This window comes from Molossus molossus, unplaced genomic scaffold (genome assembly GCF_014108415.1).
Source record: "Molossus molossus isolate mMolMol1 unplaced genomic scaffold, mMolMol1.p scaffold_m16_p_5, whole genome shotgun sequence".
Classification (NCBI taxonomy): domain Eukaryota; kingdom Metazoa; phylum Chordata; class Mammalia; order Chiroptera; family Molossidae; genus Molossus; species Molossus molossus.
In genome coordinates, this window is record NW_023425388.1 from 51,997,367 (window position 1) to 52,069,455 (window position 72,089).

At 45.1% G+C, this 72,089-nt stretch overlaps 1 protein-coding gene across 2 annotated transcripts; it reads right to left on the reverse strand.

Annotated features, from left to right (window-relative positions):
* Positions 1–18,203: 18,203 nt before the first annotated feature.
* Positions 18,204–41,303, reverse strand: BCL6 (BCL6 transcription repressor). 2 transcript variants are annotated; one of them, XM_036242425.1, is made up of 10 exons: positions 41,252–41,303; positions 30,690–30,728; positions 29,455–29,626; positions 27,692–27,913; positions 25,280–26,251; positions 24,784–24,971; positions 23,241–23,408; positions 22,065–22,195; positions 21,822–21,959; positions 18,204–19,418 (listed from the first exon to the last, which is right to left on the reverse strand). In XM_036242425.1, the coding sequence occupies exons 3-10, from the start codon at positions 29,613–29,615 to the stop codon at positions 19,275–19,277; spliced, it is 2,124 nt and encodes a 707-aa protein (XP_036098318.1). In that variant the 5' UTR covers positions 29,616–29,626; positions 30,690–30,728; positions 41,252–41,303; the 3' UTR covers positions 18,204–19,274. The 2 variants fall into 2 exon arrangements, with proteins under 2 accessions (XP_036098318.1, XP_036098319.1); XM_036242426.1 differs by lacking the exon at positions 41,252–41,303 and adding an exon at positions 31,878–33,104 and having other exon boundaries at positions 19,275–19,418.
* Between the last annotated feature and the right edge of the window lie 30,786 nt (positions 41,304–72,089).

Sequence of the window (72,089 nt, forward strand, 5' to 3'; positions counted from 1 at the left end):
AGATAGAAAGTAATTTAACCTGCTGTGAAAAGCACAGTAATAACATTTTAGATTCATAGAGTTATAGAATTGTTAACGCTCATATTTGGTTCCTGTTCCCAGGCCACACTGCGGCAGCTCCGGGAGGAACAGATTTGTTCTGTGTTGCAGGTCCTGCTGCCTGTGCTGCTGCTGACAAAGGCCAGGCAATAGAGTACCCACAGATCCCCCAATGCCTAATTTAAAGACTGCAAGGACTAGGAGGGCACTTGCCCCCAAATTTGCATAATCCAAATGAATGCACAATCACAAGAGGGAGGGAAGAAGCCTCCGCAGGGAAAAATCCAGGCTGTTTGGCAGTGTACTCCAAGTCTGCCCCAACATCTATGTGGCTTTAAGATCCAGTGACTTCCCTCCGTGGGGGGTGCTGTGCTGCATGGCACCTAAGGCCTCCTCCACCTGAAATCATCGCATGGCTCTTTAACCTGGAGTCGGTCCCCAGACATGCAGAGGCAGAATGAAGATCATGCAGAATCGGGAAGGGATGCTGGGAACCAGGAGGGCAGCTTTCAGGGCTGAGTTTCTGATTTGGCACCTGCGCCCAAGTGGTTTGTGGGTGGGGTGAAGTCGGGGAGCAGACGGTTGCATTTTCTCTGGGGATGGGAAGTGTTCTCTACTAGCCTCGTGCTGACGACCTCAGAAAGGATAAAACTGTAGCTGAGAACCCTTGACCAAGAGCTCTGGAAAGGGTCTTTATTTTTAAACATCTGATTTCTTCATTGGATTTCCTATCTCGTACTCTAAGTCTCTTGACTCTGAATTATAACATCTGAAGTTCAGAGATGGGAAATGACTTGGCCAAGGCCTCAGGACTGCACTGCTCACACCTCACTGGGATCCTCTCCACAGTCGGCTACCAGCCCAAGTGAGAGGGGGGACCCTTAAGTTCCCAGGATTGGAATGAATTGATGAGCTTATGGCCCAGCCTAGAAGGCCATGCCAGGAGTAAATCACTGAGAAATACTCTTCCACTGTTCCCAGAAACAATGACAAGAAAAAAAAAATCCCCAAAAGATAGAGAGTGAGAATTGTCGGGGTTTATCTGTTTGTTTTTGGCCAAATGATGCAATCCCCCTTAGGCCTAGTATCAGGTTTAATGTCGAGTGGGAGCCCTCTGAGCAGGGACTAATGTGAGTCTTCTTTCTGTACAACAGCCCAGTTTTCTCTAAAGAAAAACAGGTGCTTGTGAAACAGTCAATGAACAGTTACTACCTCAGTTTTCTGCAAATCACTGGCGGCTCCCGAAGCCACAGTGCAAGTGCTCACCGGGTAAAACCCCCGCGGCGGCCGCGGCACAGCGGGCGGCTTCGTGATCCGTTGCTGCCGTGTGTTTCATCCACCTAACACGTTTTACACCAAAGGAATTTCTGTTCCTTTGTAAGATAAAATACTATGGACCTATATTCTGCAAACAAAATTAGCAAAGGAGAGAGGGATAAAAGAACTAGTCCCCTCTCGATTTGGAATGTGGGTTAAGAAATACTTTTGTAAAATGTCCATCATTTAAATGTTACTTATTAAAATAATACAGAGAATGTCAATGTGGAGCCTAACATGTAAAAATAATGAAGGGTTGGGGGGAGGAATAAGTAGATATTATCTGGGGGTTTAAAAAAACTGTATGAACCCTTACCTCAGAGATTTCAACACATGGTCTTCGGGGGGTGCACACGGTACCACCTCCACCCACTCTGGTCCTGAGACAACAACAACCATTGTTACTGATGGGATCTGTTCTCCCGCAGGCATCTTGGGGGAAATATTAAAAAAAAAGAAGAAGAAGGAGAAGGAGAAGAAGGAGGGGCAGGGGGAGAAGGGGTTGAGTAAAATTGAATTAGTGGTTCAAGAGTTCAGGATATAGCCCTGGCTGGTTTGGCTCAGCAGTTGCAGCATTGGCCTGCGGACCAGAGAGTCCCAGGTTCAGTTCCTGCTAGGGGCATATAAAAAAAAAAAAAAAAAAAAATTAGTTCAGGATATTTCTTAACTAAGAAAAAAAATCCAGGGGAAATGCAAGTTAAGTTCTGTCTTTCCTATTTCTCCACAATTCAAAGATGCATTGGAAGGTGCTACTGGGCAAATCCGAAGTCCCCAAGGCATCTTTGGTCAAGAACAGTGAGGAAGGCCTCCCATCCCAGGATGCAGTGCTTGGAGGCAGCATGGTTCAAGCTCCGCACTTTGGGTGGCGGGTGACCTCTAGCCTGGGGGCATCTACGTGGTCAGAACAGTTCATGGTTCTCAAACAGTGTGTGCAGTGAAACAGTTTTCAGGGACGATGACTGGAAATTACTCTGATATCAATTGGCCGCGACCGGAACAATGTTCCGGCAAGGTTCTATTCCTGCTAGTGTCCAAGGCTCCAAATGCTACTGGCCATGCTTCAGGCACCTTGGAATCTTATTAAAGGTGGCCACATCAACTGTCACTTTTTTTCAGAGCTTTATTATTCTAGGCAAAGATTTGGTGAGGAATTGTCACACTATTTATGAGAAGTGCATAAGTAAAAAGAGTAGATGGGAGTGGGGAACACTCCCTGAAGGGAAAAATAATAATAAGAAGAAGAACGCTGGGTCGAGTAATTGATTTAGTTATTCAGGAAGGAAGAATATAAAATTCTTTGCTGAGAAGAGACAGTCAAGCTCAGAGGATCTGGAGTTGCTTTTAGAAGATGCTGGCTTCTGTCCAAGAAGTTGAGGGCCTCCACCAGAGTTTCTTAGCTATACCTAGAAAACCTGCCCATTTCTGGGGCGCCGAGGCTCAATACACACACACAAATAACCACGACTCCTCTCTGCAACCATGCTAGGCATCATGGCGGGGCGAAAAAGAAGCGTGGGGAAGCTGAGGCCAGTTCTTCCCTTCTGAAATGACAGCAATCACTTTCCTTCTCTTCCATTGGCCAAAGCAAGTCCCACAGCCAGCCCTGCAAAGGGCAGAGAAAGATGTGATGCCCAAGGTGGGTGGGACACTATGGAAAGTGGCACAGCACCCAGTTGAATGATGGCAACCTCCTGCATCGATGAAGTTACATGAGTTCTGTGGTGCAGTACAGTTAGAAACCGTGGATCCCATGCCTCTGCGACCTTACTGTCCTCGAGACCACACATCCTAGATTCTCTGGGAAGATCTGCACTTCAAGACTACTGTCCTTATTTCTCTAAAGGTACTTAGCAGACCTTGGGAAACTGGGGTCAGTGTATATAAGTTGTGAACATTAATCTCGACCCTTGGGAATCCAGCCCTCAAGTCCTAGCAAAATGACTTTCTGCCTTGCCTAGCTGGGGAGAAAGACATATTTGTAAAAATGATAATTGACAGAATAAAAGCACAGTTTCTAACCACCACCAAGATCGTCCCAGAGGACAGCATCATTGAAGTTGGCAGCAAAGATGCTACTCTGTCTAGCTCAAGTATTTGTAGGACAGGATTATAAGGACCAAGCTTTCTGATGACTACAAATTTTAAAGTACTGCTTAAACTTGGCTGATGTGGCTCTGTGGTTTCGGCCCATGCACCGAGAGGTCACCGGTTCAATTCAGGGCACATGCCCAGGCTGTGGGCCCAATCCCCAGTCGGGGGCATGCAGGAGGCAGCCAGTCAATGTTCCCTCTCATCGATGTTTCTAGCTCTCTCTCCCTCTCCCTTCATCTCTCTCTCTAATATCAATAAAAATAAATAAATAAATAAATAAAATGCTGCTTAAAATATTATTTATAAAAGCATTAATGATATAACAAGAGGGTAAAGATCATTAAGCCAAAATAGACCTTTCTGTGTATGTCCTTTATAAGTCACATTCAGTGTAAATTCCAATCACACGAAACCATATCATGTGTCTTCACAGGTGGGATGGAAACGCTTCCCCTCAAAGCTTCTTGGGATTAGGCTTACCGTCGCAGGTTCTAGATTATCCTTCGCCGCACTATCATCTTCACATAATGCTAGTTACCAGAAAGAGGGGAAACCCTGAATTAGCCCAAAACTATCTAATTTTTAAATAAAATTCTAGTTCAATCAGATGTATCCAACATGCCAGGCACTGTTTTAAGAAGCGTCTCTGCCGGGCCACATCCTAGTCCTGTGCTACAGGCAACCCTACTTGCAAACCCCTTCAGCAGATGAACTTGAAAACACATTTTTTAAAATCATAAGTCTGTACTCATATTTTCCAGTGATGTTTTAACATTGCTTTGTTGAAAACTATTTTTATCCCAACTATAATTTCAGCCCTTTCTTTTTATAAAAGGATGCTGTAAATGAATTAAACTAATATAAATAATTGTTTTGTTTGTCAATAAAAATTTTAAGATAATACTACTGTTAACACAGACTGTTAAAACTCTATATAATTTATTGTTAGATTTATCAGTAATTTTTTATATGTTCCCCTCATTACCTACACTCAAATCACTTTATTTAAAGTACTAGTAAGAAGTCACTCATGCGCTTATATTATATGTTGTGTACTTTAGTCTCATGTATTCATTTAATATCCAACAAATATTTATTGAGTACTTGGTGTGTGTCTAGGTTCTTTGCTAGGTATTTAGGATAATACAGTTCAAAAAACAAACAAAACAATAATTCCTGCCATCACGGAGCTATATTCTCCTGGAGGATAATAGAAAATAAAATAAATAATATGGCAGATGCCGATAGAAAGTGGGTGTAACAAAGTTAACGGGAACGAGAGAGAACGTGTGGGTGGAAGGAGGTAGGACGGGTTACAGCTTAGACCATGTGGAGGGAAAAGGCCTCGGCCGGAAGTGACATTTGAGACAAACACACAGGAGATGAGGGCGGGAGTCCTGCAGCCGTGAGGAAGACCGTTTCAGGCCCGGCCACAGCCAGCGCGAAGCCCTGTGCTAGATTCCTGAGCAGCTGGAACAACTTACCAAAATCTTGGTAGCTTAAAACAACAGAAATGCGTTCTCTCACAGATCTAGATGCCAAAAGTCTGAAATCAGTATCCGTGGGCCAAAACCAAGGTGTTGGCAGGACCACACTCCCCCCAGAAGCTCCAGAGAAGAACCCACCCCTTGGCTCGTGGCCACATCCCTCCACGGCCAGCACCTGGGAATCGCCCTCTGCTCTGTGCTTACACCGTCTTCTGCTGTGTGTAGGAGAATTTCCCTCTGCCCCCTTCTGATACAGGGGTGCGCAAAAGTAGGTCTATAGTTGTTTGTATAGAAAATAACACATAATTAATAAGTAATAAGACAAGAATAAAGACTTCTACATACTCACAGCTGTTAACCTACTTTTGCCCCACCCTGTCTAGGTGATAGCGTTTAGGGACCCCTGGGTAATCCAGAAAAAGCTGCCCATCTCAAAATTCTTAACTAGCACATCTGCAAAGGCCCTTTTTGCTATAGAAGGTAATATTCACAGGTTCTAGGGACCAAGATGGGGCCATTTGGGGGAGCCTCCCACAGCCCCTCAGGGGGAGTGCGCCTTATGTGTCCAAGGAACATCGAGAAGGCCAGTGAAGAGCGCGGGAGGAAATGGACAACCGAGCTCAGGTGACAACCGGATCCCACAGGGCTGTAGGCCACTCTGTCCGTAAAAGGTGTAGAGCAGCAGATAGCAGGATGTAACCAAAGTTTTAACAGAATCACCCAAGTGTCACGTTACAAATAGATGGCAGGAAACAAGCCAGGATGTGGGGGGCTGGGGTGTGTGTGGATAAGATGCTATTTTAATATAAGAGAAGATTGTGTTTTAGCCAGGGTGACAGTGTGATGTGGTCAGAATCTGGTGATACAGCCAAATTCTACACATAGTTTAACAAGATGTACCAAAAGATCAAATGTGAAGTATGAGAGAGAGAGAGAGAGAGAGAGCAGTCAAAGATCTAGGTGTCTAGGGGGCAGGAGGAAAGAAATAAACCACAGAACTTATATGCATGTATGTGTAACCAGTGGACATAGACAACAATGCTGAGGGGGGGGTGTCAATGGGGGAAAAAGGAGAAACATCTGTAACAAAAATAAATTAATACAAATAATTTTTGGAAAAGGATCTAGGTGTTTGACCTGAGCACCCTGCGTGGCCATTTCTGAGGCAGAAAGGAGAAGGAGGATTTTGGGGGACATCAAGAGAACAGTTCAGAAGATGTTAAAGTTTGAGAAATCCAAGCTGATATGTCAAGTTCGTATTCAGATGCAGTTTAATGATTTCCGTTATAAAGGTTTCAGAACATTTATTGTAATAATTACATGACAATAGCTTTCAGGTTATTGATTCTTTTCAAAATATTTTTATTGTTTTATTTTAGTGAATTTATTGGGTGACAGTGATTCACAAAACCATACAGGTTTCAAGTGTACAACTCAATAAAACATCATCTGCACACTGCATCATGCGCCCACCATCCCAAGCAAAATCTCTTTCCTCCCCATTTCTCCCCCTTTGCCCATCTCCGCCTACCCCCGCCCCCTTTCCTGCTGCTATCACTACACTGTTGTCTGTGTCTATGGTAACGGCATTCAGTTACTAGAGGGTAAAGGAAGAGGCTTGAAAGATACAAGCAGCCTAATCCCCACAGTGATGTCCGAGAGCCTTTGACACCCCTTGTCTGCAGTGACTCAGTGTACACTTGTATATTTGTTTGTCTGCAGGAATCCTTGCTGGATAAACCCCAACTGGTTTTCCTTGTATATAACGGGCATAAAACTTGTAGTATTGATAATTTTTCAGATGGGACACCCAGAACTCTTGGTTTTTTATTAATTTGAGGCAAACTACCATTGCCCTCAATATTAAAGACCAAGGAGAACACATATATTCTTTTAAAAATTATTATTGACCTTTTTTTTAGAGAGAGAGAGAGAAACATCAAGGTGAGAGAGAACCATCAATCGGCTGCCTCCTGCACGCCCCCGACAGGGGATCCAGCCTGAAACCCAGCATGTGCCCCGACCGGGAATCCAACCAGGACTTCTCAGTCCATGGGACGATCCTCAATCCACGGAGCCACACTGGCCAGGCCACAGATGTTCTTAAAACACTTCTTTTCAGATGTATTCACCTCAGCCTCTAATTTACTACATCCTTTATTGATAATCTTGTCTTAGTATCACAGGTTTCACATCTATCTCTCTCCTTTGTAACACCACTATCAAGTTTTTTCTGAGCATGTGGTGTACTTGGATAAATATGTGTGCCACACACATTTAAGGGGGGTGATGCATGAATACACCCTTGAAGAATCAGCAATTGACAGCTAAAAAAAAAAAAAAAATGAATTCTAAGCAGAGGAAACCATCAGCAAAGACTTGGAGGATGAAATCACCTAGAATCACTCTTGAAACTCCCACCATTGAGTACATCCCCATCAGAGAAGAGTGATAACAGTTGAGGCCTGAGAGCTGTGTAGGACCTGGATTATGAAGGATTTTTAATGTGATGCAAAGAGTTAAGATTCTGTCTTAGAGGGAATATGGAATCACTGAATCACTTTAAGCATCGACTACCTGATCAGACTTGCCTATCGATAATGGGCCATGTAATGGGGTGCTCTCTCTCCCTCTCCCCTTGAATTGGCTGGTGTTTAGTTAGCAATGCTCTTCCCAGGGTACTCTAGCCTTGGGTTCTGGTTACTTCTAGCTTCTTGCAAATCCAGACCCTTCTGGAGGAGGAATGGGAAGAGCCTTTATCCAAAACAACTCCTTGGAAAGCTGTGTTGTGCTGATTGAGACCTACTGGATTAAGTGTCTTGAAAAATGGATAAATAGTTTATAATATGTATATTGATAAGCAGTCGATACTCAGAATTTGAACACTGAATATTTTTAATGAGTTTATATTGTCAATAAAGCTTCGATGGGCCATTTTCCCCAATGGAGGTTCATGAAATAGATTCATGGATTCTTCTCCACCTGCATTAGTCCATCAGCATTTGTCAAATGAACACAAATATGCACAGGGTATCTCCAGCACAGTGCCTTAAACCTCCTAGCTGGTTTTTTGTTTGTTTGTTTGTTTGTTTTTTTGGTACGTGCCCCTAGAGGGAAGCGAACCTGGGACTCTCTGGTCCGCAGGCCGACACTCAACCGCTAAGCCAAACTGACGGGGGCCTATCTGGTTTTTAAACGATGATATAGGAGAACAAGGAAATCTTAATGTAGATTTATGCTAGCAAGCAGGGAAAGAGGGAGTTTGAGACTAATTTATACTAGACAGTAGACTCTGTGATGATGAAGTAGACACGCAGGTACAAGAGGCATAAAACAGTTACTTCATCTGTGTCGTTCCCTGCAAGGCAATTAAGCAAAGTCCACAAGGGTGAGGAAACCCTAAGGTTTAGTCCAGAATGGTTTTAATGTCCAAGGGGACCTATTGGTGGAAACTGGTCAGAGTACACCAAACTCACAGGTAGCTTCAGTTTCCACATGGGAGTCCAGGTCATTCTTCCAAGAGACTTTATATGATGCAAGAAAGAGCAGAAGCTGCAACACAGTTCTTACAGTACCGGGAACTGGACGAGGAAACACAGATTCTGTCCTCATCTTGAAAACTTGTTGGGAGAAAAATCCTAATAAACCTTAATTACAATGAAAGTTAATAGTGACAGAGTGCTTACTTTGCATCATGAATGTTTCTAAGTACATTGCATACATTAATTCATTTAAACACACAATAACTCTATAACTGTTATGCCCATTTTACATATAAGGCTGAGGCACAGAAAGGTGAAGTAATTTACTAGGGGTGACATAGTGACAGTTCCAGGCATGGTACCCAAACACTTTGGCTCACCAACTGTGTGCATTTACCCACCAAACTCATTGTAAAATTTCAAACAAGAGTATATTTAAAGAATAAGTAACAGTTCCACATTCTTTTTGCTCTACCTCTCCCTGACTTTTATTTTTTGCCAAGTTATTTGTAAAAATTTAGAATGTACTTGACTATAAAATGTATTTGATTAAAAATGAATCATGATGGTTTTTTTTAGTCTCTATAACTGTTTAGAATGTTATAGACCATCAGTATTTTTCCAGTTTGGAACTTGGTGACTTATGAGGCAGCGAGTCTTGTTTGTGAGTCTGTGTTGGCTCCTGAGCGCCCCCTTCTGGGGCCGGCATCAGCACCTCCGCAGCAACACCCCGCTGGGGCCGCTCTGCACAGGCACCACCTTGACACCTCATTGTAATACCGCCTGTGTGTGAAAATCACTTCGCAAAGGAGGACACTCGATTACAAGTTGAAAAAGTAGTTCGTTTGTGGTGTCAGGCCATACTTTGGTAACGCACGGCCCCAGTAGGAATCAGAATACCTTTGCCAACATTTCCGAGTTTTTGACTTGAAGGATTCTTAGAAGTCCAGGAAATATTCTCGGGCAAGGTCAAGGGTCTATTCTGTTGGCATAAAGCTCTCTGTGGAGAGCCAGGAGACAGGTTTTTGTCTCAACCTTATAATGACCCAGATCAATCGCTTTCATTTCCTGAGCATCGATTTTCTATTTGCACGTTTCCAAAGTATTGACCTCAACACTGCTGAGGATTTGAGGTTTCATTTCCCACGAAAAGGGAAATGCTCTCACTGACCCTAACACAGACCTCCATCCCCTGGACTGTGCCTACACCCCTCTGTCCTCGGTTCGGTTTACCATGTTCCCCGATTCCCAGAGCTTCCTTCAGCTCCTGTGCTGCCGGGTCTGGGGGAATGGAGCCAGTGTCCACTGCGGGTCTGTCCTTTAACCCACTAGCAAACGGTTACTGACTCCCTGTTGGTGCAGAGTGTCGGGCGAGGCTCTGAGGCTGCTGGGATGACCGAGACTCGGTCGCTGCCCTCCTGGACTCAGCCCGGGCCGCAGGGCAGCGGCTTGTTTACAGCCTCCAAACAATGGCACCTTCACTGCTGGACATCCTACCCCTCAACCTCGCCGGTTCTCCTGCGCCAGTAAACTCCTGCGCTCTTCTCTCACTCACAACTGCTCAGAGAGAAAGTTTTCTTCAATTTACAGACAAATGGAAGTTTTCCAGTTCCCTTTGTATTATTGATTTTTAACCTAATTGCATTGTCTTGAGAGAATGTAGCCTGCATGGTTTCAATCATTTGACATTTTCGGAGGCTACTGCTGTTCTTTCTTGAATATCCTTTTCTGTATTTAGTTTTTAAACATTCACATTGAATCTATTTGGAGAGAATGTGTGCTATTATAATTAAAGCCTCTGACTCGAGCCAGAGTTAGATTTTAATCTCAGCTCTGCCAGGTACAGGCTTCTAAATTATACAGATGAAGACCAAATTACTGGTTGCCTGGGGTTAGAGATGAAGGCAGGGGAAGAGGATGACTATGAAGGAGTAGCCGGAGGGAGCTTTGTGGTGAGGGGACAGTTGTGTATCTAGGTTGTGGTGGTGGCTCTATAAATCTACACACACACACACACACACACACACACACACGAGCACACACAACACTGGTGAAATCTGAATAAGGTTTGTGGATTACACCAGCTGCACCAACTTCCTGGCTTTGATATTGTGTTCTAGTTATGTAAGATGTTACCCCTAGGGGAAACCGAGAGACGGGGACACAGGACCTCTCTGTACTATTTCTGTAACTTCCTGTGAACCTATAATTATTTAAAAATCAAACGTATTTCTAAAAAGATCCTGGAACATTGTATTCAATAAATGTTATTTGTTATTATTTTGTCATAGCTCTTTTTCAAGTTTTTCTATATTTAAGATACGTTAATTTTGAAATTAAATAAACAGCCATAAATGCTATTTTTTAAAAACAAGATTATGCCTCAGCAAAGTTACAAGTTGTTAAAAATATAAGGCCTTTGGGTCCCTTGTGCACTGTTACGTAGGTTAGTTTTTGATAACTGGTGTCATTTTGATGCCCCTTTTGAGTTGTGATAATATCCGGAGGCATGTATAAGGAAGCCCAAACCGTGGGTCTGGGAATGTTGGTCAACTGGAGGAAGGACACTGTGGACACAGTAGATGAGAAACGACCTCCAGCAATTAGAACTGTGGTCCTGAGTGATTTCTAGTCCCAGTGCGCCCGCAGTGAGAGCAATTACTCAGTGTTGTCTCCCAGTTACTTGGGCTGGAAAAGCCAGCGTCATGGGATCCAGAGGGGCCCCGGAGACTATCGTGTGCAGTCTTTTCATCCATAGTCAGACAGTAAGGGCCAGGGAGAAGAAGACTCCTGGCAAGGCCCACAACCTTGAATCAAGGCCAAATGTTTGTCCTGGATCTCACTGCGGTGGGGCCTTGGTCAGCAGGGATTGGCTGATGCATCCCCACAACAATGACCCAGGGTCACCGAGTATGACCAGGAGAGGAAAGCTTAGGGGGCACCCGCAGGCACTGAAGGGGCGTGGAGAGGTGCCCAAGGTGAGGCCGGGCCACCCCTGTTACCAGGCATCCGGAGCTCAGGGCAACACTGTGACAGATGGCAGCCTGCGTGACGTGCTCTAGGGGCTTCCGCTCTACATTCAGAATCTGAGATTTTGATTCAAAGGGCATCCCAGTTCTGAAATCCTAAACTCTCTCCATAGACTATGTCGTGCAGTTAGAAAGCTGTGCACCAGGCATGAGGAGAAGGGCATCTTTTTGTTCATTTAAGAGCCATCCGTGCCAGCTGAGCCCTTGACTGCAAGTCATTTCCATGCCTGCCACTCGCTAGCCATGTGTTCTCAGGTTCTCCTCTCCCAACCTCAGTTTCTTCATCCACCAAGTGAGACTTTTTACTTCCTTCATTGGCAGGATTGTGGTACAGATTAGGTGAGCTCTCGGAAATGAAAGCCACTGGTGATCTGTAAGGATAGTTTTACTTTTAGTATTTTCCTCTCATAAGCTCCTGCCTCCCTCCAGGGTTCTATCAGGGATTGGCCTCTTGTGCCTGAGAATTGAGATATGACCCCCTCATTTCCAAGGACAACTGCAAACCTGAAACTTCAAGGAATGACTTTCAGAGTGGATATTTACATACCCAACCAGGCCTCCGGAGGAGAGGTTTTGGTGCCAGAGGGCCTCAAATCACATCCCGTAAAGCCACTAGCCAATTCTGTTGAATGGCTTCGCTGAGATGAAGAGGTTTATAGGAAGGAAACAGGCACAAAGGCATAGGAGGCCAACTAGAAAAAAATAGCACTGACCCCATTTGCACCATCTTACCTACCTGGAACCGGATGGAGATGCCTTAGCCATCACTGCTTGGCCTACCCTGCCACCTTGTGGCTGTTTCCTAGACTGCACTAGTGGAACTGCAGAGGAGCAATGCAACCAACCTAAATCAAACACTCACTCTTTCACTCCATCATTCAGCAAACCTGTACAGATGGTTTTCCAGGATGAGGAAATTCACAGACGGCTGATTTTGAAGGAGGTCCTGGGTAGGGGTGATGGGGGAGAGTCAGAGGAAAAACACACATGCTGAGCAGTGGACATGGTATAGACAAAGACACTGCTATGTTTGGGAATAGATGCGTTGCTCTTTGTAACTTAAAGTTAGGGAGCACCAGGTAGAAATAATGGGAGAGGAGGTATTGTCCCACTACCAAAAAATGGTGTATGTGAAGCCCCAAGCCAGGGTGTGCTTGGAAAGAAGAGATAGACACCAGCCACCCCTGGAGTGCAGCTCAGGTCGGGGTACAGGTGCTGTACAATCCTGAACAGTGGCCCCTGAAACCTATGATCATGCCTTTCTCTCTTGAGATTCATACCACACCCATACCCCTGACTTCCTCCCAAGGTCTACATCAGTGTGTACATGGGTTAGGATCTCAGGAAAAGGCAAATGAGAAAGGGACCTTTGAGTGGTTCAGTCCACGCCTCCTCCTGCGTCAACAAGACTGCCAGCTTACCGTGAACCTTCTGCGTAGTCACCTCAGTGGTAAGTCCGAAGCCCATTCCTTCCTTACGCATCTGCTCGGAAATCCTTGATTCTGCCCAGTCAAGTTCTGCCTTTTTATAATTCCTACCCCTTGGTCCAAAGTTAGCTCCCTTAGAGTCACACCAAAGAACCGATGTACAGAGATTTATGACCGAGGTAATCATTCAGGGGCTGCACGAAGGAATGCAGGCATAGAAATTCATGGAAACGGAGGCAGTGATTTCAGGGGGAAGAACACCGGCTTAGGCAACTGGAGAGCCATGTTCTGGTCCATATAGAGTGTCTTGTTCAATGTCACTTGGTTTCCTTTGGTGTACGATGAAGGGGTGGATTAGGATAGAGATTCTCGCCTCTGGCAGCACATGAATGTCACCTGGGGAGCAGGCAGCAGAGCGCTGCTGGGCTAGCTCGTCACCGGGGTACGTGCAAACACTCCATGGCTTTCAAAGTATGATTAGGTGTAACAGTCTGCAACTCTGGCTAAGAGGCTTTTATCAAGCTTGCGATGGCCTGGTACACACTGTATTTGGTGGTGCGTGATCCATAGAGACCTACATGCACCTAGACGTTTCTCCCTTCTGCGTAACCCAAGTGTTGTTGCTCAGTGAGCATACTTACTCTGTCCCCTGGTGTCCTTCTGCGGTGAGAACAGTAATATGAGAGACACAGCTGGTTAAAAGGGAAGGAGGAGAAGCACACCCAGCCTCCACTAAGTGACCTGGCCTCTTTGCAGCCCAGCTCTCTAGGGGATCAAACAACCCCTCTCAGTGGGCTGTTGTGAAGGTGACTGAGACCATGCGTGCAAGACCTGGAGCCCAGCCTCCAAGTCTCAAGTCCCTTTGCCTCTGGCAGCAGGGAGGGAGTACGACGGAGAGGCGAGGGTGGTGCCACTTCTACAAGCATGTCACCAGCCCCTCCGCAGACATGGTCTACCATAGGTTGAACTGTGTCCACCCCAAAATTCACATGTTGAAGTCCTAACCCCCACACCTGGGAATGTGACCTGATTTGGAAATAGGGTGGCTGCAGGTACAATTGGTTAAGATGAGGTCATTAGGGCGGGCCCTGCTCCAATATGAATGGTACCCATATTTAAAAAGGGACAAAGCGGGGTTGGACACAGAGACATGCACACAAGGAGAATGCCATGTGAGGATGAAGACAGCTATCAGGATGATGCTTCTACAAGTGAAGGAGTGCCAAGCTTGGCCAGCAAGCCGCCAGACCCAGGGGAGAAGACTGGAGTAAGGTCTCTCTCACAGCCCTCCGAAGGAACCCAACTGTGGACCCCTTGACCTGACTTCGAGCCTCCAGAACTGTGAGACAGTACAGTTCTGCTGTCTGAGGCACTCTGTCTGCGGCGCCTGTCCCAGCAGCCCTGGCACACTGCACCCCCTGCAGGGAGAGGCTCCTGCTGGCCACGTCACGGAGGACAGCTGTGTCCTGACGGCAGGAGGCGCTGCAGGTGCACTGAAGGGAGGGAGAGGCTTGAAAGCCCTGAGCTTGCTCCTGCCTGGTGCTGCCCTGAGCACACCCCTCGCAAAGCCCCTGAATCCTCAGTGTCATTTATTAGCTATAACGTGATAACTCTCTGTGTTTCTTTGTGATTCCACCTCCATATGTGTCCATGTTTGTTTTTCTCGACTGCTCACTCTTTGAAGAATGGGACAATGTTACAAGCCAAACTGGGAGTCCAGAGATCTCTTCAAAAAAGGGTTCTTGGTGTGACCTTTTAAGCATGTCCCCTTTCCCTTCCAGCCTGGTTTCTTTACTTGTAGAACAGAATCATAATGGCGAAGGCCCCTCCAGTCACGGCATTCGACTCTGACTCCAAGCATCTTGCTCTTTACCACCCTGCCCACTTGCTGTGCAAAAGGCAGGGAGAGGCCCAGGAGCCCACCCCTTACATGTCACGAGACGTCAGTCACTGCTATGGAGCGAGTCAGACTCATTTAATCAGAGACTAGCCCCAGGGCTTAGAGGGTAATACCGTAAGTAGTTCGGGGGCTCCAAGGTCCCTGGGTCCCCTTCCTAGACTCCAAAGCCCTCCTGCTTGGGTGCCTGTGTTTCTAGAAGGCCAGTTCCTTCGTAACCACTGAGGTTTTCTTCTCCTTCACTGAAGGTGTGTGGCCCTGGACACGCTACGCTTGCGCCCACACAGGACCAGGCTCCTGCAAGCCTCTTGGCTTCCTGCAGATGCTTCAGGGGGTGGACGAGCATTGTCTTCCCAAGTGGCTACAGGGTTTTGGGTAGACGGCTTTTGTGCCTTACCTCTGAGGGATCCCAGCATGCCTCAGCCCCCACTACTGAGAAGCCTGGACCCGATTTAACAGTGTATAAGCCTCTTCCCAGTGGCAGACACTTCGAGACCTGGACAGCTGTGCAAACTGTGCTCTTTGGTTCTGGGAAACAGCCTCAGACAGACCAGGCCAACTCTAATGGGTGCTGTAGGAATAGACGCAGGAACTTCATCATGAAGTGGTGATTAGAGGAATGGAATCTTCTGGAAATCTAAGACCAGAACCCCTCAGTCAATGACAAGCTTCCTAGAACTTGGTACTGGAAGGTCATCCTTGCTCCAGGTCTCCTCCTCCAGGGACCTCACCCGGTCATTAATTTGAGTCGGGGGTCAGCTTCTCTGTGCTTCTCTTCCCTATTCTAATCCTCTCAGTGTTTTCCCACAATGCCTCTGGCAGGACACACAACAATTTCTAGAAGGAACATGAATGAACATTTCTATTTAGATTGCTATTTAATTTATACTCAGGGAAAATGTCTAAAGCGTAAGTTGACTGAAAGAAAAATAGTACATAAATATTCAAGGTAGGGTGCCATAGCAAAATTATAAAGGTGGATCACAAGTGAATGAAATTTGAGAAACCCTGGACTAGCTGGTTGTTTCCATGGTTCATGACAAATTCCCAGGACACATCATTTTAGTGGCCCACCTTATCAGCATCCCTATTTAGGCAGCACTTTCCACACCACACAGAATAGGCCACAGCCAGCCTGGGTCCAGGGTCCATCCTTAGACAAATCCGTGGCCAGGGCAGTAGGTCCCATGATATGAGTACAGCTGCCCGAGTTCTGACTCCAGCAGGGGCCGAGGACAATGAGCTGCTGGTGGAACACCTTCTGTGGACAGGGTCAACTTGATGTATTTTTAGGGGCCCCTGGTTCCCCTGTAACTTTTGGACACTGTCTCTATCCTGGAGTTTCTGAGGTGGGCGTGTGGTTTCCATCCCCCTGGAACCTCTGCTTTGAGGGCGTCACTGTGAGAACCGAATAGAATCATTGATACAAAAGTGCTTTGAAAATCATAAACACCTCACAGATGCAAGGTGTTATTACCACTGCTTAATACAATTATTGCCATCGTGACACAGAGAGAGGAATGGGGACCCAGATTCCAGAGATAGCTCGTTTTCCCCAAGACAAGAAAATGATCAAAGTTTTACCAAGGACCCGTTGTGTGAACTCAGGCAAGTTGGCCACCACTTGGCTGTGTGACCTCAGACAAGCCCCTGCCTCAGTTTCCCTGTATCTGAAATGGGAACATTTGTGTCTGTTCTTCCTGCCCTTGGACTGGAGTAAAGGGCAGAAGCCCACCCTCCGCTCTCTGCCCGAAGGCGCCGGGTGACAGTAGGCAAGTCCCCACGTCTCTGCCTTGGTCCTTTCTTGAGTCGATGACAGATTGGAACTAGGTGATCCTTTCGTCTCCCATCCCTTCCAGCTTCTAAGCGGCTCTGCTTGATTCTAACCATTCCTCGTCTCTGGGTCTATCCTCCTCCAACCTCCACCCTGGTCCTGAGAAACCTTCCCCTTAAAAATCCCACAACATAGAGAAGAACCTCAGGCGCCCCTGTTTTGAAAGGTATGCATTTGTGAAATGTTGCATTTACGTCACTCCTTTGTAATAAAAATTCTCTATTCCCTTTGCCCCAGCTTATCTGTCTAGAGATGTTTGCTTTTTACTTGTTATTGATCCTCAATTGGGTACAGTTACTCACTCTTTGATCTTCCTTTTTGTTTGAACTTGAAGCCACCCACGCTGTCTGCCCTGGCCCCCTAGTCTCTTTATTAAACAGTAATGATATATAAACAAACTCGAAGTCCCTCAGAGAGCCAAGGGGCCCTGGGGCCAGCCTCCCTTGGGCCTGTGAATTGTCATTCCTGAAGCTGTCTGTTTTTTAAATTCTTTTGCCAAGTTTCTATGGGAGCAGAGGGATCATTTTCTCCTTTTTCAACGAGCAGGGTGAGCTGAGGCCTCGAGCTGGCAAGTCCTTTAAAGTCATTTTCAAAGGAAACCTGAGCTGGAAGGCCATGTGGCTGGCAGAGGGTGGTGTGACTTTCTGAAGCTCTCCCTGGGGCTTTGGGTGGTCAGCTCCCTAAGCTTCCCAGCACGTGCTCAGAGCAAAGGCACTGCCAGGGGACGCCACCCTCCTACCGGCAGCCCCAGGGCTCAGCAAAGGCTCTGCTTCCTGTCCCTGCCCCAGGCCAGGTAGGCACTGGAAGGGGGTTGTGCAGACTTTCTCTTCTGGGCCAGAGGCCAGGACCACACTTGTATTCACTGTTCTTAGACCTCATCAATCAAACTTGATCCTTGGGGTTTTTTGAGGTAAAATAAAACTAGGTGCCAATGTAAGCTAGGTTGAATTTACGTTTGAATCGTGGAATCATAAGTGATCTAGATAATCCAGCCCCCTTACCGGCGGGCTGGGAAGGGGACCCAGAGGATAGCCATTGTCCTGTCACACAGGAGGAAACGGCTGACCCCACCACAGGGTTCTCTGGACAAAGAACTCTTCTGCAGCAAGGGAGGTCTGCTTGGCTAGTAGCGTTTCACAAAGCTCCCAGGGCTATAGATGTTTGTTGACCCTCAGCAGATACCAAAGACACCAAGGCTGAGAAACGTATGCCTGGGCCAGAGGCCTTCATATCATCCCCTGCACCCAGAGAAACTGTTTGTGAAGCCAGGAGGCAAAATGAACCCTCTCTGCCCCAGAATGGGCCAATTCTCCAGAGTCCAGAGGAAGAAAAGACACATACGCTGGAGGGAACCAGCCAGAAGTAGAGGTGAGAGCCAACCAACACCCCCCTCCGAAGCTCCTTGTGACCAGGGTCTGCAGTCTGCGGTCCATCCTGGGGATCCTGGTGCTGCTGGGAGCCAAAGCCCAGCCTCGGTCTTTTCCAGACCCCCCACCCCAGCCAGCAGCCGCTGCCCTCCGTGAACACCTCCCACTAGATAAGAGCAGAGGGAACCAGACCCATTCAAGTCCGGATCCAACCCAAGAAAAGACCCCTGAACAAGCCAACTTGACTTTTCAACATTTTATTCTTGTATTTGTACAGCTATATTTTACAACGCGGTAATGCAGTTTAGACACAGCCAAACCCTGTCTCCGGAGTAGTTCTAACACAAGCATGACGCAGAATGTGATGGATGAGACAAACATTCCCAAAGAGAGCTTAGTTCGTGACAACTTCAAGTCCCTGTGTCTGCCTACACTTCAGAAAGGGATGGCGCGCTTGCCCATCGTTGAAAACTTCCGTGAAAAAGGCACCGTAGGACACGTTGTATAGGTATATACAAACCAGAAACTAGAACAAAACTACACGTTTCTCCTTCCGCGGCTTTTTTTTTTTTTTTTTTTTAATACACACTTTGTAAATTGTAAACCTTCACTTGCAAAAAAATACAAATACACTGAGGCATTTTAGACAAAATATTTTCTTACTTATACAGATGCAATACTTAAAATATTCTCTTAAGTGCTCTTTCTCAATAAAGATTCTCAGATCCGTGTCTGCCTGCAGATACAAAATCGAGCCTTTAACGCAATTTTATATTTTTAATATATCTTTTTAGGTTTATATATATTTATTTTATATATATATATTTATATATTTACAACTCTGCCATATATTCCTTCACCTTTGGTTAAAAAAATTAAAGCCCTCTGTTTGATAACATACCAAAGTCTCTTCTTTTAAAAGAAAGCACATTTACATACAAAAGAAACATCTGTTCCCACAAAACATATACATTCCTCATTTTGCAGACGAAGTCAAGTTAGAGCTTTCGCATACTCCCCCACTTTGAGATACAAAATGACTCTGCTTTTTGCTGACATGGTTCGCCTTACACATAGGAGAAGAAGCAATATTATTTTCTTAATGTTTGATGGCAGTGGGGGCAGGGGAGCTGCCTTGGCTCCCGGTCCCCACGCCCCTCCCCCCACCCCCCACGCCCAGCTATGATCTGCGCTAGTGGATGAAAGAGGCACTACATCATGGGATGAACATTGTAAAGTGTTACAGTATCCTTTGGGTAGATTCTGAGAAGGGGCTCGAATGGAAAGCATCAACACTCCATGCTTCAGCAGGCTTTGGGGAGCTCCGGGGGCAGGTCAGTGGCGGACACGCGGTATTGCACCTTGGTGTTGGTGATAGCGCCGTGCTTCTGGCGCAAGTGAAGACGCAGCTGGCTTTTGTGACGGAAATGCAGGTTACACTTCTCGCACTGCAGGAAAACCAGAGGTAAATTATTAGCTGCATGGACCCAAGAAGCACGTCATTGTTCAAAGACCCAGTGACCGATTGGGCAGCTCTTCCCTCTTGATGGCCAGGCTGAGAACCCATCTGGGATCCTGCTAACGGATCGGTAAGCTGTGTGCAAATGTCCATTCCCTGCTTTCCGAAATGTTGGCTCATCCTTTTCTCTTGCTTGAGCTAGTTCCCTGACTTAACTCCGCAAGTTCAAGTCTTATCCCAAAATGCAGTTCAAATGCAGACCCCCCTAATTATTAAGGGTTCCCTGAATCTCTCTAAAGGATCCCTCTTTCCTTTGAACCTCAGTTAGACTTCTAGCCTTGCAGCAACCACGTCTTACCAAACTTTATAATCTTCCTGGTATCTAGTAGAATATACCTCTTAAGCAATTATGCATTAAATCTGATGAGCCTAAGACAGGCCTTGAAAATGCAGTTAGGTTCCTTCTTAGTGTGTATGGACACTTTAGTTAAGCTAACGAGGCATCACCAAGTAGAGCTGTTTCTTGCTTTGAGTCAATGAATGTATGGTAACAGTTTCTGTGGAAAAGTTACTTAAAAGTAAAATGAATGACTAAGTGGGGTAACCTGGATGTAATTCTGGAACTGAAAAACGACAATTTAGGTAAAAAGCAAGAAAATCCAAACAAAGCATGGACTTTAGTTTATAATTAAACTAAGTTAGCAACGGGAGACTGGGTGCATATAGGAACTCTCTGCACCCTCTTTGCAACTTTTCTATAAATTGTAAACTATTCTCAAATGAAACTGTAATAAAATATGTTCATAGAGAGAATGTGTTTTAAAGCAAAAATGGAAATAAATAAGGGGCAGGATGGTGAGTAGAAAGAGCTCTGATCTTGGGAGAAATGGGGCCCATCCATGCCACCCTCTGCTATGTGTCTCTGGCCCTTGGCTGTCCCTCTGTAAGGGACTGAATCAATACACTCTGCAGGTCGTCCTTCTTAACTCATGAATAATTACAACGGCAAATATTTATTCTTCTCTTACTATATGCCAAGTACCAGTCTGTACACTAAATCCATTAAATTAATACAACAGCTCTATGGGTAGGTTCCCCTATGGGTTCATTCTACAGGTGAGATAATTAAGTACTGAGAGGATAACTAACGTGCCCAAGAACAAACAGCAAGTAAAAAAGATATTCACTCAAGGACTGATAAGCAAGACAATGAAAATACCCCCATTTTGCGGCTAACATTTGTGATGCGGATTAACCATTGGTTCGTTCTTTTGCTCATCACTGCCCAGAGTGATACCATAAACTCGGCTAAGTCAGCATTATCCATACCAGTGGTTGCCACACTTGTAAGCCAGGGGACTCTCTTTTCAAAGTAAATGGAAACTGGAAAGGTAAAAGAGGCTGCAGTCTCAGTCCTGCCTTGCGGGGCCACAGATCCTCAGTGACTAGAGCACAGTTTGAAAACTGGTCATCATTTTAGAAAGAAAACTGTGGCCCAGCGAGAGACTCAGGGCTTGCTGAGGTCAGAATAAGAACCCAGAGGTCTCCGCTGCTTGGCCAATACCTTCCCCTCCACAGCAGAGATCTGCAGACTATTCCTGTGAAGAGCCAGACAGTAAATATTGTAGGCTTGGTGTGACATTTTACGTTCTCTGACACAACCACTCAGCTGCTGTTGAATTGTGAAAGTAGCCACAGACAGTAGGTAAACAAGTAAGCGTGGCTGTGTTTCAGTAAAACTTTGTTTATGGACTTCGAAATTTAAATTTCATAAAATTTGTACATATTCCAAATTACTGTTCTTTTGATTTTTTTTAAACACTTAAGTATATAAAAACCATTGTTAGCTCAAAGGATGCTTTAAAAAATTGGCTCACAGGCTACAGTTTGCAGAGTCCCTGTTCTGGAACAGGGACCAATCATGGCATCTGGCTGCTGGCCACCTGCTCCTTCTAGAAATGGCCTTTTCTCCGTTTTATTGTATGTTACCACATTCTTCAGGTTCTCCTCCTATGGCTATGGCTGGCTCCTACTCAAACTTCTTAGCTCCTCTCAAATAGACATTAAGCCCAATACTGAGGTGTGTTATAAGCACTCAGTCAGCATTTGTGGAAGGAAATGAATGACTCCACCATCTATAGTCCAGACCTCTTTCCTAAGGGCTGGTTCACTAAGCCCAATACCCTCAACTTTAAAGATGAGCAAACTAAGACCCAGGCAAAGGTCAAGCAGGGTGTCTTTGAACATCAGGCCCACTTCCAGGTCTATGATCATCAGTTCAGTGATCATTCCACTGTGCGCTGGAGAGGGGCGCAAATAGGTCTGCTGCCCCCCCGCCCCCGCACCTCCCTGTCCCTCCCAGGTCAGCCCACAGCCACAGAGGCTCCCTTACATGGTAAGGTTTCTCTCCCGTGTGGATTCGCAGGTGGCTCTTCAGAGTCTGAAGGTGCCGGAAACGGGTGCCGCAGATTTCACACGGATAGGGCTTCTCGCCAGTGTGGATGAGCACGTGGGCACGAAGGTGGGCCACCTGGGCGGAAGAGCAAAGCGTGAGGGGCTCTGTCGGGGTGAGAGGCACACCCCTTGGCAGCCGCGCACACAGGTCGAGGGGTCCTTCCCCACACCCCCTGCTCACCTGTACAAATCTGGCTCCGCAGGTTTCGCATTTGTAGGGCTTCTCTCCAGAGTGAATTCGAGTGTGGGTTTTCAGGTTCGCCGGTCGGTTGAACTGGGCCCCACAGATGTTACAACGATAGGGTTTCTCGCCTGTTACCAAGAGAAAAAAGGGGAAAAGGATAGCTATATTCAACGGCTGTCACCATAGTCCCTGGCCCCTGGATTTCAAAGCAAGCTGCCCTTCCTGGGGCCACTTGGACTTTCTGTCCCTTGGAAGATGTCAAAGAGAGGATCCAGGGGCCTGCCTCCTGGGCTGGCAACTCCCCTGATACACACACCAGCACTCCTTGGTCCCAGTCAAAAAGCACAGAGGAGCAGAAACAACGCTGGGTTGGGACAGGGAGAGCGTGAGGTTCCAGGAAGTATCAGAACCGGCTTTCTCATTAGGATTATCTGACAGTGGGACTTGGGAAAGTCACTCTCCTTCTCTGGGCCTCAGTTTCCCTCTCTGGAACCCAAGGGGTGAATTTTGATGACCTGGGAAGGCTTCTCTAGCTCTTCGCTTGAATAAGACTGATTCACTCGTCAACCCACTCTGCAGGGAGATACCATCAGGCTACTCCAGTTTCTCCCTTTTAGAACAAACATGCTTTTCCGCTTGTGGCAGCTGCAGCTGGATTGCATTTGCAAGGGAGGTGGGGCCTCGCTGGAGTGGATGCGCAGACAGAGGAAAGCAATAGAGGGCTGTGCCTTCCTTCATGGAAAGTTTCTGGGATAAAGGAGCCATTTAAAATACCAAGAGAGAGTCAACTTTGGACAACAATCAGGTTATTAGAAGCTACCTGCTCAAGGAATGTGAGCTGATAAGGAAGAAGCCCTTAGAGGAAATGAAGAGGCCTTTGGTTATTTTTCTGGCTTTACAAAAATCACATCTACTTCGTGTCTCTCAGCCTTAGTTTCTCCCCCTCAAACGTGAGATTAATCCTTCTGACTCCAGAGAAAGTAGAGAAGCAAGACAGAGTAGCTCAGAGGAAAGACGCAGGGAGTGGACGGTCACTAAGCAAAGACGTGACAGGGCTAGGGCCCTCATTCGGGCCGTCTCACCCCACGGGTACCAAGGCTGCTTTCTCTGGAATCCTCCCCCTTTCCTGACCTGTAACATCAGTGAGCTCAGGTGGGCGGGGCAGGGCCATACCCGTATGGACGGTCTTGTGGCTGGCGAGGTTGCCCTTGTAGCGGAAGGAGGCCTGGCAGCGGTCACACTTGTAGGGTTTGTCACTGTGCGTCTGCAGCGTGTGCCTCTTGAGTGAGGCCTCTTCAGAGAAGCGGCAGTCACACTCATTGCAGAAGAAGGCCCCGTTCTCTGTCAGGGTGGGAGGGGACACCGACGTCAGCTCAAGAAAGGGAGGTGGGGCTCCAAGGCCCCTCACCTCCACAGCCACCCCAGTGCCCCTGACCACCCAGCATGCATGGGACCCCAGAGCAAAGGGCCTGGGGGCCTTTTATTTTTCTTAGCATTCAGAGTCTCTGTCAGGGAGGAGAAAGGAGACAGATTTGAACATCAAGGTTCAGAAGGGAAGCTCAAACCAGCAGGCACCCATGCAGCCTACACCAGCTTGCTGACAGCTCAGCAGGACGCCTCCCTGTCTGGAGAGTGCTGAGAACCGACTTTCCTTATCACTTCAGGGTTTTATTTGCATTCATACTCAGATGCCCTCGGCAAGACCCTCCAGGTCCCCGAGCCTCTGTCTGTGTCTCTATCTCCAAAATCAGGACAATAAAACCCTGTCCCAGCTACTTTACAGGAGCACATGACATAACACAAAGCATCATAGGCATGTAAGATACAAATTAACTTCAACTTCGAAGTCACTGGGAAGATTGATGGTACACTGGGTCACCCTTGCACTGATCTGCATTTCGAGTCTCCCAGACACTTGTGAGACTGGGAGACCAAAGACGATGGTGGAAGTAGAAACAGAGGCCCAGAGAGGAACTCGAGTGCAGAACAAAGGCAAATGGCCAGGGGGACAGATGGGGACGGTCCCTGCTCTCTCAACTACAGGTCCACAACCCTGTGCCAAACCTCTCAGTGTAACTAAGTTTTTTCTTTTATTATAACAACGTGAAAAGGACTCGTCATGGGGCTCAGCCCTGACTGGGTATTTCTGGGTTACATTACTGCAGCCAGAGCTGCAGGAAGACATAGGTGTTTTTTCATCTGGTAAAAACCACACAGTCTGTCAACCACAGACTAACCGGAAACTTGAATTTAATAATCCAATTTGTCTAATCGAATTCAGCTAACGTTTACTGAGCACCCCCTCTGTTCTAGAGACTCACTAGGATCTATGGGAGGTGTAGGGAGGGATCAGTTCAGATGCTTCCCCTCCAGAATGGACAGCGTGGCAGGTGCACTAACGTGCTCAGAGATCCTGCACCAGGACATGAGCCCAGAGGGGCTGGGAAAGCACTGGGCGTTATAAACTGCCCCACGAGCGTCTTTTTCTGGAATGAAGCTGAGAAGTCTATTTGATCACTCTCTGTTCCCCAGATTAACTCTAACACCCCACCCCTGCTTTGGTCAGCTTAGTTCCCCTGAGAGGTCAAGACCGGAGCCATCCGCTGGTGCCAATGGACTCCCCATCAGGAATGTCAGCAGCACAGACTGGAAGACACCCTGGTGGAGCAGAGGCAGGGCCGCCTCCCCTGCCAGGGGAGGAAGGACAGGGACTCACCACAGCTGGAGTCCGAGTATTCGGACTGGGTCTCTCCCATCTCCTCAGGGAACGTGGGCCCGGCGGTGTGGAGGCACATCTCCGCGTGCTGCGGGGACTGAGAGCCGCAGGACGTGCACTTCGGGGGGTGTAGGTAGAGGGGGGAGTGGCTCTCGCTGCTGCTGCTGCGGGGGGAGCCTGTCAGGGACCTGCGAGCAGAGAAAACGAGCCTCAGCAGCTGGAGCAGACTGGAGCCCTGCACAGGTGCCCACTCCTGGACCTAGATTCCCCCCCACAGCACAGAGAAGCGGATTCTCTCACTGGCTATGAAGAAACATACTGATATCTACTCTCCTTCCTTACTTAGGCTAACCCCATTATCACACACTGATCCCACACCTCTAATGTGCTCAGCAATTCAGGCAAGAAAAGAACCCAGCTGCTGCAGCCACCAGAAGTGACCCTGGAACGCTGCCAGGCAAGCCCTGACCCAGGCCTGGGCTGCCTCTGAAATCACCTGTTGACGATGTTATTGAGCCGGCTGGCCTGTGGGATGGTGGAGTCCTCCCCATTGGCGCTGAGCTTAGTTGGGGACTGGAGGTCCAGGTTCTCAGGCTCCATGGGCGGCTGGCAGGCCGGCGGGGCAGCGTAGGCGCGGGGGGAAAGGCGGCCCAGCTCGGCCTGCTCAGGCCCCTCTGGTTTGGCGTTCTGGTTGAGACTGTTGAGCACAATAAACTTGTATTTCTTCCAGTTGCAGGCTTTGGGGTCAGTGGGGCTCTTGGCTGGAGGGGAGCCAGAGGTCTGAAGGATGCAGGCGTTCTTGCTGCTACAGGATTCTGTGGGCGAGTTTGGCTGGCAGTCGGACTTCTGGGGGCTTTGTGGACTAACCAGACCCTTCCGGTTTAGGGGAACATTGGGGGACTCGAAATGCAGGGCAATCTCATCCTCGGAGGAGGGTCTCTCTTCCTCCTTGCCAGCCTTGTCACAGGGGAAGTACGGGGCATTCCGGGCCGAGGGGGCAGCTGGCTTGGGGCCCTCGGCCACACTGTAGTGCATGTCACTCCGTGCCTCCTCTGGGGCGGCCTCCTTGGGTGAGTAGATGTTGCTGTGGCACACACTGGGGGATATCTCCATGGCCAGCCGGCTGTACTCCCCGGGGACTGGCCTGCCGCTCTCGCACGGGAGGGCCCGCTCCTTGGGGAAGGGGTTGGCCACGGGCATCCGGGCATCCCGCAGCTCCTCGTCGGAGAAGAGGAAGCTGCTGACCGGGAGGTGGCTGTACACGGGGTAGGAGGCCGGCGGTGTGGACAGGCCGCTGTACAGGCTGGGAGCGAAGGCTCTGCTCTCACATCCGGGGGGGTTCCTCAGCGGCAGGTTGTTCTCCACCACTTCACGACCCCGATAGGCCATGAGGTCTGGGGGCATCAGCATCCGACTGTTCAGGAACTCGTCACGGGGAGGCTTGATGGCAGGAACCATCTCTGTTTCACTGTGGGAGAGAAAAAGAGAAGACACCGGCCTCCAAATTAGAACTATTAAACCTTGGCCTTCCAAGTGACACTGGTCTATGTAACCGTAGTTGTGCTTGGGTCCGCTAGACAGGAAATGTGGCCCTGGAGCAGGGAAATCCTTGCAATTACAAGGCAAGTTGCTTGAAGTCTAGCCCACAGCTGAGGAAATAAGGCCCCGAGAAGAGAAGAGAGCTACCCACACAGTCTATGCCTGTTTACACACGATGTTGTATGTTTAAGTCACACACGTATGTAGGTACGTGAATCTGTAATTCTTCGGATTATTATAGAATACAAAGCTTTCAGAGCCCTTATCTCATATCACCCATGCAAAATCCTGCGAGAAAGGGAAGGCAGGTGTTACTGTCTCCATTGTACACACATGGAAACTGAGACTCAGAGCTGCAAGAATTTATATAATTCTGGTGCCACATGTACAGAGGGTCATAGACCAACTGGTGCTCTGTTGAGGAAAGGACTCGAGTCACAGGAAAGTGTACTCTGGAGAACAGGCAGCACCGCTTGTGCGGGAAGGCCTGGCTCTGACGCAGCCAGACCTGGTGTTCAATCCCAGCTGAGTCACTTAGCAGCTATGACCTGGAGCAAGTTACTTAACCGCTCCAAGCACAGGGCCTGACATAAAGGAAGTACTCAGAAATGATGGCACTGATGATCTTGCTACCATTATCACTCACGGGAGACAAAGAGCTCTAGCTGCATGCACTTGAAGGGACGTTACGTGGCGAAAAATAGGCCAACTAAAACATGATCTCAGTTAACAGTTAGAACCAATGAGTGAAGGCGAAGGGAGCCATTTCGACTTGCCATAAAGAAGAGCTTTCTGACTGTCCACGGCAGACTGCGTGGCTCTGGGAACACTGAGTTCCTGGCTCCTGGAGAAACCCAAACAGAGGCTGGAAACCCTTCTGTTTGAGACAGGTCGCAATCACCCCCAGAGCAGTGAATCAAATGGTTCTAAACAAAGCTCCTTGCTCCTTTGGCTCCCAGATGCCTCACCTTTAAATTATGGTCCTGTCTTCCTAGCCCTTCGATAGGAACTTAGCTAAAATAGAAGAAAAAGCCATAGGACAGACAAAAGGCTTTAGAACCCAGAGGAAGAGCTGAAGAAAGAAAGAGCTGAGTGGTAATTATAAAAACATCTACGGAGGAGCTGGCATCCAAGCTTGGCCTTGCAGGATGGGTGGGAGGAAACAGCATGTCAAGTGAGTGGATAGCACTAAGGAGTCAAGCCAGCCTGGAGTACAAAGCTCGTAAGGGCAGAAGTGTGCAAAATTAGTGGAAATGGAAATTGTGGCACATTGTTAAGGATTATGTTTTCTGTGTGCATGCACTGTCCAGGGCTTTTGATCCCTTCTGATCCCTCTCATCTCCAAGGCTTCCGTCTGGTGGCAGCTCACCTGGCCTTGATGAACTTCCGGCAAGTGTCCACGACATGCTCCATTTGCAGGTACATAGCTGTGGCCATCACGGCCATAATGTTGCCCTCCCTAAGGTTGAGCCGAGATGTGTACATGAAGTCCAGGAGGATACAGAAGCCCTCAGGGTTGATCTCAGGATCCAGATTGATCACACTAAGGTTGCATTTCAACTGATCTGTGAAGATGCTGTAGAACAGGCCACTGTAACACACACACACAAAAGTCTCACTATAGCAGACATACTGACTTTGTCATCAATTACAGTCAGCATCATGTGCAGCCCTCTCCCCAGGTCCCAGCTCCAGAACTTTCGTGGAATTAATAACAGTCTACTACGGCATGCTTACTAAATGCCAGTGAGTCATTAAGCACTTTCCATACAGTATCCTGGGTTCCTCACAACCTCGCCTGGCAGATACTATCATTCTCCCTCTTTACAAGTGAGGAAACTAAGATCAGAGAGGTTAAGTGATTCTCTCAGAGTCCCAGAACCTGTTTTCCTTTTAGTGTTATAACTGCACAGATGACCAGAGTTCAATTTAACACTCATTTGCAGTAACTATTTTTTGTCTGTATCTCTGGGATAAGTCTTTCCCTTGTTCCATCACTTTATTCTTATTTTAAAATCTTATTATATTTTCTTTTTAAAAAAACCAAGTTGGGTAATGATGACAAATAAATAAAACGATGCCTATATCTACATTCTGCTGATTTTTTTTTCTATCACAAGGTCAATATTCCTAGAAGATCCAAGTCCTACTTCAAGCCGTGCCTCCAGACCATGCTGTCTGGCGCGGGAGAGAGCACTCAGTTAAAAGCCAGAATTCTGGGCTGCATTCTCAAGTCTCCTCTTTCAGAGTGTGTTTCCAGAAGCAAGCCCTACTTCAACCAGTAAGAAGCAATGCAACCTTGGGTAAGACACATAACTACTCTGTACCTTGGTTTCCTTATCTGCAAAGCAGAAACAAGTGTCCACCTTACAAGGTTGTGGAAAGAATGAACATGTAAAGGGTATAAAATGATGCTGGCACATCGTAAGCACTCAGTTACCATCAATAATTATTTTTGGATCTCTATAAACCTGTCCTCTCCAATATTAAAAATAAACAAAACAGGTCCTTGTTGTGGATGTCGAATAAGTTCTCTACTAGCCGCCGAGATCCCTACATTAGTTCACCTGTGAGTGTCTTTATTTCATCACCTATAAAATGGAGGCAAACATGCCATCCGTCACAAAGGCCATTGTGAAGATCCAGGGATGCGACGTAATATGAAATTGCTCTGAACACTCGGCATTCTTGATAAATGTGAAGAAATAGCTCACTCACTTGCACTGACTTAACCATGGAAATATAGCCCCAGTATAAAATCAACACAACTATGGAACAGAAGAGCAAAATATTTTAAATTAACTTGTTTAACATATCTTTAAAATCTCTCTCACTTTTCATTTTTTCACACGTGAACTGAAGTTAATCTCCACATTTGTGCCAAACACACCCTTTCTTGAGACAGTATCTGTTTCTTCTCCCTCTGTTCCCACAGAACAGAAACTCTTTCTTCTCGAAAGGTGTGTGCATTCATTCCCTTTCTGGGAGGCTCCCCAGCCAGGCCATATGCTGGAGATCTGGACACAAAAGAGATGTGATCCCAAACAGCCAAAGGCCCGCACGCTCCGCCTTGTTGGCTGCTGGCACCAGCACGCCCCTTGTACCATCTACCTCTCCCTTCCAGACCCTCACCTGCAGGCCATCAGGACTGTCTTATGGGCTCTGAACTGCTCGCGGCTCACCACTATGACAACATCAGTCAAGATGTCGCGGCTCCGGAGGCGATTAAGATTGAGAAGAACATCACTGGCATGGCGGGTGAACTGGATACAGCTGTCAGCCGGCGAGGCCATTTTGTCTTCACCTGCAAAAAGGGATCAAAATCCTGTTAGTTCTCCAGAACCTGTTTCTTGCTAACCAGGGGCACGACAGCAGATCATCCTGCCTGCTGCTCACATATGGGATGCAAACTGAGGCTTCTTGTGTCTGGTCTTTAAACAGTTCACGGCCTATCTCTGGGCGCTACTGTTCACATCTATAAAATGGGGAGAATACTGTTTATCCAGCAAGTCAGAATAGAAAGCCCTTTACAGAACAAGGGAAGGGAATGGATATTGTTGAGGGTTTTCCCCACATACCAAACACTCCACCAGCATTGAGAGGCAGCGAGTGTGTGACAGGGGACAGAAACCAGGCTTGGAAGGTTAGCATGCTAGCTTCACAGTTTTTAGCTGTGCGACTTGGAGCAGATTGCTCAGTGTTTCTGAGCTTCAGTTTCCCAAAAGGGGAGTAGCAATACCTATGTGGTTGTAAAAATTAGAGATGGGTGCCTGCTTCATAGTCTAGGTTCTCAAAAATTGTAGCTGTTTTCATCAATCTCTCATTTCTCTTCTACTGGGCTTTAGAATTATCTCTATATACCTCGAGCACCTAGCACATTGCTGGTGCATAGCAGGTGGCTAAATTAATCTGAACTAAGAAATAAGTACCGAAAGGAATGATCACATAACAGTGTTAAGAGAGTCTAATGCAGGAGTAAAGAACGCAGGGCCAGCCCGGCCAGTGTGGCTCAGTGGTTCAGCGTTGACCCACGCACCAAGAGGTCACTGGGTCCATTTCCAGTCAGGGCACATGCCCAGGTTGTGGGCCAAATCCCCAGTAGGGGGCATGCAGGAGGCAGCCAATCGATGTTCTCTCTCATCAATGTTTCTATCTCTCTCTCCTTCTTCCTTCCTCTCTGCCTCTAACATCAATAAGAAAAAAAAAAAAAAAAAAGAATGCGGGGTAGGAGTGATGGAGAAGGAATCGACTATCCTCCACCTCGCCTAATAAAAAGTGGGCAAAGTTCACAGAAACATATGCATTGGCAAATTCAAATAAAACAGTTTTTCCACAAAATTTTAAAGCATATAATTAAATTTACTTACCCAATGCCTTGATTCACAGTCCAAAATTTTGCTTAAAATCTGAAGGGAAGAGAAAAACAAACAAATAGAAATTGATTTAATGAATGTAAGATTGTCCACTATAGCCTTATTTTAGGACACACGTGTTTAGTTTTACTTTGATAACTGCAGCCTGCCAGCTGGTGCGGTTTTGCCATAAGCCAGGAAACATTTTCCCAGCTCTGCTCTTACAAAAACAGGCACCTGAAGCCATGCAATAATGTCTGTGCACTGAGTGCTGGGGATACATTACATCCATTAATTACATATACATATACATGTTTCCCTTCTCAATGTAAAAAATGTACACCACCCCAAAGCCATTGAATTTATGGGAAAGAAAAAATTTTAAAGAAAGAAAAATTCAGTATTAATGAGAATGATCATTCAGGGGCCTAAAAACTTTGGATGATTTTCAAAACCTGGTAAAATATTATCTTTCAAGTCTTAGAATAATCCCACAAGGCCGACAAGGTTAATATCTTTATCCCAATTTCACTGGTGACAAGACTGAGGCTCGGGTTCAAGGGGTTTGTGCAGGACAAACAGCCAGGCAGTACTTCCTGACTATGTGAAATACTGAAGACTGAAAACAGAATCTGCAGAACACAACCTGAGATAGCATATCTATGCTTTTCTTAAGAATCCTTGCCTTCTGTTTAAGTTTCCTTTCCCTTCCCTCCTGGGTCTAAGACTAGATATAGTGCCACAATCTTCCATGTTTGTGCTTCCCCCTGCTGGTGAAAGATTTAATTCTGTGATTGAGCTGAGAATTGGCCAAGAGCAGTCATGAAATATGTACCTTTTCTAAACTGGTTTCTCTAAAACAAAATAATTTAAAGCACGGGTGGAAGACTCTTGTTTATGACTGTATATGGACTGCAGAACAAAATATATCTCAGCCCTCCTCCCCACCCCCCTTTTAAAGAAGCCTAGACCTTAGAGTTATTTTCCTTGTAAAGGGGCCCGAGGCCAGAGAGGTCCTGTTAGGCCACATAGATGGTGAGCAGCCTGGCCGTAGGTATTCTGGCTCAAATTCCTGACCCCTTTCCAAATCAGCCTACGTGCTGTAGAACATGCAAGACTGCACCCTGATGTGGGTGAATCTCATTTTTAAGTTCCTTCCCCCACACAAACACTTTGCCCCCATTCCAGGCTGCTGAGTCTTACCAAATGAGCACTCTAAAATGAGAGGTTTCCTTGAGTCTGTAACCAAAAACTCTGACATTTCTCTGTGGTCCCAAGTGCCAGTCACTCAATCTCATCGGCTTCAAGGTTAGGTGTGCATGTGAGTGAGTGGAAATAGGGGGAAGAAAATGGGGGAAGGGAGAGGACAGAAAAAGACAAAAGAACCTATTTCCTCCTCTCCCCATCCTAACTCAAAATGAGCAAAGAGAGTATACACTAAGTTGGTCCTAACCATAGTTCAGTGATTTGTCTCCTTTGAAGAAGAATGCTGAAAGCACATGTGAGGTGTATTTATAAACGCTCTCCTCTTCCCTCATGGAAGAGATCCCTAAACACTTCTGGAATACTTGAGGCTATCCTTCAGCCAGCTTCAACCACTAACTCACCAGTGGATTTCCTGTCACACACTTTTGGAACCAAAGGAAGCCCAGATTTGCCATTTCACCTTGACACTTGGCAATGACTCACTCTAGATTCAGATTGAAACAAACAAAACAATCCCCCTGGGTCTACTATCAGTCATGCTCTGGGCTGGGCACTTTTCATCCTAGACCTCTGCCTGGGTTGGCCAAAAACAAATGCACGTACACTAAGGTCCATGGGTCCATGTCCTTATTAAGTCCACTCCTTTCTACATAGCTCTGTCTCAGGAGGCCCCACAATTAATGACTATGTGGGTTATGGGGGGTGGGGCCCACAGACTTCCCTCTACATGCTGGTGTGGAGGGACTACTAGCATTTGTGTTTTTTTTGTTTTTTTTCTTTAAGACCACTTGGCTCTTTCCAGTCCATTATTGTATCTGATCTTCATAATAGCCCCGATTTACTGGGGAGGACACTGAGGCTCCAGGGGATAAGACTTGCCCAACATCTCAAAACTAATCACCAGCAAGTCCTGGACAAACCTGTCTGCTAGCTTCAGACAACTCACCAATGCCACACACAAGACTCATTCCACAAAAACAACCCAGAGAGCAGAGCTGTCCAGGAGAAACAGAACTGCATGAATCCAGACCTGGACTCCTTTGAACCCAACCCCGCCCCAGCCACAGTAACTACCAAGTGAGAGTAAAAAAAACCGCCAAGTGAGAGTTAAAGGTGCCCCCCCTCCCCACACACACACTTTCTCTCCTTTGGTGGTTTAAACTTAGGTACCTTGAGGAGAAGCAGATCCTTTAAAGGATTTGTAGAAGAAAAAAGAAGGTACTCCCCCTCAATAAATAAACAAACAAACACACAAATAAAGAAATAAAGAAAGGAAGAAAAGAAGACCTCAGAAATGACAGAGACCAGAGAGGAGACTAGAGGAAGGTCAGACGGGAGGTTCCGGGAGAGCGAGCCAATACGAAGACCCCCCGCCCTCCCATCGTTTCCCTCTCTCCTCCACTCGGCGGGCACTAGGCACCCCCATTCTCTAGCTCACACACCGGCACAAACCCAAGCCCTATGCTGACACCGATTCGCACACCCCCACTATACCGTACCTGTCTGCCAGGGACTGCCCACCCGGGGGCGTTGTGCCACCGCGGCTACCCATCCGCCTCCAAGTCCCCGCAGGCTCGGCGGAGGCCCGTGGGACTATCGCTGCAGCCCTTAATTTGGTTGCATTCAGATAAAACTTTTCAAGCACCTCGGTAACTAACATTGTGTGTGCCTTTTTTTTTTCCTGTTACGCTGTCAAGGCAGGGGGCAGTGAGGGGAATGGCACAGCCCTCTCATTCCCGGAACGTAGTCGAGCTCAGCTCAGCGGATTTCACAGAACACTGCCTATCGCCGGCTCCAACCAGAAGTAACTTTCCAGGAAGCTGCCGGCCCCAGAAGGCCGCCAGGATCGCTGCCTGCGCCGCGCAGGCCGCCGGGGATTCACCCGGGAAGGGGGCGGGGGGTGGCGCCCAGGGAGGCTCGCGGGGAATACGACACACTTTCCCCTAAATCTTTCGGCCGCGCCGGATCCAGGACATCTTACAGCTCGCCTAGTCCAACCCTTATCCCACAACAATTTTATAAATGGGGATAGTCAGACAAGTTAGTAGCAGAGCCCGTCTAGAACCCAGGATTTCGGGGCCAAGCTGAGGTTCATTTCATGACTTCAAGTTGCCAATTCCGGCGTTTATGTGCCTGGGGCGTCATTTCTTTTTTCTCTTTTCGATTGGCCCTCAACTCTCTTTTTAAGAGGGTAATTAGGCGGGGCGTCGATGTCTAAAAGATGGAGTCCCCAGGGCTCAGGGTCCCCATCCAACATGCTCCAGCCGAGTTGGAGAAAAACTAAACCGAAAGCCCTTTCCGCCTACGTTGGCAAGCAGGGGAACACAGCTCTGCCGGGTTTCCGCCCAAAGTCTTTAGAATAGGAGCTGCCAGGCCGAACCTGGCCAGGTTTCGGTTTTTCCGAATTTGATTTCTCTGAAACCCGGCAGAAACACGATTAGGATTCAGCAGAGGCCTGGGCGCTGACACCGCTGCGCGCACCGGCGTGCTCCAGGGTTGCCTCGCCTTTCCCTGGCCTTCCTCGGAGTTATAACCCCTGGGGCGCCATCTCCTCATTATCTCAGTAGCGGGCTCCAGGAGGTGCTTTCGGGGGCGGGGACTGGGGAACCCAGGGTGCGAAACCGGCAGCCTTTAAGGCCGTGGCTGGGTCTTAAAACTAGCTTAGGCGACACACTGCGCCTCTCAAATCCATCAGCGGCGGAGGCGGTGTCAAGGTATGTTCATAAAGGCTGGGCCTCTTCAGCCTCAGACTTTGAGACTTTTTCATTCCTCCGCCTGGTGAAATAATGGTGAAAGCGAAGGCTGAAATTTAATATGGGATGAGGTGAGAATCCAGGAAGGGAAGTTAAAATTAAGTAAATGCATTTATTGGAAATTAGGAGTCCCGTGGTTCCGGGAGCTCAAATGTAATCATGTTTAACCACTACTTAACACTAGAGGGAGCCCTCCTATTAAAGCTTAATACCAACAACACTCGTGTCGCTCCGCCCCTCCTTCCTTCCCATTGACCTAGTTTCGACAGTCTCGGGATTTGGAGAACCCTGTCCTCCACCCCAATCCCCCACCTCCAACGTCCTCCCGCCCCCCAATCCTGGCCAGCTATTGGATTATTGGTAATCTAATAACTCCAATAACTCGCTGAGAAATACAAAGGAGAATGTAGAAGTGCAAAGCACTGTTTAGGGGCAGGGACGAAAGATTTTAATAAGGCTGGGGCTGCCGCAGTGAAACCCGCATTAGGGTTCCTGAAGGAGGGGCGCTCCCTTTCTCCTTATCTCAACTAAAGAACTGCTCTGGTCCAGCCACAAAGGTCCCGCAGTAGGGAGTGGGCTCAAACTGCGGTGTTGTTTTTGTTCTGTGGGGGACTCTTACTCTTTTCTGGGGGGCAGGAGGGTGGGAAATCCACAGTAGATGAAAGCGACTTTGATAACGCGGTGGCCTCGGCAGTCGTTTTGGGTGACCGAGGTGTTCAGGGACATTATGTCCTGGCTTTCATTTCTATCACGTTTCCTAACAACAGCGCTCTTTCAAGCCTGCAAGCTTCTAGGAAATGCAATAAAACAGAGGGATGTGTTTTATCAGTAAGATCTGAAGAGGAGATGCAGAAGGGACGCTCCCCATGCTCCCAGCTTGCGACACTCTTTCCAGAAAGGGCCGGCAGACAATGCTAGCAAACCACGTCCCCGAGCAAAGATATCTCGGCCATCCTGGCTGGACCTGCTCGGCCTTTACCAAAAGGCTGGCGGGGGAGGGAAGCGGCATGATCCTCCCAAGCAAACAATGCCTTTAAAAATCCGATCTGGACAGAAGTCAGCCAAGGTCTTTATTCACGTTAATGAAGATGGAAGGCACTAACTGTCCTTGGAAAACGATGAGTCAAACTTGACCGCTCTTCAAACACGTCCCCAGATTCGTTTCCAACCGGAACAGAGGCGCGTTTCTCCGACGCGGCCTCCAACAGCTCCCACAGTGGGAGAGGCTAAACTCGATTCCCGCGGACCAGGGCGGCGGAGACGACACTGTCTCCTGCGGGTGTGCGTGCGGCCGTCGCTAGGGGCCGCCAGGACACCGACGCACGTTTGTTATCTTAGTTTTTAGCTCCCAGAAAGCAAAGTTTGCTATGAAACGGTTGTGGCACAGGTTCTATGAGGATTACACTCTGCCGGTCCATATGACCCACCCACACAACTGATTTCTTTCCAAGCCACTTAGCAAAGTTTAGAAAGAAGGAGACAGAGAAGGATTTCAGGATCCAAATGTGAGCCTCAGGTATAGCAAGATGCATCTCTAATTGTCTAGGGACTGGGCCTTAATCATAATAACTCCATAACCCCACCTCCAAGATCTGAGACCCCCCTCCCAGCCCCACCCATCAGCACAAATGTAGGTCTTTCATGTTAGTTACTGAAAGTCTTAGGCCATACTTTATAAACCAGTTCCCCCAAGATAGCTGGAGAACCGTTTCCAACTACAGTGACCCAAGAGACTGGAATCACGGCTCTCTGACTGCTGTTCCTTTTCTTAGATACCTCAAAGGAGCGTATGTAAACTTGCCTGACTTTCAGTCACTAACCTGGAAATTCAGAAGCTTAAAATCTGGCATGGGCTAAGTCACTATCTCGACAATTAACAGGCCTCCTCATCACGCCTGTTTCCTCAACTGTAAAAAGTTATATGTCCTAGAGCCCTCCTGGCATCCCTCCACTACCGATTCCCCCTCCCTCAGGGAGAGGCCACAGCGACTGGGAGATAGTGTGATCAAAACGGGTTATTTTAAGGTTCTCTTCTTGGAGGCAGATGCCCATCACTAAGCAACGGTGGACCAGGCAGGCATCTGGAGGCTTTCTAATTTTCACCCATCTTACCGAAACTTTGGATGTCAGATGCCATCCTCACTGGAGGGTGTCCTCCTTGTCATCCTGTCAGTCCTAGCACCTTCTCAGGATACTGAGACCTGAGGTGACGCTGTCGACCCACCGCCCAAGACGGGGATCTCAGCCAAGACCTGTCACTAGGTGGCAGACTCAGTCCGTCCGAAAAATCACCGCGCTGCCACAACCGTCTACATTCAACTACCCTCAACTTTGTTTTTCTGTTAGGGGGAGGAGGTTGCCTTCATAGGCAAAGCTGGAAAACATTTAATTTACTAGATGTAATTTCGTTCTTCGCGATGCTCTCACACATTATCTGGCGCTGAGTTTCTGTAGTATACTTTGATTTATCCAGCCTAAAAGGCTGGATGTATCGAAAGAGTACATTTATCTTCAAAAAGCAGAATAGAATGGCACACGACATTTAGCAGAGCTCCCTGTCAAATACTGGTTGACCAGCAAAGAGAGTCTAGAATAAACTCCTGACCCGCACAAAGAAAGGGGTCCCTGGATGCCACGGGCAGGGTCCCACCCAGGCTTACAGCGCTCCAAAAAGCTGGTAGTGGGGGAAGAGGGGACGAGTTTGGTCTTTTGATGGGGCCGCTGATCTCGGGCGGGGAGTCGCCGAAGGATGGGAGAAGCTTTTCCCGGCTTCCAGTGGGGCGAAGAGAAACCCGCCAGCTTTGCCACAACACAGCAGCCTCACTAGGATCACTGCGGCGGCGTTCCCACTTGTTGCGCAGTGCAGGAAACCTGCACGCGCCACACTAACTCTGACTCCTACTGGGCTCCAGACCCAGCTACAGACCAGACAACCATCGCCCCGTGCAATCGCTTAATCTCACTCCTGAATCAACCCCCACCCCCATACATCACCATCACCGACACAAAACTACAGGGCTTCCGGTCACTATGGATTTTTACACCAAAAAAATCCTTCTTAACTCAATGTCAGAGAGCAGAATTCAGGTGCCCTAAGAAGTCAAGTCAAAAAGAGAAGAGGGGCTACCTCCTCCTGGAGAACTTCCTTACTTAAAGCCAACTAGGCTAACTCTCTCTCTCTCTCTCTCTCTCTCTCTCTCTCACACACACACACACACACACACACACACACACACACACACAGCCACACTCTTATTCAAACTATGTTGCCTATTATATGACACCATCCTGGCTGAAAAGCAACTTTCCCCTTCCCATTTGAGAGATCAACTGCAAAGTCCTTTTTTTTTCAAAGTAAGTTTTATCTCCCCTTCCTAAAGGAAAAGAAATTCTTCATAAGGTCATTTCACAATATTTTTCAAATTATTTGACTTGTGCACATAGAGTTTCACCTATCGAGGGGTGGCGCTGCGGCACCATCTCCTCTGAATTCTCAAGTTTTTCATAACAAAGTGGGTTTTGAGTGTGGCTACCCGGCAAGAGAGGGAAGGAAGGATTTTGACATCTAGTCATGGCTAACATTTACTCAACCAATAACTGGAACTCTTCAAGGCTCAGAAAGGACAGCTTACGAGTTTAGAGTCCCACCCCTGTCCACCAAACCCAGAATGAATTGGATGGTCTTTTCAAGAAAGCATGTGGTAAAACCTTCCAAACTGAGCATAGAGGAAAAGGCCAATTGGAGAATTCCCACTTTCTCTGCCTGCCTAGTTTTCACAAACAGTTTCTAGCCTTATTGTCACTATCAACAGGCTCTTAAAATCAGCCAAAGCTTGGGCCTGCAGTATTAGAAAGTCTTCCAAATAGTAGGATATTAGAAAGTTCTATTTATATATAGGGGGAGAGGGAATATTTCCCATCTACAGGTTTCTATTTTGGCCTGAAGACTTAACTGTAATCATTTTAGCAAGGGAATGCCCATCTCCTGGTGATCTCTTTTCATTTCCTACTCCCACAGAGACAAATATCTTTTCTGAAAAAAAAAAAAAAAAAAAAGTATGTATTTTAAAGCAAGAATGTGATTTCACCTCATTCCTTTGAGCTCATGTTTGCTACCTCCAGGAATAGCGTGTGGACTAGGGCCAGATGAACTTCAACTTGGGCTGCAGATTTACGAGGTTCTGTTCCAGTGCCAAAGGCTCTTGGTAGTAAATAGTGAGCAAAACAGATACCTGTCTCCTGACTGATCTTGCCCCCTTCTTATACTTTTAAAGTTATTTATTAAAACCACACACACACACACACACACACACACACACACCTTGCAAAGAAAAAGGGAAACTGGCAGTCTCTGTAGAGGAAGCCGGTGGCATCACTCAGAGCCACAAACTGTATTTCTAAACAGCCCTTTCCCTGGTTGCCTCTCTCCTGCCCCACTTTTTTCTTTCTGGACAGTAAAAATAAAAAATAAAAAATAAATGCATCTACTGATATTCACTTACTTGTTTTCTACCTTTTAAAGCATTACAAGATTTTTCTCCTGGAAATTATAAACTGGGGGAAAAAAACTCCATAAAAGATTAAATTAGTTTGGGGTGGGGCAGGGGATGACCAGCTCTCTGAGACAGCCAGAGAACCAGTTACAGCTCTGGACTTTCAGCACCCTCTTTAGGGTTATTCTCCCTGCTCAGCTGTCAGGACCCCCACCACCAAGTCTCAACTATTGTTAGAAGGGGTACACATAAGAGGTCTTTTTCGGTCTTTTAAAAAATCTGTTGTGTTGTGTTCTGGTTTTCCATGGGGGAGCTTTAAAACTAATGATTGCAACACCAGTTCCATTTTTTGCCATAGTTCCAACAACACAGCATCATAAAGGCAACGCAATCCACAGTTCTCAAGACATTTATCACGGTCACTACAGCCGGCAGTGGGGTGGCCCCTCGCTCCAGCTGTCCCCGGGAGCTGCCGACTTACAAGGCTCCAACTCCCTACAGCTCCCGCCCCTGGCCGCCGCCGCCGCCGCCTTCTCCCATTCCTACTCCCTCGAGGAGAGCCACAGGTTGCAAATCCAACCGACCTCACAATCCGTTTTTGCAAAATCACTCACAAAGATCTCCCTTTCGCGCCCGCGCCCCCTTTTCTCGCGCCGGGTCACCCGGCCAGGTCCACAAAGTGCCCTTCTCTCCTTCTCTCCTCCCGGGTCTTGCACGTAGAAACGCGGCTGGGGCTGTTTTGTTTTCCCCCTCGCCCTGTGCAAGGAACTCGGGAATTTAAAGCCTTACTTCGGCTACTCTCCGGCCCGCAGCTGTCATTTTACAAAGCTTGCACCATGGGAAAAATAAAATAAAATTTAGGAACGAGGGGGGAACAGCCATTGGGAGCTAACACCGAGTCACGCAGCGCCCAAAATACAAACACCGCGACCGCCAAGAAATCCCGCCACCTTCCTGCTCTGCTGGGCTGTCCCTGTGAAGGTTCCCGGAGTCCCCACACGCTGAACAGCACCGCAGGTGCAAACGCGCACCCCTTTCCCACCCACCCCCCAAATCCCTGTCCCGCCATCAGCTTCTCTCCTTAGGACGGGAGGAAGGAGCGCGCGGGGGTTCCCGACTCCCTCGACTGCAACCAAGAAAGAATAATTTTCAAAGTATTCAACATCCCCGCCCCCAGGCAAGCTAAACCTCCCCCAAAACACAGGGGAAGGGGACACCAAAACACTCGCATCACGTTAGGAAGATCACAGCTCTGAAAAGAGAGTAGAAACTATACTTCATCTGGATTTTAGGGGGATTAACAAAACAACAACAACCACCGAGGAGTTCGCTTGCATTTTTCCTCTAAAATCTCGGCTCGGAGGCAGTGGCTCTAGAAGACCGAGGCCGGTGGAAGGGAGCCAGCGGGGCGAGCGAGCAGGCAGTCTCCCTCCTCGCCTCCCGGAGTTACTAAGGACGGGAGAGGAGATGGAAGAAGAGACGAGGGAAAGGTGGAGGGAGGGAAGGAAGCGGAGGCAGGAGCGAGGTTAGCAAGGAAGGCAGTTTGCAGCTAGAAGAGAGGGAAAAAAACAGCCGCACGAATCCAGCGAGATCACAAGCCGTACGCAAGCAGGCAGCAGAAAGAGCGAGAGCGCGAGCGCGCGTCCTCTCGGCGGTCTAGGGCCAGACAGCCTCCAGACTTGCCCGAATCACCCCCCAAACACTGTCTCGTCCTCTCTGCTCCGGCCGCCCCCTAACTCCCCTCCTTCCTCTCCTCCACCTCCTTTTCAAAAACCAAAACAACACAAGGGAGGGTGGCCAAAGCCTCCCCAAACCGGCCGCTTCACTCAAAGACAACAAGAATCAAATAATAAATACATAAAAATCTATATCCTAGAGTGGGAGAGACGTGGGGCTAATCTTCGGCATTTATTTTAACACCTGACAGCTAGAATAAATAAATATATACATTTATATCAATAGATACACATAGGAAACTTGGAGCCAAAGCATTTGGCAAGAGCGGAAAAAAAAAGAATTAAAAGGTAAAATAATGATCATGAGCAGCGGCGGCGGCAGCGGCACCAGCGGCAACAGCGGCGGCGGCGGCAGCAGCAGCAGCGGCGGCAGCAACAGCAATAATCACCTGGTGTCCGGCCTTTCCTAGAAACTTCTTGCATCACCACTTCTAAGAACCCCAGTTCTAAGAATCAACAGAGCTCAATTCTCGGAATTTGAGCTTCGGACTTTACCACTGCTACATGGCAGGGGAGGACTCTATGTCAGTTCTCCGGGACTTTTGCCTCCTCTGACCCACAAAAAGCTCTCAAAGGCAAATTATTTTTCCACTGCTCGGCATATTTAGAGGTTCTAATAGGCTGGGAGTCTCGGATTTGGGGGTCCCTGTTCGAGGCTCGAGGGGGCGGACAGAGGCCCTCCCTCCTAGGACTCCGGACGATGGTATGGCCTGCTCCTCCACCGTCACGTGGGCGCCCCCTCTGTGACGTCGGCGTCTTCGCTGTAGCAAAGCTCGGCCTCTGGAATTCTGAGAACTAATTTGCTATTCGGTGACATAAGAAGGGGAGTGCGCTTTGCTTTCCTGGGGTCTGGGGCTAATTCCTCCTTTCTTACCCATAAACTCAGCTTCTCGAGCTAAATTACACAAAAGGGAGCGAGAGGTTCGAACCTTTGGAAAAAGTCTTATATATAGTAGGTTTAGAAGCGAGTAAGAGAAAAAACAACCACCACAGCTCTTTGCAGCTAGAATATTAGGCACCACGAGAAAAATATTTGCCAAGCAGTTTTCGGTGGGTTCATTTGCTTTATTTTTATTTGGGACAGTTTGTTTTCCTTGTTGATGTGCTGGCTGGGATTTTTGGTGGTTGTATTTTGATGATTTTCGGATTTTTGCTTCGGATTTTTTGCGTTTTGCAAGTTTGTGGTGTTACGTAAATCGTAGGATCCTGCCTCGGTTGGATTTTGTTGTGTGTGTGCTTTGCCCTACTCTCTCAAGCTTTTTAAAGAAGATGTGCTATTTTAATACTGATGCTATTACTGAAAGGAGCTGAAATTTACGTGTAACCATCCCAACCCCCACTTTCCTTTTTGTTTTCTTCTTTGTGTGTGTGTGTGTGCAATTTTGTTTTTTCCCTTGGACTTTTAACTGAGAGGAGGTTCTCCTGCACTTAAGTAACTAGTTCGAAGGATTTGTTTTGTTTGGGTTTGTTTCTTTCCAGGACAGCAAGTGGTGGATTTACTCTTTCTGTTATTGTAGACTTAGGAAATTTGTTGCTGAAAAAAAAACGTGTGTGTATTTGGGTATATGTACGCGTGTCTTCTACAAAATTCTGTGAGCCAAATACCTGTTTGTGTTTTGCTTTTTCCTCGTCTTGACTCCCACCCCTACCCCCATCCCCCAACCCTACTCCTGTCTCCTTTCAAGGTCGTTGTCAAAAATCTCTTGTCTGTGTTCTAAGACATCAGCCGAAGGGAATTCTAAAGGCCTGCGGTGCCAGAATCACAGATACTGCGTGTATTTAGAACAGCCTGTGCTACAACCACAACGCGCTGCTCGCAGCACAGCCCTGGGCTTCGGAGCTGAGTTGGGAGGAGGAGGAGAAAGGGGAAATCTTTCTTTCTTCCTTCCTTCCTTTCCTTTTTTTTAAAGGCAAATGCAGTGCAGAATTATTTCACTGTGGGCCTTGGTTTATTTATTCAGAATTGCCAGTTTCCCTATTTAAATGTTGGTTGGGGTTTTTTCCCCTCCTACTCATCCCTGAATGAGGGAGACTCTTGTTTCTTTTATGTCTCTCTCTTAAAAAAAGGGTGTGAGGGGAAAATAATATTTCAGATTCCTCAAGAATTAACCCAAAATGTTTGGACCAGAAGCAGATTTCAAAGGTCAGGCTGTTCTGAGCTTTGGCTGAGTCCTTCAGGCGACTCATTAAATCACAGATGAGTTCTTAAAGGTTCCACAAAATTTCTGCACATGTTAATTTCCAATAAAGATATCTCCCAAAATAATTCACCTCTCCATCCCCCAAATTTAGGTTTATAATGGAGAAGTGAGCAGAGCTATGAAAGATTGCTGGCTGTTTTCTGGGATATTTGGGATCGTTTTCCCAAAAGAAGTCTATAAGAAGTTCATATCTATTGCTGACAATGCTGTGGTTGATGCAGCCCCCCTTTTTTAAAAGGCTGTGTTGGGGGTTTTAGAACCTGGAGAGATCCAAAGGAGTTGATTCTTTTCCACAAGGGCTGGAGCTTAGGAAATATGTGTCTGTCCCTGTGAAATCTGAATATTTTAATACTTATTTACAGATGGATTACTGCAGCCTCTGCAGAAAAGCCTGTCTTGTGAAGGATTTTTGAAAAATGTACATAGGCCTAATCCTTTCACTGTTGTTGAAATGAACATTTTACCCTCAAAGACACATGATGTTGTCAAGTGCAGATTCGTTCTGCCAGAGGCTTATCTGCTTTTTTATTGTCCCCTTCCCCCTTTTTTCAAAGAGTTTTAAATGAATCCCACTGGATTCAAAATGACACCCCAATTTTACTGAAGTGATTTTCTTCGTGTGTTTATATGTGTGATTTTCTTTTTTCTTTTATGAGCAATAAGACCTTTTAGGTTTCTGGGGTGTATCTATATGGTTTGAAGTGTGAATTGTATGGCTCTGCCCCATTATTTATGGTACAATGAGATTTTATGATTTTAAGGTATTTTTCTTGTCAAAGTTGCCATCGGGCCTCATTGGTCCCTTCTGCAACCCCACCTTAAACACACTCAGCTTGTCCCTCCTGCGTTTTCTTTGCCACTCCAATCTTAGCCCCATGGGGGCGCTGCAGAGCAAAGGGAAACCTGCTCCCTCGCAATAGAACTAACCCGAGTGGGGGCTGGGAAGGAATTCACCCTTCTTGTACCTCAGTTCTCTTTAATTCTTTACAGAGAGCGCTTGGAGGGAGAACCCACCACGCCTGATTTATAGATAATTAACCTCACCACCAGGGACCTCAAATCTCAGCACATTATTTCTGGGACCAAGTTCTGGAATCTCACACTTCTACTTTTTTCTTTTTGCCACATCAAACTGTTTACGTTGAAAGGAATTGATCAAAACAGGAGACGATTACAAGAAAAAAAAATATCGAAAAAAGTAGAGATGTACTTTTAAGTAGGCCCCTTTCTCTCTACTGAATGAGTGGCAAGGAAAATTATGCGCCCACCTTTTCAATTCCTAGGAATAGACTTACCAAATTTTATACCAATTGAATTTCTTCCAGCGTGTTCTTCCTTCTCTCATTTTGATCTCTCCCCATAAGTAGCCGGTTGGCATCACTATGTAAGTCTCCCTCACTATACGGCAGTGCTACGCTATAGGATTAAAGAAAGGATTGACTTGAATATATTCAGATTCTTTTAAATGATCCTGAAGAAGCTCTGAAGAGAGATTCCGTGTCTGGGGTCTTAGGCGTGATTCCTGTAGACGTGAAGGGACTGTGTGTCAAACAGTCCTATGATTTAATGGCTCTACTGGCTATTAATACTCAGAATAGGGGACCAGGCCAGCCCTTTTGCTTGGTGAACTGGGCATAGTAATAGGTTCCTAATTGTAGCTGCTGGGTAAATACAAGATTTGTTACAAAATAAAGTATCCTGATCCCTAATATTGCATCTATTTAAGGAAAGGAACAGATTTTGCATTCAGTTCCACTCACGAAACCTTCCTCATAACTCAGTCACAGCTGGAAAGGAGACTATTGTTGGAATAAGTATTGTCTGGTCTTCTAAGGAGCCCAAACAGGAAATTGTTTTGCCCCCGTCAAGAACTTCTGCTACCTTGGTAGATCTTTAAACTATGACATCACAGAATTATAGATTTTCATACTGGAACGGACCTTGCCTATCAATCACGCAACTCCCCCAGGTTTCCTTCTATCAGGAGGACAGGCTGGCCCTCACTTAGAGACTTGCGTGACTCAGGAACACATCTGAAACTGGGTCTTCATGGTTTGATGGTCCTGTGTCATTTTAGAGAACCAGGGTGATCTGATTACCTGGGTTTGGAGAAGGTATCTTGTTTTCTGGCAGAATTGAGGAAAGTAAGGCTGCTTTGGGCTCTGTGTAAATTGTAAACTGGTTCTCAGAACAAATTCTAAGTCATGATGAGTATTGCGTTTTGATGTTCATTTGGGTTTGGTTATGCTTGTCACCTGTGCTGCTATAAGCGACACTGTTTTTGATGGATATAGGAGATGTTATCTACCTGACATGTACAATTTTACCTATTCATTTTATTTCAGATCCTTCATTTAGAGCTATTGCAAACAAGCTCAATAGATTACCCGTGGAGAAAGGAAGGAGTTTTCTTGGTATTTCTTAGAGATATTGAACAGAAAGTTTTGAGCAAAAGATGATTTCCAACCACCACCTTCTGAACAAGTGTCAACGTTTAATTCTGATTCGTATGCTGCTTGCCTTCAGCCTGTATTAGAATACTAAGACCCTTTTTTTTTCAGCCTAACTCAGAGTTTTCTCCCAAAATACTGATTTTCCACACTTTCCCCACTTACATGAAATGGAAATAAATATTGTAAGCTTAAAATAGAGAAGTAATTGGGGGGGGGGGCTTGTAATCATTTGTTTATTGCATTCGATCACTGTTTTGAATAGCATGGTTTTCAATTCCTGTGAAATCTTAGCATGAGGGAAAGCAGCAGCTGGACTATGACAGGGATGAGGGGAGGAGAGCACTTGAGTGTTTGTAAACTCAGGGTGGAGGGCCCACCCCTCTGCCTTACTGCTGTCTTTACTACCTAAGGCTAGAAGTGGAAAAACTTGATTTGCGTGTTGTGCCTGCATTTTTTTTTTTTCTTTCTTCTCCACACCGCCCTCTGTACACCTGACCATGCAGAAGCCTATCTGAAGCCGGCTTGATGGCAGAGAGAGCTGGAGAGTGGAAGAATGTGCAGAGGGAGGGAGCGCTTGGTACTTTTCCATTCACATCTCCACAGTGGCTTTTCTTGTTTATTTCAGCCTCCACCCGCAGAAACCTTTCAGCTGCCTGAAATTCGAGTCATTAAACTGTTCCCTGAGGTCAGACTACAGATGTTTGGTGCATGTTTCCTACATGTCGGTGTCTACGTAGCATATGTACACATGGAGACACACACACAATCCTGTAACTCCGCAGGGGCATAGTGTGAGGTAGGGAAAAAAAAAAAAAAGGCTGGATAGGTTGCCAGAAAAACCTTGGTTTCTAATTACAGTTCTGCCTGGAAGTCCTTATGGGACCTGGAGCAAAACCACTTGTCAGGACTCAGTTTCCTCAACTATGTGAAGGAATAACCCCGGTGCTATGCATGATGTCTATTTGGTCACGATTCTATACCTTTGAATCTAAACGCATATTTACATAACTTTAAGTTGGGGAGGGGGAGATGGAAAGGAGCTGCGTGTATTTGTGTACCTGGGGTGGGGGAAAGGGTTAAAATTTAAACTTCTAAGTAAAGAAGGCAGTCCCATAATTCTCACCTCTATCAATTTTTAACCAATTGTAGACCAAAGTCTGGGATTATGCTGAGTGGGTCCAAAAGCCAACTGAAGATTTTAAATGTTAGGAGTTGGAGGAGACAGTTTTTCAGACCTTGTACCTTTGAGCTCCAGCATTCAGAATCAGATGTGACAATTCCCAAGTGTCTTCTGCACTATAATTTTTTTAAAAATTCTGTTTGTTTTTGGAAACTGTCCCAGTCAATGATAGAAAGGAGATGACACTTGTAAACTGGGCAGTTTAAGTCACTGAGCCCCATGTAGATGTGGAAAATATGTCATAACATTCACATACACACACAGAGAAGGAAGGAAGGAAGGAAGGAAGGAAGGAAGGAAGGAAGGAAGGAAGGAAGGAAGGAAGGAAGGGGAAAGAAAGAGAAAGAGAAGAAAGAGAAGAAAGAGAGAAAGAGAGAAAGAAAGAGAAAGAAAGAAAGAAAGAAAGAAAGAAAGAAAGAAAGAAAGAAAGAAAGAAAGAAAGAGAAAGAAAGGAAGGAAGAATCTAGAGAGATTCCTGGTAAGAAACTTAGAAGTAGCCTAGCCATCACTGCATTAAAGGCAATTATTTGAAGTCAGAGGAAATAACAGATGAGAAATTTGCCCTTATTTTTTTTTAAAAAGTCTTGATCTACCATAAGAAACTTGAAGCCAATGAAAGACATCAACTATTTCCTAATTTAAAAATCTTTGTTCTTTAAAAAGAAAGGTGTAAATTTTGTCAGACCTGATTGTTTAGATAAAATAAGACCCTTGACAGAACTCAGCAGTGACCTCCACACCACCACCATCCCTCCACTGGCATAGACCTTCTGGAGCATTGATGCCCCCGTGGACAAGGAGAGGTGGAGCCAGTTACATTCTCTCAATGGAAAACTACTGAGAGTTATAATATGGTGGACCTGGGAGGGTCCTTAGCAATTATCCAATCTAACACTACTGATTTTGTATAATTGGAAATTGAGGCCCAGACAGAATGTATTTGCCACACACACTGAATCATTGACAGAGCCAGATTCAGATCTCGATGCCCTGGTTTAAATTCAGGCTAGAGTTTTTCTATGGTTGATCATAGAAAGATGATAAAGGGTGGGCAGCCCTGCAAAGAAGCCATTTTCTGTGGCCTTACATTCACAGAAGGCCTCACATTTGGACTTTTGACATAATCAGCCCTGAGGTTCTCCATCAGTCTTAGCAGTACACAGGCAGATGGAAAGGCGACCATTTCACACATGTTTTGCGTGTGGGTCCTAGTGTCGGACCCAGAATAGGAGCCCCCAAAGGCTCCTAAGGTACTGTGATTTAATACAGTTAATAAATCTGTAACTGTTTTCTGAATGGTACAATTGTATTGTGGTTGTGTGCATACTGAAGTTAAGAATTCTAAATTTAAAATATTATTTGGCCTAAAAGCAATGATGCTGCAGTAACAGTGAGTATGCCTGTGCAGATCACATCAGATACCATTCTCCAGTAACGAGAGGCAAAGCGTTGTGGACCAATGGCTTATTCTAGTTCTAGAACTATAGCAGGAAATATGCAAAGTTACAATGGAACATCTTGTAGCACCATCAAGTAAGGAATTGTTAAAAAAATATAATCATTGAATCACTATATTGTACATCAAACTAATACAGAATAATATTAAATGTAAACTGAAATGAAAAATAAAGAAAAAGTTGCATACACACAAACTGTATCAATGAGGGATATTTCAAAGAGACCCTGAAGCCACCTGAGGAGCTCCGATGGCCAAAGATGGAAATTTTTGAACAACAAAATAGAGTAACAATATTGGATTACAACCCAAAGTATAAAATAAATGTCTTTGAATCAACACAGATATTAATAAATTATTGAATATATTAATAAATCGGAGAAAAGAGACAAATATCTCTTGCGGAAGAATTCCAAATAATTTATGTAGATACACTGCCCTACATAAATACACTCACGGTGTGAGCTGTGCATAGTGACTTTCTTCCAAAGACTAAAGTATGGGGACGGAGGGAAGAATTTTATGTAGATAAACCTGACAGAGTACATCAACCATGTCATCAAAGTCAACATCAACAATAATAAACCACGTTGATTGTATGTACCTTTGATATGAGGTGACGAAAATGACTCTTCACTTATGTGGTCTTCTTCCCATACCCCAGTTAATTTGTGAGGAAAACATCAGATAATAGAAGGGCATCCTACAAAATACATGACCAGTACGCCTCAAAAGCATCAACGTTATCAAAAACGAGGAAAGTCTGAAAAACTGCCAGGGCAAAGAGTAGCCCAAGGAGATAAGACAACTTAATGTAATGTAGTAACCCAGATGGGAGCATGGAACAGAAAAAGACATAAGGTAAACCTAAGCAAATCTGAATAAATGATGGACTTCAGTTAATAGTATTGTATCAAGCCCAGCGGTGTGGCTCAGTGGACTGAGTGTTGTCCCATGGACTGAGAAGTCAGCCTCGGTTCCATTCCCAGTCAGGGCACATGTCTACTCGATCCCCAGTAGGGGTGTGCAGGAGGCAGCCGATTGATGTTTCTCTCTCACATTGATGTTTCTATCTCTGTCTTCTTTCCTCTCTCTTTAAAATATCAATAAAACATATTAAAAAATATTGTCTATATTGTTTTATTAATTGATACAAATGTACCATTGTAAAATGTTAATAATAGGGAAAACTGGGTACACAGTTATTCTTTGTACTATCTTTTCAATTTTTCCATATATATGTGTATATATATATGTGTGTGTATTTTTTTTTTTTTTGGAGGGGGGAGTGGGGAATGGGAGCATCTCTCTCTTTTTTTTTAATCCTCACCTGAGAATATTTTTCCATTGATTTTCAGATAGAGTGGGAGGGAGGGAGCGTGTGCATATACAAGTAAAAGAGAGAGTGAAAGAGACACCTTGGTTGGTTGCCTCCCGCACAACCCCAACCAGGACCGGGGATTGAACCTGAAACTGAGGTACATGCCCCTGACTGGGAATCAACCCTGAGACTCTTTGGTCCGTAGGCCGATGCTCCAACCGCTGAGCCAAATCTGCCAGGGTGTTATCTTTATTTTTTTTTTCAATACCAGAAATCTCCAAAAAGTGAACCAGGTCTCTGTCTACATCTGAGAGGTCTTGCTTTCGACCCAACCATGGCCCCAAAGTAGAGTCGGGGAAATGAGTAAGCCTGCATGCATTCTTTTAGTTTACCATATTGAAAACAATTTAGCTAATTTCTGTATAAAGAACTAATAGGAGAACACTAGGGAAGCACCAAAGGCCAAATGTCATGATGACTCAAGCCACCTCATCAAATCCACTTATTCCACATTCCTTTGTGGAAACCCTTCATGGAAACAAGGCCCAGAAAATTTTTCTATCAGTTCATATGGGACACACAGAACTTGGGGATTCATCACTGAGGTTGGGGGAGCCTCAGGAGCTTCCTAGAATATTTGCTCTTTCATTGTATGACTCCAGTAGAACTTTGGATCTCATCAAAATTGAATAGCAGAGTTGTAACACTGGGTTTCTATAGAACAGCTGACTGGATCCCCAAACTCTATAAATGTGTCTTCATTATCTGGATATGACTCCATAATATTAACTGGGAAGGTCAAGAGAGGGTAATGGTTTGCAAAGACCACCTAGCAATTTAGTGGTAGAGTTCATTCCCATTAACCAGTCCACCCTGAATCATTTATTTTGCTGCAGTATTCACTTTGGTAAACCGAGGACTGCCATTACATTGATGCACTGTACATTATTTTAGAAGTGCTTCATTAATTTCTAACCAATTGTCGGTTATCAATGGTGTCTAGTTCCAATACTGCACTTGAATTTTAAGTGTCTTTTCCTTCTTTCCCTTCACCTTTTCCCACTTCTATCAGCTTCTCTACTAAGTGGCTATAAGATCTTTGAATCGACACTTATATTTATTATGGAGGCTGACATGCAAATAATTCTTGGTGAAATGCAGTGAGATGGAATCCTATCATATACCTTTTCGGTTAGCATGACTCAGTGATCTATTTGGTCATGTAGCTCAAAAATCATAAACATGGTCATGCCCTTTGACCCAGTAATTTTACTTCTAGGAATCTATCTTCAAGGCACAGTTAGACATACAGGGAAAAATATCTTTGAATTAATATATGCATTCAAGCATTACATCTACCAGCAAAAATTTTGAATAATCTACATGTCCCATCATGATTTGGTTGGGTGAAAGGGTGTTGAATGGAAAGTATTTAAGTAAATTATTTAAAAATTAGAGTTGGACAATACTTATGGTAACAGGTAAAGTGAAAAGTAGGATATATACATATATTATATGAATATATTATATCCATAATATATACATAATATATGTATATAGTGTATACATAACTGTTTAACAATACCCTTCATAAAAATTAGATGATATACATACATCAGAGTACACATTTAACAAAAAATACTTACAATGGCTATTTTAGGATAGTAGGATTATGGATGAATTTATTTCTTCTTTATTCTTTTCTTTTTTTAATCCTCACCTGAGGATATTTTTCCATTGATTTTCAGATAGAGGGAGAGGGAGAGGGAGAGAGGGGGAGAGAGAGAGAGAGAGAGAGAGAGAGAGAGAGAGAGAGAGAGAGAGAGGAGAGAGAGAAAGAAACATCAATGTGAGAGAGACGCATGGATTGGTTGCCTCCCACATGACCCCTACCAGGACTGGGGACCGAACCGCAACCCAGGTACATGATCTTGCCTGGAATAGAACCAGAGACTTTGGTCTGTAGGCCTATGCTCTAACCACTGAGCAAAACAGCCAGAGCTATTCTTTTCTTTATCTTCCAAATTATATAAAGTTTATATATTCATTTGATATCTATCTCACACGCTCACCCTCAATACATGAAAAAGCACTAGGTAAAGTCTCTTAAATGCAAACAATTAGTCCTCTAGAGTTTTGAATATTTGACCTAAAGTTGAAGCTGTCCACATCTTCAGAGCATATAGCAAAAGTAAGAACTACCCCTCACTCTTGGAGATCTTTTACTCTGGGAGACACTTATTTTCGCTCCAACAAAATATCACCTTTTCTGAGCACATTGACCATAATGAGATTAAACAGATCCTGTAAATCTTTGATCTATTTCCGCCCTACTGGCCTTCATGCACTTATCTTGTTTGTCGGTGTTTCACAGCATTTGCAAATGTCAGAGTGTTTCCTGGTTGCTTTGCTGTCTCTGTGACGCCACCCAGGAGCTCCCCTGGTCTATAGATCTTCACTGTAGCCTTTTGGGGCTACAGGAGATTTGTTTTTGATTCTTATAACATGTTTGACTAATAAATGCTAAGGAAAACAATGTAAAAATAAACTATATCAGTGTTTTTTTCTTCAGAGACTCATGAGGCTGTTAGAAACTTTGGGGAGGGGGGCGTTATACCATTACTTGAATCACTGTTTCTCAAAAAAGGGCACGAGGGTAGACATTAAAATCTAGGGGATGAGGGTAAGGACCATGATAAGCCCCTCTTCCCCTAAGCTCTGCCCACTTTATTCACTTTATTCATTCACTCACTCACTCACTCACTCACTCACTCACTCAAACAACACATGGGCGCTGGCCGGTTTGTCTCAGCAGTTAGAGTATCAGCCTGCAGTCTGGAGAGACCCAAGTTCAGTTCCCACTAAGGTCACGTACCTCAGTAGCAGTTTGTCCCCAGCCCCTGTTGGAGTTGTGTGCGTGGCAGCCAGTCGATGTGCCTCTCTCACATCGATGTTTCTCTCTCTCTCTTCCTCCCTCTCTCCCTCTAACTCTATGAATGCACAAAGTGTGTCCTCAGGTGAGGATTAGAAAAAAAAAGAGGACACGTGGTTCATGAGCAGGTATTTGTGTGTGTGTGTGTGGGGGGGATAGACACCATGCTAGATGTTCGGGAGACAGGCATAAATATAATATGGGACCCTGACCCTTGGGAGCACACAGTCTACCGAGGAAACAAAGGGCCAGAAAGGTGCTGAAACTTATTTTAGGTGATGCAAAAGAATGGAGCCAGAACTGGGTCTCAAATGTCCTGATTCTGAGCCTAATAAAATTCTATGGCTTCTTCTCACTTGCTGTGTCCTACATCCCACTCCAATATCAGTGCAACACACTGATTCCCTCCCTGAACAGGCTCGACCTCTGAATTTTTCATCCAGTATTCATCAGAACAGGATATCACCCAGCCACCTCCCTGTACCATCCAGTGATACCCAATGCGCCATGCAGGAAGATCCGCAAGCGCTTGGAGCACGAGCAGAGCCTCAGCTATCTCCACCACCACCATCACCAGCTTGGCTCAGTCTGCAGGCTAGAGTTTTGTCTGGACCCAGGTTTTTATATCTTCTGTACGTAACAGGTTCAGCCATGAACAGACAGATCACCCAGCATCATGCTGTTCCAAAGCCCACAGCCTGGACTCCAGAACACAACACCATCTCTAACAAGAACTAGACACCTAATAGATCCTGATGCCTAACCAACTAAGCCCAAGTTCATCCCAACTTTTCAGGTATTCCAGACTTTTGGGTAATAAATCGACAGGTGACATCTCCAGTGCCAGCCCTGCATCCAGACCAGTTCACACAGCACCCTAGTCACCAAGGCCCAACCTGTCTCAGGGTAGAACCCATGGGCCAGGAGTTGTAACAATTTTCTTTCTGTGGCCAAGCAAGGATGAGTTATATATAATGGCACATGTATAAATCTGCCAGATTGTAGATTTCAATAATCTACAATTATCTAGCAGCTTTTAATGTCTAAACATCAAGTTGCTAGGAACAGCCTTACCCTTTGGAGGTACTGGCACTAAAATGGCAGGCAACAAGCTCAAAAGAAAATAGGACAGGAAAAGACTGACGTTAATAAAGACCATAATTTGAGAAGGTACATTGAGAAGGCTTGATGATGGTGATGGTGAATCAATAAATCAAGCACTTTAGGCCCTCAGACTTCTTTCCAGTTTCATCTCCTGCCACAATTTTCTACACCAGACTTAACATTCTCCAAGGAAGGACCCCTGCACTTACCTCCACTCTACATCCATGCCTCGATCTCTGCCTTTCTTGGATAGGCTAGAAGCTCCTCAAGGACAAGACTACTTGATTTTTGTTTTCTTAGACTTCTGTCCAACACATGGTACTCACTTAGGAAGTGTTAATTAAATTAAAGTAGGTAGAACTGAAAGAGATTTTGATGTAAAATCTGATGATCTGGGTTCCAGTTTAAATTCCACAACTGACTAACTTCTGTGGTTCTCAGTTTCTTGTTCTCCAAAATGACAATTTCTGTTAAGGGACGATTTCACAGGATTCTCATAAGAATCAAGTACATTGGAAGGGAAAATATTTTGCAAATTATAATGCGCAGTTAAAAGTGGTTTGTCAGTGCTGAATGAATGGACAAACGAATGAACAAACTATCGCAGTTAAGGCAAGCTGTCAGGTTGTTCCAGAACAGATTACAGATTCTGCGACTCAGATTCTATCTGGGGAACAATGTATTTAAAATGCCATGTCTTGACTTTGTAACCATCCTTAAATATGGTTATTTCACTTCCCAAAATATTTTAACCCTTTAAGTATAGGAGGACATAAATTACTGCTAAGGATTCATACTGATCCAAAGAAAATGAAAAAGCTCATCAGAAAGTCTCTTTGTTCTTGAAATGCAGAATTGGAAATGAACCATTTCCCAGTAGTGGGAACTGAAATCCAGTATTAGATCCTCCTTTTTGATATCTCTTCCTCTTTCTCCTCTTTCTACCTTAGCCCCTCCACACCCTTCCCCTGCACCCAAATGAAAAAAAATCATTTGTTTTGAGCTAACTTGAGTCTTAGCAAAAGGTGCAGGCTGCATCCCAATTTATCAAGGCTGTTTTCTGGGATCAATAAGGTAGATTCCTATAATTTTTTAAAGCAGTTGAGTTAATGGGTGAGTTATTAAAATAGGAGATAGGATAACTTTCTACCAAAGGCCTGAATGAGAGGGAGCCCTGGGCCAACTTAGATTTGCTAAGAGAATCCCCAGATCTATCCCTCCTATCTCTGCCACAAATGCTGAGTGGATCCCAGAATATTGAGATGCACATGGAAGGGGATTGGGAGCAAGTTGGCTTTGACAGGGAGAAAGAAAGAAATTATGAGAGTGGACACTGGAGAGAAGGAGTAAGGTTTCACTCTGGTAAGGGAACCAGACAATAATTAGACAGATGAAGCAACAGACCTATTCAAAAGCCCATATATATCCTACTTCCTGCAATCTACAACAATAGGTACCTAAGTGGAACAAAATACTCAGTAGACTCAGCAGGAATAGGTGCACAACATCCTCCAAAGGGCCAAGGAACAGTGAGTGGTGGCGGCAAGAGAAGGCTCCTCCAACAGGAGCCTATCTGCCCATGTTTGCCAGTTTTGCAGGCACCAGGCCCATGATCATCAGTTTGTTTATTTTTGGATTCCTAGAGGTGGGAAGAAGAGAATCCTGGGTATATATAATATTGAAAAACAAAACAAAATAAAACAAAAAAAACCTCCAGTGTGGGTGAGCTGGGATGATGACCAAGCTGCACAAGGGCGGCCACCTCCCCCGTCTGGTTCCTTTTTCTTCCTTTCCACGCTACCTGTTCACAACACCTCGCACCCAGCCATACCTGTGGAAGCCACATTCTAGCACAAAGCTAAATGTGTCTATGGGAGCAAAGCAAAGGAACAATATACTAAGATATTTCCCTTATCAACTCTGAGACCTGAAATTTCATTAAGAAAATGAAGGGTTGTTGTAAGATTCTAGGAGTTAGGAACTGAAAGGTTTGGAGAAACAACATATTTAACTATATTTCCTTACTTTATCACTCATTTGGTTGGGTGTTTTACATGGCATAAACGCACATTGATATTGTCAGTTCTTACTAATATGTAGCGACGAAAGTTATGAATTGAGCACCTACTATGTGCTAAACTCTGGACTAGACTTTCCATATACTTGGAATAATTTATGAACTTCTTCCTAAAGAAGCATGTAGTCTAGCTGAAGAGACAAGACACAAGAAAACCCACAGATGAGTGCGCATTATAAATGATGATGACTGAGATATAGGAAAAGAGTAAGGTGCGGTGAAATGGCGGCAGGACATAATTTACCTAGTGTACAGGCTTCTCCATTAAAGTAAACATTAAGCTGAAGTCTGAGAAAGGAGGATGGGTTAACGACGGCCAAAGGGAGGGGGAAAGTATGTCAGGCAGAGGTAACAGAAGTGAAACAACCCTAAAGAAATAAATCCGCAATGTGTTGAGGGACAAGAAGGAGGTCACCATGGCACAAGCAGAGAGAGTAATGGGTGATGAAATTGGGGAGAGAATCAGGAGCTAGACTATGCAGGAATTTAGACCTTCGTAGACCGTGGTCATAAATTTAGAGTTTATTCTAAGTCCATGGTGAAGTCATTTAAGGTTTTTAGGCAGGACGATGACACGATCTGGTTTATATTTTAAAAACAGCACCCCCACTATTGTATAGAAGATGAATTAGAAAGGGTCAAGAGTAGATTCTTTAAGAGGCTGTTGTAGGAGTACTGGTGAGAGATTGAAGTAGCTTGGACTAGGGAGGTGGCAGTGTAGGTGGTGAGGTGTGGAAAGATTTGAGACATATTTGAAGGTGGAATAGACAAGATCGAAAAAAAGATTGGATTGAGCAGGAGGAGGTGGTGAAGGAGAGATGGAGATTAAGAATCAACCCCGTATTTCTGGTTTGGGCAACTAGGTGGATGTGTTTCTATTTACTGAGTTAGAAACCCTGGCGGGGGGGGGGGGGGGGGGACAACTTGCAGGGGGGCAATTGCTGCCAATCAAGAACTCAATTTTGAACTTGGTGTGTCCGAGATGTCTCTGGTATAGATGTAGCCAATTGGAAATTCAAGACCTGAACTCACAGAAGATGTCTGATCTGGAGACATATGATTCCTCAAACTACAGATAGTATTTGAAGCTAGGAGAAAGGATTGGCTTTTATATCACACCAGGTGTTAACAAATAGAATTAAAAATAAAACAGTAAAGGTGAAATGGTCCTTAGAAATACTGCAGTCCAAACTAATTTCTCAATAGATAGCAAAATTGGGAGCTAAAGAAATGAAGCCATTGGTAGAAGTAGAGTTGGTGGGAGACGAGTCTCCTCTCTGTAACAGCACCATTTTTGTTCACAATGTTTTGAGACTGAGAAATCTTCTGTATGAGATGGAATTCTATGGATGTGGCTCACGATGTCACCTTCTTTCTTGTATAGTTTTGCCTACTGTGTGCAAACCACCATAGCCTCATAATGAACTTGTACCTCTCTTCCTTTGGTCAATTGGAACCTTCTACCCTGGCTTTCTACTTATTGAAAAAGAAGGTGAAGTCATTCCAAATAAACTTACCTGGGCAATTTGATATCGAGGAGGTCCAAGCCTCCTGAGTAGTGACTGAGCTGCTGAAGGGACATTCCTGCACAGCTCCATCCCACACAGCTTAGCACTTATGGCCCTCTGTAGTTATTTAGTAATTGGACTGTCTCTCCTCCTGAATATAAGTGCCTGAAACCAGGAGCCACTTTTCTCTTCTTTGATATCTTAATTCAGCCCTGGCACTTAGTATAAGTAAATTACTCATCTAATGCATGTTTTGAATGAGAGGGAGCCAATACACTATAAACTATCATCATATTTGATGTACCTTGAGTTATCTGTCCATCCTTCCAAGTAAATACATTTACTGAGCACATAGTATGTTTCAGGTATGGTGCTAAAGACTGCAACTGTATTTAGTCTTTCAAACACAATTGTCATGTAGAGTTGTTATTAGCTATTGTCTAGTATATTTAGGTTTACTTGTGTGCATACATTTGCATACCTTCCGTCCAACTCAGCTTATAGTTGATGTGCATCTACCATGTGTTCAGAGGTAAAAGAAGAAGCTGCTGTCACTCAGGCCTCTCAGGCCAGTGCAGGAGAGATGAACAAACACACAAGCAATGACCAAGAATATCACTGAGCTACAACCAATATGGTTGCATATGAAAACATGATTGCTTCAAACTAAGAGATCTTCAAGAGCTTCTTGGAGGGGCAGAGTTTGAACATAATAATAATAATAATAATAATAATAATAATAATAATAAAATGTAAAATTAATGAATATATCCTTGAAACAGACATCAAAATAATAAGTATAGCTTTGAAATAAGAAGAGCTAACATATATATAGTACTTAGTATGAACTGTTCTAAGTACTTTACAATGTGAACTTATTTAATCCTTACAACAACCTATAAAATGGGTGGTGTTGTTATCCTCACTTTATGAACAGGAAACTGAAGCACAGAAAGGTTAAGTAACTTATTTAACAAACAAGCATTTGGGATTTGAACCCTAACAATTTAATTCTTTGCTCTTCGCCATTACGCTCTACTGCACAATGAAGGAAGGGTAGAACGTCAACAGGCAGGGTTAGGAGAGGGGCATGGGGAAGGAAGGCATTCCAGACAGAGACCAGAGCTGAAACAATGACACAGGGATTAAATATAAGCCTAATAAGGCTTTATTTTTGTCTAGAAAGCTGTCTAGTGTGCAAAGAACTCTCTCAGTCATTCTTTACTATGCTTCTCATGGCGACCCTGTGAAGTATGCCACAATGATTATTCCAGTTAGAAAGGCAAGGAAATCAGAACCCAGACTGGGAAAGCATCAGCTTGGCTACTTAAATGCAAAGTGGAATTCAAAACCTGGTTGTTTAACTTCAGACAAGTACCTTTTCCCATGCTGTAGTATTAACTACATACACTCATTGCTCTCACTCTGAACAAGGCCCTGTGCTACCTTTTCATATATGTTCTAATTGTATTCCCACAATACCTAGAGAGGTAGGTGGTGGCACATTTAAAAAGAAGTGGTTCAATTATTCCACTTCTCAATCTGCTTTTTTTTAGAACACTAGTGATTCCCTATGAGGCATGCTCATTTTCAGTTTCATGCTTTGCCCAGTCTTTGGTCCTTGGGAACCCCTGAAGACAGAGTATTACCTGTGTATTAGCTCATGCAGCATCTCTGAGAATGGAAAAATCCCAGTTAATCTCTTTGCCAAAATCCTCCAGTCATTCCTGCATTTGGCCCACCTTTCCTGTGTGGTCGAAGTCAACATTTAAATATGAAACCTGGCTTCAGTATCCAAAAATTTAATTGCATTATAAAGAGTTTGCTGAAACTGGGCTCTGTGAATCTAAGAGAGAAAGGCTGAGAATAGGGCCGACCAAATCTTTAAGGGTGCCCAGCAATTTGGTGCAATTGCTGATATAGTGGATGCAATTTGGGACTGTGCCGGTTGGCAGTACCATTTCCAGCCCAGTGTTGTGTGTAGGGCATAGTTCTTGGCCCTCTAGAGAGAATATAAATGAGTGGCCAGAGAAAGAGACTGGTTCTACCATGAATCCAGTGACAAGTGCGTCAAATGCTGAAGACAGACAATTAGGCAAGAGCCAGTGAAAGTTCATAGCCAACCCCGTGGCCTCAGGCAGCAGGGGCATCGTCTTTGTTTGAACATCAGCTTTGCTTCTGCATGTTCAGTCTGGGAACCAGGTATGGAAGGCTCTGTTCAGTCCTGTTGACTTCCAGATTTGATCAAGGCTCTTAGGAAAGTCACGACCTTAGCCTGGAATGACAACATCCAAAAAAGACAACCAAAAAGAGAGATAAGATGATTAAAGCTTTTAGCGCAAGAAGAGGGGGAATCAGTGAAGTACAAATGGGGAAGTTTTCTACTTGATTTTCAAGGTCAAGTATGATGAAGGGTCTCATTTTCTTTTGTTTAATGCTGTTGTCAAGTCTTTCGAAAGAGTCTTCCCTGCAAGCAGAATGCCAAACAAGAGGTCTAGGATGATTCCTCTCTGTGCCTCTTGCCTTGGGTTGCTCAGGGGAAAGCAACTGTCACCTCACAGGTATTTTTTCTGAGGATAAAATGGAGCAAGGCACAGTAAATGGCTCATTAACATAAAGTGTAGAAAGTAGACTGTTTGATATACTGTCCAGCTACCCCAGCCATCTGATAGGAAATAGGACGAGACAATAAGACTATGCAACAAAATCATAGAGATCCCCTGACCCAACACCTGATTGTGGCAGGTGAGAAGAGAGAAACAAGTGCCTTGCCCAAGGGTGCCGGTGCAGAAGAAGTCAGAGGCTAAGGAGGCCTTGGAGGGTTTGGGAGGAATGAAAGACCAAGAACCTCTGTGAGCCTGCTACTCTGCTGAGCGCCTTACAACCTAATCTTATTTTTATCAAATTTAGTATATATGTTCAGTCACAACGATTGCTAATCATCCAAAAAGTCATGTCATTTCTGATGCCACTGCTTTTTTATATTTTTTACCATTTTTTAAATTAATTTAATTTTGTTACAGATGTTTCTCCTTTTGCCCCCATTGACACCCTCCACCTGATCCCGACCCCCAATCCCAGCATTGTTGTCTATGTCCATTGGTTACACATACATGAATATAAGTTCTGGGGTCTATCTCTTCCCTCACCCCCATCCCTCTCTTCTGAGGTTTGTCAGTCCGTACCACACATCCATGTCTCTGGGTCCATTTTGTGCAACAGTTTGTTTTGTTCATTATATTACACAGATAAGTGAGATCATGTGATATTTGTCTTTCTCTGATTGGCTTATTTCACTTAGCATAATACTCTCTAGGTCTTTCAATGTTGTTTCAAAGGATAAGAGATCTTTCTTTCTTACAGCTGCATAGTATTCCGTTGTGTATATGTACCACAGCTTTTTATCCATTCGTCTACTGATGGACACTTGGGCTCTTTCCAGATCTTAGTGATTGTAAATAGTGCTGCTATGAACATAGAGGTACATATATTCTTTCTGATTGGTGTTTCAGGCTTTTTACGATATATTCCTAGGAGTGGGATCACTGGGTCAAATGGCAGATCAATTTTTAATTTTTTGAGGAAACATCATTTTGTTTTCCATAGTGGCTGTACCAGTCTGCATTCCCACCAACAGTGTACTAGAGTTCCCCTTTCTCCACACCCTCACCAGCACTTGTTTGATGATTTGTTGATGGCAGCCATTCTGTCAGATGTGAGGTGATATCTTATAGTCGTTTTAATTTGCTTCTCTCTAATGATTAGTGACAGTGAGCATTTTTTCATGTTTCTTGGCCTTTTGTATGCCATGTTTGGAGAGGTGTCTATTTAGTTCCTCTGCCCATTTTTTAACTGGGTACTTTGTCTTCCTTTAGTTGAGTTGTATGAGTACTCCATATATTTTGGAAATTAACCCCTTATCTGATATATTGTTGGCAATTGTCTCCCATATAGTGGGTTCCCTTTCCATTTTGATGCTTGTATCTTTTGCTGTGCAGAGTTTTTTAGTTTGATGTAGTCCCATTTATTCATTTTTTCCTTTGTTTCTCTTGCCTTAGGCATTGTATCAGTGAAAATCCTGCTGCATGTGATGTCTGAAATTTTGTCGGCTACATTTTCTTCTGGGATTTTTATGGATTGGTGAGTCACATTTAAGTCTTTTATCCATTTTGAGTTTACTCTTGTATATGGTGTTAGTTGGTGGTCTAGCTTCATTTTTTTGCACATAGCTGTCCAGTTTTTCCAACATTTATTAAAGAAACTGTCTTTACTCCACTGTATGCTCTTGCCACCTTTGTCAAATATTAATTGAGCATAATGTCTTGGGTCCATTTCTGGGTTCTCTGTTATGTTCCACTGGTCTATCTGTCTGTTCTTGTACTAGTACCAGGCTATTTTGATTACAGTGGCTTTGTAGTATAACCTGAAATGTGGTAATGTGATCCCTCCAATTTTATTCTTCTTTTTCAAGATTGCTGTGGCTATTCAGGGTCTTCTTTGGTTCCATACAAACTTTTGGAGTATTTGATCTAGTTCCATGAAATATATTGTTGGTGTTTTAATGGGGATTGTACTGAATCTGTAGATTGCTTTGGGTAGTATGAACATTTTAATGATTTTGATCCTTCCAATCCATGAACAAGGTATATGCTTCTACTTTTTTATATCTTCCTCTATTTATTTTTTTTCAGTGTTCTATAGTTTTCTGAGGACAGTTTCTTTACTTCTTTGGTTAAGTTTATTATTAGGTATCTTAGTTTTTTTGCTGCAATGATAAATGGGATTTTTTTTTTTTAAGTTTCTCTTTCTGTGAGTTCATTGTTGGTATATAAGAATGCAGTCGATTTCTGGATGTTAATTTTTTATCCTGCTACTTTGCCAAATTCATTTATTAGCTCTAGATGATTTTTGATGGGGTCTTTAGGGTTTTCTATGTACAATGTAATCTGCAAATAATGACAGTTTCATTTCCTTCTTTCCAGTTTGGATCCTTTTTATTTTTCCTTCTTGTCTAACTGCTGTGGCTAGGACTTCCAGTACTATGTTAAATAAGAGTGGCGAAAGTGGGCATCCCTGTCTTGTTCCTATTTTTTTTTTTTTTTTAAATTCGGATGCTTAAAATGACCAGCGGGCACTATTCAGGTGTACAGCTTGGCCTGTGTGGCTCAGTGGATTGAACGGCATCCCATGGACTGAGAGGTCCCAGTTTGATTTCTGGTCAGGGCACATTCCTGTGTCGCAGGCTTGATCCCTGATGCGGGGCATGCAGGAAGCAGCTGATTGATGTATCTTTCTTACATTATTGTTTCTATCTGTCTCTCCCTTCCTCTCTCTTTAAAATAAATCAATAAAAAATATTTAAAAAATATTTCAGGTGTACAACTTTGTAATATGATACTTCTATACTCTGTCGTGTGCTTACCACCCAAAGTCTAATCTCTTTCTGTCACCCTCTACTTGACCCCCTTTATTCTCTTTGTCTTACTTCTTACCGACAGGAGACAGGCAGATGTCTTCATTTTCTATGTCAAGAACCAGAGGTTCTGAATGGAAATCGTCTCCCTGAGATCTAAGAACCAGGAAGCAGATGTGGGGAATCAAATCCTGCTTGAGTTCAACCCAAAGCTCGTGCTCTTGAGCTAACACCAGCTCACCAAGTTTCCTGCTTTTCTGCAAAAACCCCGTCTTCAGGGTTTCCATAGCAGTGGTAACTAGGGAGGGGTTGCTTTTATTTTTATTTTTTAGAAGCCTCTCTAGGAGCCTCTGTGTAGCCCTCTTTTATGCAGCTGAATTTTGCAGTCAAAAATATCTTGGTGCACCCAGACCTCTTTGCCCTTAACACTGTAATTGGTGCTTCACACCAAAGGGAAAATGGTCCTCCTTTGACTCCAAGTCAAGTAGTTCTTACCTACAAAACTCACTAACTCAAAATCATCTATAAATTTTTTTTTATGGGTACCTGAGGCGAATGCAGAGAAGTGCTTCCTGTTTCCACCAGCACCAAGTAGGTGCTCAAGAAACTTTCTTATGCCTACATTTTTAAAGCAAGAATTTTGTCAGTCTCCTATTACAGGCATTTTTGGGTGTGTGGGTGTGCGTGTGTATTTCTCCAAACTATGGGCCCAGTATACATCCATCCTTTATCCAAATGAATTGACATCCATTATTACCAAACACCAAACCCATTGCCCTGCGTGTTGTACATATATGTAGAGATACCTGCATACATTTGGTGAACACTGATTAAGCCCTATCGTGTGTCGGACAACAGGTGAGTTGCTACACATGTCACCTGTTAAAATCTAGATTGGGATTGCTAATCATCCAAAAAGTCACGTCATTTCTTATACCACTGCTTTTAAAAAATTTTTTTCTGATGCTTCAAAAGACCAGTGGGTATTGCTTCTGGCTATATTATTTTTACCCTCTAACAAAACATTTCGCTCAAAATCCTGGTTTCTTCTAAAGTTTTGTGTACTGCTATGAGAAACCATCCATAACACAGAGCAGTGGTCTAGAGAAGGCTTTGGATTCATAGGTGGCACATGGACCTTCCTTTTCACTTTTGGAGTTATGTTCACTAGTTCGGAGTCTGTGACCTGCCTGGGCGCCTGGTGTTAGAGTCATGTATTATTCACTCGCCCCAATTCAGGCCACTGAGGCAGTACTGCCGGCTGCTGAATTAGCTGTGCCCATCACCAAAAAGGCAGCCTATGGAAGGAATACAGATTCTTAAAACAAAGCTGGTTTCTTCTGACTCTGACACCAACTACCTGTGTGACTCTGGATCAGTTACTTAATCTCCCTGACCCTCAGTTTTCTTATCTCTAAAGAAAGGGGTGATAATAACCAACTAACAAATGTGCATAAGGATGAACGGAGAAGTGATCTCCAGAACCTGGTGCATGGGGAATAAACAGCATCTTATAAACACCAGCAACGCCCTCAGGAAAGTACGTCTTCCAATCCCTCCTCCTGTGTCCCTCCCACATCAAAAGCCTAGATGAAGGATTTCTGAGTTCGTCACCAATCTAGAATTCTCTCTTCTCCTTTCCTTGCCACCGAGGTAGATAACCCACACGTGAGTCTGAGTAGTTATGTCAGCGACACTCTCACATGTTTCAATAATCCCCCTTACGGTCGTGAGGCCCTTCCCATGCGTTACTCATCTGCCCTTCACCGCAGCCCACAAGAACACCAGCCAGTGTTCTTATCCTTCATTGACAGACGAGCAAGCAGAGGGTTAGAGAGGATAAGTGGCTAGTCCATGGACACACTGCTAGATTGAGGTCTTTGACTCTGAACCCCATCCATGAGCTTTCTATTATCCGAGCAGTCATGGGATTTTTGGCTACATACCAAAAGGCAGACTATAGGTATTCTGGAAGAAATTAAATAGGAAGGTGAAGGCTGATGGAGAACACGAGGCGCCTTTTCTGGCCCTCCCCATCCCCAGGGAGCCCCACGCAGCCTCGGCCCAGTGGGCCTCTCTCTGCTTCTGGTCACTCAGATGCTCTGCTTCACAGCCTGGCTCTAATGGGCTCCCCCCCACCCCAATTTCTTCAACTAACATCTACTGAATGCCAGGCACTGTTCTTTACTGCTTTCTGGAGTTTCCTTCTAGCAGGGAGAAGCAGACAATACACTGGAACGTAAATGTGTACAGTAATTTTAAATGATAATACGTGCTAAAAAGAGGAAAAGCAGGAAAGAGGGAGGGGTACGTGTGTGGGGGGGTGCAATGTACGCTGGGGCGCTGGGGCGGCGTCACGGAGCAGGCTACAGGACCAAATGAGAAGAGGGGAAGGAGAGAGACCTTCGGATTTCCTGGGTCAGAGAAGCAGACGGAGGAGACTGTGAGCACCAAGACCCTGCGCCAGAGCGTGGCTGGCGTATTGACGAACGGCACGGAGGCGGGAGCAGTAGGCAGAGCAGGGCCAGGCAGTGCACGAGGACAGAGAGGGAAGGGGAGTGCATTGTACAGCCCGCACTGGTCAGTGGAAGAACTGTTTGCTGCTCTGGATGAGACGGAAAGCACTAAGAGCTTGGGCAGGACCCCTCTGAGTGCTCTGCTGAGATGGGCAAAGTGGGAGCAGAGAGACTCTTTAGGAAGCTATTATAATAATTCTGCAGAGAGCTGGTGGTAGCTCAGGCTCAGCCATGGTGAGGAGTGTTCAGATTCTGTATATATTTTTAAGGCAGGGCCTGGTAGTTTAGACGTGGGTTGTGGAGAAACAGGAGTCAAGCATGGCTCCAAATCCTCAGGCCTGAGCAACTATAACGAAGAGAATTGTTATTTGCCCCAAAGAAAAGGCTGCAGGTAGAGCAGATCTGAAGGAGCTGCGGGCGCCTTGGGGACTCTGATTTAGACGTGTTCAGTTAGAGAGGCCAGTAGACAGTCAAAGGGTGACGAGCAGGCAGCTGGATTTCTGAGTCTGGCGTTCCAGAGAGATAGCTCAGCTAGATATAGACATTTCAGAGTTGTTAGTGTTAAGATTTTATTAAAACTGTGAACCTGAATAAGATCTCCAGGGAAGTGAGCGTGGGATAAGAAGTGGTCCAGTAGCAAAGCCTTGGGTTTCTCCAGTTAGAAGTTTGGAGAGGAGGACCAGCCATGTAAATGAGGAGTTCCCAGGGACCAAGCAGAAAACCTTGATTATCCTTTCTGCGAAATCCTAATAAAACTTGTCTATCTCCTTCAACTCCGGGTTTATGTTTCCTTGATGGAGGCATCTTTCAAGTGAGAATCAAGTCACTTCTACAGTCTCCATAGGGCTTAGCATCTAGGAGCCCTTCCGTTAAAATGCATCTGGTTGTCTTATAGCTGAATCACAAAATAAGTGAGTATAAGGGACTCAAGAAGTCATCTGGCTTTGTGATTTCCCGCTGGATTCTTGGGATCAAGTCAAGGAGTTCTTTCCTTTCATCACTGGGAAGTCTGTGTAACTGTGACCCCTCCTTTCCTAGAAAAGCTAATAAAACAGCAGTGCCTGTTAGTGAAAGGCCTCGCCCCTTCCTTCTAAGAAACATTTGTGATTTTCATCATCATACCGCAGACATTTCATACCACAGGCTCCAGTGCTTGTATCTAGTCAAGAACCTCCACAGGGCGAAGGGGCCAAGGAAAAGCCTGCTACATTCTGAGACCCGTGGCCCCAGTTCCGACTGATTTGAGAGAAGTTACCATCGGCCACGTTCCTTCCCCTTAGACCGGATGAAGGCCCAGAATCTAAGACAGGATTATAGAGATCATCCAGGCCAACCACCTCCTAGAAAGATGAGGAACTTGGGCCTAGAAAGTCACCAGGATCTTTTTTTTTTTTTTTTGTACAGATAGAGTGGGAGGGAGAGAGAGGAAGAGAGAGAAACATCGATGTGAAAGGGACACATCGAGTGGCTGCCACCCACACGGCCAAACCAGGGCCGGGGACTAACTGCAACCGAGGTACATGCCCTTAGTGGGAACCGAACCCGGGTTTCTCTGGACCACAGACCGATGCTCTAACCGCTGAACCAAACTGGCAAGGGCAGTCACCAGGATCTTGTTCACAATCACATACCAAGTATTTATTCCTAGACTCAAAAACCAGTTTTCAACTTGAAACTTTCTGCTCAGAGTCAGATTTGACGAAGCGGTATTAGCATCACCCACATGCCAGCAGACAGGCCGGGCGCATATCCACGTTATCATTCATACTCCTCACCGTGACCTCCAAGACGGATCCTGCTGTTCCCTTTACAGATGGGAACATAATGCTCAGACAGGTAGGTGACATGTCCAGGGTCACGTGGGCGGCATGCCAGAACGGAGTTCAGTGTTCATCCCAGCACACCCGCTGTCTCTTTCAGCAGGACTCGTCTCACAGGGTTATTTATTCCCACCGTACAAGGGGCTGCCCGAAGACCCTGCCCGCCTACCAGTAAGGGAGACCTCTCCAGCTTGGTGTGTTCGCAAGTGACCGCTTTGAGTCCAGAGTGTGGTCTTTGAAACCAACCTGCCCGGGTTTGAATCATGACTCTACCACTTATTAGCTATGCAGCTCTGGGCCACGTGACTTCCCTAAGTCCATTTTCCTCACCTGTATTATGGGAACAATGACATGCTTACCTCCAGGGAGTTAGGGTTAAGTAATAAAATCCGTGTACTATCACTTAGCACAATGTCTGACATGGATAGCAGATGTTCAATAAATGTTAAAATGCGATAGTCAATGACTGAGTTTTTTTAAAACCCTAGAGCTGTTTTGGAACATACTGTCCAATGCTTCAAAAGTCTTTCCTGGAATATGTCCAGGAGGGGAATCCAATACCCAAATCCAGACCTGATATGCTTTTAGGAGTTTCAGCAACATGCTCTCGGTATCAATCAGGATTCAATGAGGATGGAAACCACCACAAGTGATGTGAAATAATAGGAATTAGATATACACAACTGATAAAAGACCAAAGGTGTATAGTGATGAGTCCTAAAACCCCCTTAGAAATACCAATGAAAAAGCACTAGTAGTAAACAGTATACGTATACAAAACACGCTGGAAGGAAACTCACCAAAGCCTTCACAGTAGATGTTGCTGAATGATGGGATAAGGACAGGTTTTATTTTTATTTTTGTTTACCGGCTTTCTAATTTTGTACAGTAAACAGGTATCACATTAGAAATTATTTCATTGTTCATGTTTATTGTTCATTTATTTCCTACTTCACCTAACGTCATTTTCTCTACAAAAACTTAAGATAAGGTATTGAAAGCACTTATAATTATAAAGCTAATTATGGGGAAGAGACAAGGTAGAAGGGGTTAGAATAGTAGTACCGTGTAGATAATCACTTGATTTCAGTTAAGAAGTTTAATCCTCTGGATTCTGAAAGTCATGAACAGAAGATACTGTCTTATCCACATGAGATCTTGAAAGAAATATTCTGTCTGATGGTGTTGTAGAAGAGACACTCAACTAGGGTGTCAGGGCGCCCCAGCTGGGGTCCAGGCCCACTCAGGGACTGACTGGGTCTCACACTCCTGGTGTCTCCATTTTCTTTCCTCTAAAGTGAAGGCCCTTTGTAGGAGGGGTTTCCTATTGTGTGTGTGTGTGTGAGTGTGTGTGTGTGTGTTGCCTGTTTAACTTATCTTTACTGTTGAATGTATTACAGATGTCCCCTTTTGCCAGCACCTGAGGTCATTGGCAGAGGGAGGGCCTGGGGTGGGTGGTGTGGGAGATAGGCTACGTGATCACAGTAAGAGCTCTGATCCCTGGGGAAAGATAGGCTGCTCCTTCCCACTGACATCCTGGCAGCCTCGGTGAGAAAAAGGCAAACCAGAGACAAGAAGCCTGGGCATCTTCTGGCATTCTTGGGTAAGCTCACTCAGACTGGAATCTGATATTCTAGATAGAATCAAAGAACTTTAGGCCTGGGAATCTCGAAGGCCATGTAGTCCAACTCCCCATTTGATAAATGGGAACACCAAAATCCACAAAATCAAATGCCTTGTCTAAGACCACACAGGGCCTGGAGAGAACAGGGATTCCACATCCTCTCGCCACCAGACCCGATCTCTCCAAGGTCCCTCCCATGGCTGATTTCATGAAGCCAATAATGATTGGAGAGGAGGAGAGAAGGACCGAATGGCCCTTTAATCTCACCCTCATTTAGTAGGAGCAGGGAAATGTTTCCCACAGGTAGGCACACTATATTGCTTAGTTATTTTCAAGACCCTGGACTTGCTACAGCAGCAAACCCGCTTCTGATCAACAGTCACCAATTCTCTTTCCACCTGTCCTGCCATCAGGTGGTGATCATACAGTCAAGACGCGGCTGGGCAAAGCTCTGGGTGGTGCTGACCAGTTCCATCTGCGCTGTGTTTCATCCCTGTCTAGAGTTGTTCCCTGGATCTCAACAGAAACCTCATAACCGGCCATTGCTCCCAGAAAACCTTCCTACCAGTAAACTTGCACATTGCTGGCCACTCAGCTAAGACAAGTAATGAACCAAGGAAAACAAAAAACAGTGAGGTTTTAATATCAGGATTGGGGTCGAGGGTGGGGTTGGCATTGGTCAAGTAATCATGGACCAGTGAATTTCAAAGCAATTTTAATGTTTTAAAATTATTTTTAAAAATAATTATTTCCTTTGATACTCAGACACTGCACAGAGAAAGAAAAATAAGAATATGACAATTTTAAAGCTCCATTTTGCTTAGTTCCCTTAGTAACGCCATGAACCCAACTCTGAAGTCTAAAGACAATCTTAAGAGATTATTGTGTGGGAAGAAGCAGCGAGGTATTGAAAAACATAGACTAAGCCTAAAGTCAGAAAAGTGGCTACGTTTTGAGGCTTCTATCTATCCAGTATATGACCCTGGGGAAAACATTTCACTTTCTGGTCCTGGTTTACTCCATGAAAAACTGGGATAATGTTTCTACTTGAACTTTCAGACCCTGCTGTGTTGTGGAGGACCAACACCATAGGTATAAAAACATTTGGATATTATTATTTTTATTAATTATAATTTTGGAATTAGTTCTCAATAGCATTAGTCCTGTCCACAAAATGGAATTGGTCTCCGGGTATCAAGTGCTTATACTTCTGAATGGAATGGAAAAGAAGATAGAAGAAGCAAAAAAATAAAAGTCAATCTTTTCCTGGAAAGCTCTGTTGTTTAATCTTGGAGTAAAAAATCCCAGCCACACTGTAGGGAACAGAACGTAGGCTTCTCTTTGATGTCACCATTCACCCAGTGGTTAGTATCACTTCCTTCTTTCACCAACACATTCAAAACCCTTAAAAGCCTGCTTAAACACGCACTAGAACCTAAACAATAAAAAAAGGAGACAGAAGAGGGAAAAGGCAGAAAGAGAGAAATACAGTTGTATTCTTTGGACAGAGGGTGGTTAATGAGACTTACATTTTAATTTAGAGCCAAATAGTTCTCTTCAAACAGAGAAGGTCACAGTAACTCCAGACAGGAGCAGCAGGAGCAGAAACAGGAGTCCTGTACTCCAACTAGGACCCCGTTTGTGGTTCCTAAGCCAGAGACACTAGAACAAGACAAACCTTGAGACCTTGCTCTACATTAACAAGCATGAACCTGGCCTTTCGGGTACAGTCCTTCTAGGGATGGGCCTCTCCCCTCCGTCTTAGCTTCCACCTGAAGCCAGGGTGAGTCCTGTAAAGTTTCCAAATCCATCTTGGTCCACAGACCAAGCAGTCATGCCTGCCAGCATTAGACAGCGTTACTCCTTAATCCCACCAACAAATCAAGACAATGCCAAGGTGAATAATGGGAAATCAGAAAACTGAGGTGGAGGTGGGGTGGGGTGGGGGTGAATAGGCCTTTTAAAGAGCCCAAGAAAAGAGTTAGGGCAGGAATCCTCTCAGTAGTTCCTTTGCCATGCCGTTCTTTAACTCCCGAGTGACTCTCCGCACCCCACAGTTCAAATCAAGACTCCCCCACCTTACCAGACCTGGACAGGTGCTGCAAACGCTGTCTCTCGTACAACTATGGCAACTTGACACGATGTTCTCTCTGTTGCATTTTAGATCTTCCTGTGCACCCCCCTTCAAGTGGTCAGTTCTCAGACTGATCAGCAACAATAAGCCTGGTACAGGACAAAGCCAGCGATCATCAGTCAGTGTTGAGCCTTGAGCAGTGCTTGCATAGCTATAGTATTCTGTTGATTGATGCAGGTTCAGTTGGGAAATGCTACATTTTAAGGAAGTGCAAACTTTTAACTTCTGAGTTGGAGCAGGCAGCCAAGAGAATGAGTGGATAAAACTTTAGAACAACGATTCGAGCTATGGGCACAAAAGTAGACACAAACCAAGCCAAGTCCAGGGATTCTCAGAGAATCTAAAGAGAAGTAGGCAGGAAAAGAATTTCTAAGTACTAATAGCAAATATCAGAACTTCATCTTAGCCCCTCCAGGTTGTCAAGCCCAGGTCTGGGCATGTTAGTTACCTCTACTGAATTACTTTTCATAATGTTGCCATTCATATTTAATTGAAATGCATTATCCAAAACCCAGTGGCTGAGAATCCTGAAATATTGGCTATCTTTAATAATAATAGTCAATTAGATCATGTGTAGAACAACTCAGTTTTAAAATATAAAGATAAAACCCATTACCCACATTTTCAGAGTTTTCCTGGTAAAAATAGGGAGAACCAGAAAAATCATGTAAGTGTTGAATTCTGAAGGACCTTAGAGATTACTCCATATCTGAACCTCCGACATAACACCCCTAAAAGCGTGTCCATCATACTCCTTCTTAGATATCTCTAAGGGTGGGAACTCCCTGCCTCCCAAGGTGGCCGGTTCCATGGTTGGTCAGATTTAGAAGTTGGATGATCTAAACTTAAACTTATCTATTGATTCAAATATAAGAAGGGATTTATTATAGCAAAATAGCACTTACCAAAGATATTTTGGACTATGTGTGGTTGGTGACCTCAGTGGATGCAAACAGGGTCCATGACCACAGACTATACACTAAATCTCAACCCATAGGTAAGTCCTTCATCAGTAGAGTGAAGAGAAAAGAAGTGTATGCTGCACACAGTGCACATCTATCGTCAGTACTAGAGACATATTTATAAACGATGATCTTAGGTACTGACGAGGAGGCTAATACGGAAATCCTTCCTTGGTCCCAGGGAAAGGAACTTGATCCAATCAACCTTGATTTTAACTTCTAAGAGAACATGTGAAAATCAGGTCACTATCACTCTTTTCATACACAAGATGGACAGTTAATCTCTCCCACCACTTTATTCATTTCTACAGGCTTTCTTTTTCTTGAACCTGTGCCTAGGTCAGAAAATTATAGATTTGTGTACCTAACACAATTTTAGAACTGAAAGATTTCCAGAGGAACTCTTATCTGATTTCCTCATCTTAAAACTGAAAAACTGAAGTGTAGAGAGAGGGGGCAACTGACCCAAGGTCACAGAGCCCTTTTGAAATGGAGTCAGGACTAAATCATAGGTCTCCCTACTACT

Excerpts from the sequence above, each read along its gene's own strand:
- BCL6 (XM_036242425.1), bottom strand. The coding sequence starts at position 29,615 with ATGGCCTCGCCGGCTGACAGCTGTATCCAGTTCACCCGCCATGCCAGT. Across the intron at positions 22,196-23,240 it reads CCACAAGACCGTCCATACGG|GCGAGAAACCCTATCGTTGT; the intron begins GTATGGCCCTGC and ends TCTTGGTAACAG. Across the intron at positions 21,960-22,064 it reads GCGGAGCCAGATTTGTACAG|GTGGCCCACCTTCGTGCCCA; the intron begins GTGAGCAGGGGG and ends TCTTCCGCCCAG.